Source organism: Podarcis cretensis (genome assembly GCF_951804945.1).
Source record: "Podarcis cretensis genome assembly, chromosome: 5".
NCBI classification, from domain to species: Eukaryota; Metazoa; Chordata; class Lepidosauria; order Squamata; family Lacertidae; genus Podarcis; species Podarcis cretensis.
In genome coordinates, this window is record NC_137174.1 from 25,643,164 (window position 1) to 25,715,252 (window position 72,089).

At 42.6% G+C, this 72,089-nt stretch overlaps 1 protein-coding gene across 2 annotated transcripts; it reads right to left on the bottom strand.

Moving 5' to 3' along the window:
* Nucleotides 1–598: 598 nt before the first annotated feature.
* On the bottom strand, nucleotides 599–31,642 carry LOC307215938 (uncharacterized protein). Of its 2 annotated transcripts, XM_079975782.1 has the most exons (4): nucleotides 31,122–31,642; nucleotides 30,191–30,245; nucleotides 2,132–2,210; nucleotides 599–1,228 (listed from the first exon to the last, which is right to left on the bottom strand). In XM_079975782.1, the coding sequence occupies exons 1-4, from the start codon at nucleotides 31,247–31,249 to the stop codon at nucleotides 1,161–1,163; spliced, it is 330 nt and encodes a 109-aa protein (XP_079831908.1). In that variant the 5' UTR covers nucleotides 31,250–31,642; the 3' UTR covers nucleotides 599–1,160. The 2 variants fall into 2 exon arrangements, 1 of the variants encoding a protein (XP_079831908.1); XR_013838746.1 differs by lacking the exons at nucleotides 599–1,228; nucleotides 2,132–2,210; nucleotides 31,122–31,642 and adding an exon at nucleotides 26,705–27,596 and having other exon boundaries at nucleotides 30,191–30,278.
* Between the last annotated feature and the right edge of the window lie 40,447 nt (nucleotides 31,643–72,089).

The window sequence follows — 72,089 nt, forward strand, 5'->3', positions numbered from 1 at the left end:
TACAAATCTGAAGGGTGAATCCAGGCAGCCAATATTTCTAATTATCCAGTGAGCAGCTATTATTCATGTTGCCAAGCCAGAAGCCAACAACTCACAGCCTCAATTGTCTCTCGCTTAATATATTTCATTCAGGATATATACCAAATTTGACTTCTCCCAAAGTTGTACTGATAAGAAATAAGCACTCCCTTCTCTAATGGCATGGGGTAACCATAGCAACATGCAGTAAAAAAAAACAAGCAGCTCCATGAGCAGGCTATCTGGGAACTCAAGAACTGAAAGATAAATAATAATAAGGTTCAAACAATCTGCACCCCACAGAAGGAGAAAAAAAATAGAATGATGACAGGATGATTATTATTAATCATTACCGTAGCACATGAAATTTCAGAGCTGCTTTGCAGAAAGTAAAAGCTAACAAGCTGATGCCCAGTTGGCTCACAGTTTAGAAAATATATAATACAAAGGAACTCCCATTGAATTTGTATTCATCATTGTGCCTTTCTACATCATTGTTCTCCCTAGATTCAGGGTCTTTTACAAGCTTAAGTGCGAGCGAAAGGCAGAATCAAACATACATTTATTTTATTCAGACAGAAAGATGAGGACAGATTTATTGTGTTCCCTCGTAGTAGGAGCTGGATGCTAATTTTGCTTTCATACACCATAATTATAAGAAGTTGGAGATCGAATAATTTCCTACAGCTCTTTGGGACAAACGAGATGATAAACAGATGCAGGACTGCGGGACTTCATAAATCTTGTTCTCAAAAGTTGCAGGCTCAGATTCCTGCCTTGCACTTTGCATGTTTTGTGGCAGGTGGGTAGCTACAGATTTGCATAAACCCATCAAAGCCGCACCACAGATACACCTGTCTGCTACTCTACAACGCAGTGTAGTGCTGCCATCATGTCGGAGCTTTCACACAGAGAACAAATCATGGCTCATTGATAGAGTCGTGCTGATTAAAGGGTAAGCACTACTAGGCACAAAATTTGTTCACCACTATAAAAATCACACTCACAAATGCGCGCACACACACACACTTACTTGCTGAGTCAAACATATAACTTCCTGTCCAGTGCAGATTCGAATGGCACTTCTACCATATACCTTTAAACCAGTTTCAATTCTATTCAGATGGCATTCTTTAAATGGATTAGGATTCCAAAACAAGACATTTGCAACAAGCCACAGTTAGACAAGGCTCTTCCTGAAAAGTTATGCCTGTAGAAGAAGAAGAAAGTGTCAATTTGATTTAAAAGTTGTAATGTTGATGCACCTAGATAGTCACCAAACAGGAACGAGCTTTGATTAAGGTAGTGTTGTGGTCAATAGCCTTCCCTAAAATAGGATTAGAGATTAGAGGGTGCTTTGGGATGCCCAAAAAGTGATGAGGTGGCAACCCTAGTATGTTTACTCCACTCTTCCTCTGAGAAAGTCAAAACAGCCAAAGATCTGAAGCACCATGAATCTAGCATTGTTAGAGTGCGTTGCTGCCAATCACCTGACCTCAGGTTGGCCACACTGCTGCTGCTGGAGGAGGCAATGTGTTGGCCAGGTTGCTATGGTGCAAACACACCAACGAGCACTATATTGGCTTCGCTGGTGCATCTGCATCTGACCTTTGTTTGTTTATATCACTGCTGCTTAACAAGATGGCGAGCAATGAGGCAGCAACAAGGTCAGTCAGTGAAAAGTGAAAAGGCTGAATGGGGGGAGGGAGATGTCTGGAATTTGTGGAGAAGGGTGAGGAGCAAGCTGTGTCCTAACATATGTGGCTTTGAGCAGACAGAAAGCAGAAAAAGTGAGGGGATGTTTTGGGCTGATGGTGACAGGCAATGCACAAGTTATGAATTGCTACATTGAGTGAAGCAGCTGGGTTCTCCATGAGGCCTCTCCTTAGTCATGCAGAGCTGTCTGCCAGTTGTAGCCAGGAGGTCATGGAGGACTGCTACCCTCCATGATCTTCAGCTGTAAATGATAAGTCCAGTTGGGACCTCTCCTGAGTTGCATGGAACTGTGAGTAATAGCTCTGCAGGGTGTAAGCCCCAATGTGAGTTTGGGAAGCTTGAAATGGGATTTGCATCATTCAGGGGGTGGGTTTCATTTTTAGCTCTCCCCACTTACCTGATTTCTGAGTCTGCTCAAGATAAATATCAAAACGTCTCAGGGTGGTGGTTCTACACAGGTTGTCACCAGATTTCACCTAAAGAAAACATCCAAAGCCAATTAGGCAAGTGCCTGAGATATTTTCAAGAGATGGCAAAACACCTTTTCTAAGGATGGCTTCAGACACACCTAAGTAGATCTCAGTCATGGCTTGTGAAGACCCAGTAGAGCATGGATCAAAGCAAGTCCAATATTGTAAAATAATGTTTCAGTCATAGTCACAATCATAGAAGAACAGAGAAATAAGTAGTAAAAACAAGATTCACGCAGCTCATCTGTGTCCATGTGTTTAAGGCATATCTTTCTGAAATGTTTTTTCTGTGTCAGGGTAGTTGTACTGAAATGGAGATAAATACATAGCAACATCCCTTCTAGACTTCAGACATTGTCACAGCAATTTGGGTTTATGACAGGTTTGAAATCACAACAAAACTTCCTGTTTTGACACTACCTGGAGAATCAAGGTTCAGTCAGAACAACTTCATTCAATGGTCATCACTGCTCAAATTAAATTAGTTCCTCCCCATTACTTTCTGTCCTGTAGGTCTAGCATCTGGAAGCCTATTCACCACAAAGGTAGGAGCGGCATAAAGAGAAGCAAAATATTAGCACAATTCTAAGATGGCGCTACTAGAAAACATACAATTTGGAATTCAGATGTGGTGATTGACTGTGGTTTAATTCATTCATTCATTCATTAAGAATTAAGACAACCTATTGGAGGATAGAGTCACCAGTGCCTATTACAGTAGCTATGATAGTTGAGTTGAATTATCCATTTAAAGATTCAGAGAGTGTACCTGTGTATCGCAGATGCTAAGGAGAAGTAAGAGGAGCAGCAGGTCATCATCTGCTCAACTTATTTGTGTAGCTAACAAAGATGGCTGGCTGTTGTTGAAAACTGAATGCTGGATATTATCTCAATTCTTAGATAGTGAAACAGCATTACCCATGCACAAGTGCCATCCAGCTTAGGGAAAACCCCAGTATTTGTAGAAGTAGAAAAAAGGGGGGGACTGTTAAAAACAGCCAAGTGAGGACAGGGTCCCTCAGCATCTATGGATTGCTGGCTGAGTACTGGAGGGGAAACAGAAGACTGAGGGGAGGGGAATGGAGCATCCTGGAAAAGGGCATGCCTAGCTAAGTGGTACCAAGAACAGGAGTGCTCCTCATTGCAATATTTTGTTGCAGGTTCCACATGTACTGCTCTACTCTTGCAGTATAAAAGGCTTTCAAAACTAGACTCCTTGGGATCCAGACAATTCAGCAAAATTGGTTGAAAACAGCTGGTTCACTTGCTGTGTTAAAGAGAACACACAGGAACATTAGCAAATCGAGATTTGTACACAACTCTTTGTATCCTCCAAGGGAGGATCTCATATCTCATACAAGCCGAGGAAGACACAGAGAGGTCTGTGCCTATTGCTAAACAGATAGATATATGTTTGCGTAGAGTGGAATTGTATAGATATAGATTCCCGAGGAAATAAAGCAATGCAAATACCTCCCGTTTCCAACTATGTTTTACTTTCCTCAATCTCTCTCTGGAGAATGTCTCTTTGTTATTAAACCTTGATTCTTTTGTACTTCATCTGGTTGGCTCCTTGTGTGTTTGTTGTCTGTAATTGTCTCCATGAAGGCTGAAGTGTCGCAAGACAGCCAACTCCCAATAGGCAGAACTGAATAAAACAGTCTTCCTCTGGAGCAAGTTATTGACACTGTGAGAGCTGTGCACACATATGCAGGTGAACAGCATTTGTGCAGCTCTCTGACTTGGGCTCTTGGCATGCTATAAGCAATAATATTTCAGAAAATTTTGCGTTGGGGCCTATAAACGTTTGTCATCCTTCCAACACGGTTTTGGATTTGTTCTAAGAAACCTAATACTGATGTCGAAGTAGGATAAACAATAAAGTACTTATATGCGATAATAAGGGGAACCTTTCGTAACAAAAGAAACCTTGTTAATTTCAGTACTTTGTGTGTCGAGGTCCCCAAGCCACCCCTCAAATAGCTCACAACTCACACATAATTTTTTGTTTAAGGTTTTTGGCATAATTTTGGCCACAACTTTATTAAAATACATATATGTGAGTGGTTGCTTAGGCATTGGTTAAGACTATCTGTCCCCCCCCCCCCCGCCTGGGGACAGAACTGACATCCAAACTCCCTCGGAAGCCAGTACGGGAAAACAATATTGGGGAGCAATGGAGCTGAGTCACAGGCCCTCAGCGCTCACCCGCATGCTTCCCGGGGCTTGCCGGCCCTAGCCCCTCTCCAGGGATTCGGACGAAATTGTGGCAAGCCCCTGGATTCCTTTAACGGAATGGCCCAGCCAATCAGCCAGATGGACAAAATTCCTACCAGGCCCAAGGTCAAGCAAACCCTCAAAACTCAGGGCGGGTGATCTGGTTCACGCAGCGAAAGAGAAAGCACCAAGCTGCGTGCCTGGAACTTAAAAGGTTCGATCCCTCCCACCAAATTGAAACAATTAAATTCACCCAGCAACACAGCCATCCAATCAAGTGCCAGGGTCATCTTAGCCACCCTTCCTGGCAACAGAGGGGTGACTCAGCAGACCCCACCGCAACACGGGGTCTCATTTTAGGGAGAGCAGGCTTTGGGAAATGAAAGGGGCCCAGAGAAATCAGCCCTTGCCAACTTCAGTATTTAATAAAATCTCATAAACTATGGGGACAAAGTGGGCAAGTATTACCATATCAGCTGTGTCTCTTTACAGGGGGAATAAAACACCCCAAAGCCTTAGAGTGTTCCTGAAGATGAGCACTGCAAGGAGCCAAACTTAATGGAATATATATGTTTCTGCAGTTTGCATTACAGGCTTTTGCATAACTGTGCTTGTAGACCACAATAGGGATTTTAAACAAGAATCATCTTAATAAAGTGGGAGCCTATCAGTTTGACTCAAGACATAACCTTTGGGAGCGGGGGAAGGAGCAAACCACAGGGATCACAGAGACAGCAAAGGAATGGAAAGCAATTCTGGCTGTGGCTGCAGCTGAATTAGTTGCATTTTAAGTGGGCTTGGCAGTTCAAGATCTGAATCCCAGCACAGTGGGAGAGGCTACAAGTTAAACCTGCAGGGTTTAAGATGCACATTTTCACCCTTTGCTTTTCTGAATAGCTGAAGCCCTCGACTAAGTAATGGAACTGACATGGTGCTGCCAACCCCCCTCTCTTTTCACCTAGAAGTGAGTGTTCCGGTTTGTGAACGTTTTTCAGAAACGGAATGTCCGATGTGGCTTCTGCGGCTTCCAATTGAGTTGAGGAAGCTCCTGCAGCCAATCGGAAGCCACGCCTTGGTTTTTGAATGGTTTGGGGAGTTGAATGGACTCCCAGAATGGATTAAGTTCGAGAACCAAGATACCACTGTATAGTGCTTATAGCACACAATTATTATATGTAGGGAAGCAGGGGAAACAAGCAAAGAAGACATCAGAGGCTACTCCTGCTGGATTGTCCCCTTTGGAAGAATTTGTATCCTTAAAACAACAACAACAATATTGCACATGATTGTAAGTCTCCTATCATTCATTCATTGATTCATTCATTCATTCATACCCTGCCCATCTGGCTGGGCTGCCACTCTGGGCAGCTTCCAGCACATACAAAAACACAATAAAACATCAAATATTAATAGTAACCATCTGATCCAATATAAAAAAATCACAGTAACTTTAAAATAAACAACATATATCAAATAAAGCAATATTCAATAATCCATTAGAATCTAATAGTAAACAGTAAAATTAAACGTCTGCAAATAATAATTAAGCAGTTTACACTTATTACGACAAAGAATTACTAATCAGTCATCAGTTAAAAATAACAGCAAATCACAATGCATAAAACACCACAGAACATACAAAACCATGTAAAAGGATCAAATTTAGAAACAAGGGCACACAACTTATAAAATTATTTGATATATATATATATCTTCCCAGCTGCTTCTGCTATTCTCAGAATCACGGTCTGGGAAAGGCTCCCAGGGCTGTAGTTGGGGGGGGGGGGCAAGGCAGGTGGAAAAGCCATTGCCTGGTGGCCAGCAGAAAGTTTCTTTCTCCTCAGTTCTTCATCTGGAGCAGTTCTCTTCTGAAAGCGCCCAGGGCTGGAGGGTGGGGCAAGGCAGCTAGAATGCAGGAAATAATCTGCACATGAAGCAGATTCTACATGAAAATTTGCAAAGCCCTAGGTTGCACATCACACATGATTTGCAGCATATGCGTGCATTTGATTTTAGTTAAAATGTTTTCATTTTCATTGACTAAAACTAAATAGCAATCAGATGGAAAGTTTTGGTGGTTGCTGGCTTGCCAGTATCCATAACCTTTGCTGCTTTTGGTGCCAGGTCACCCTGGAGTCCTCATTGTAAGCAGAAGCCCCTGGATTGATGGGATTTCTGCCTCCCAACTCATCTCTTCTCTCTCTTGCTGCCCAGCTGAAGAAAAGAGATTGGCTTTTGTGACCTCCTGCTGATGCTGTCCAGCTGAAGGAGAGGAACTGGCCATTGTACCCTTGTACTGAGTCTGCTTGCCAAAAGATGGACTCATGCATGCTCTATTATGCTGAAGCTGTCCGCCCGAAAAAAGACACTGGTCCCTGGTGTGGACCATTGTTAGGATAGAGTGGTATGCCTAGACAGGGTGTTGAACAGCTAGACCTGGGTGTCCATTTGTACACATGGCAACTACTTTAAAAATGGCGCGCTATGTGAGCAAAGGAGGAGGAGAGCTGTGTGAATGTGTTTGCAATGAGTGTCAAAAACTGCACAAAAAAGGAAGTACAGGCTTATCCACAATTCACTTGCGGACACAATACCTAGAAAGAATAGGTCTGAGTGGTTTTCTGCTTGTCTGTGCTTTCTAGGCATGGGGTCTGAGTGGTTTTCCATTTGCCCAGGAAAACTCACTCTTGAACACTGAATTGGAACAGACGTCAATACACAGAAAATCCAGTTGACATTTGCTCCAATTCATTGATAAAAAGTGGGTTTTCTCGGGGGCAAGTGGTGTGGCAAGCAGACATGTGGATGAGCTCAATATTTTAATACTCAGGAAAGCCACAAGGTAAATACATCTAGATCAGACCTATTTTTTTTAATGATTATTGTAAATTTCCATGCAAATAGACAGAGAGGTTGTACCTTGGAAGTCGAACAGAATCCATTCCGGAAGTCTGCTCGACTTCCAAAACATTTGGAAACCAAAGCTTGGCTTCTGATTGGCTGCCCCATCGGATGTTCAGGTTCCCAAATAATGTTTGCAAACTGGAACACTCACTTCTGGGTTTGCCAAAACGTTTGACTTGCAAGGTGTTCGGGATCCAAGGTACGACTGTGTTTTGTGAAAATGGCAGTGTAATTTTTCAAATTTGGACAGCTATTTAAGATCTGGGGCAATTAATCTTTTCATACTATGGTTTAAATGCACATCTTCCTTATTTAATTAATCTGCAACTCAATCACACTGAGCAAGAACAAGATAGAAAATCACATTTAAGAACACCATGTGAGCCCAGCATGCCATTTAAAGCATAACAGGGTTCCACTAAGATATTGTTAAACAAGTCATGGAAAATATGATATATTGACTTTCCTCCCTCTCATTGCTGTCCTCTAGAGAATTTTGGAGGAAGGAATATATTCATGTTGCATATTTTAACAATAATTGTGGTAATGACTAGCTCACCCATTGTGAGTGACTGAATTTTTCAGATGAGAAAGCTCAGGAATACATACACTATAATTTTTTAAAAGGCTAGGGAGCACACAGTCTTCTTGGATCATGGGTTCCAACACATGATATGTGGTTTTAATTGTTTATAATTATGAGGTTCTGGCAAAAACAGCAAGATACAGTTGTAAAAAATAATGAGGCTATGGGACATTAGCACACATCAAGTTTGTCCTGCTTTCATGCAAAATTAACTCGCAGGATTCAGTACCATAGGATTGCACCAATGGCTAAAAGCTTAGAAGTCTTTTCAAAAGAACTGGACAAATTCATGGAAGATGGATCTTACAACAGCTGTTGGCTGAAACAGCTAAAATAGCCTTCCGTGTTCACAGTGCCTTTGAAAAGAGAAGCTTGGGATAAATACAAAGGTAGTAGTCATGCTCGAAAGAGCCCTGAGAAAATTCCTCAAAACTAAGATAAATCAAAGTCCCTGTTCCTTTTTTTGTTTTTTACTGAATCTTTGTCCTACACAAAGGTGGGTTTCAAGGGAGGGGTTGTTTTTTGTTTTGAAAATTTAGGCCCTTTCAGGGGAACAAAAGCAGTACTTTGTTCTGGGGGTATGCAGTGGAGTACTGGCACCTCCCCCCCCCAAAAAAAAGTTAAACATGTGGCATTTACTGTAACAACTTCATGGTGAGTACCAGCTCCTTTCTTTTTCTTCTTCTTCTTCTTCTTCTTCTTCTTCTTCTTCTTCTTCTTCTTCTTCTTCAAAAATGCACTGGACAAAAGTCATAGGATTTTCAGGTGGTGGAGCAATATTTAAAGTTATGATGTGATGAGAGCTTTCACATCCGTTTTTAGACTTAAAAATTCCAATACTTGGATAATTATGGTAACCTGTTCCTGAGCAGTGGCATAGAAAGGGGCGTGCGGTGGGTGTGGGCCGCCCCGGGTACCATCACTGAGGGGGGTGACAAAATGGCAAAAATATGTGTTTTTAAAATAAATAAAAAAATTGGTCTCACAACACTTTTTTGTGGAAAAAATAACTCCCACACCCACCACCCACCCCTTCCTATGCCACTGGTAGCTAGGTGAGGTGGGGGGGGAGCACTGGGCGCCACACCGTGGGGCCTGCAGCTTGCCTGAGCTATGCTTCTCTCCTGAGGGGGAGGTGGCGGGCGGACTGCCTGCAAGCTCCGTGCTGCTTTTTCAAGCAGTGTGGGGCTTGTGTCTGTCCACCGCCTCAGCCGCCCTACAGCTGAGGGGGAGGTTGTGGAGAGGCTCCACACAGCGTGCCCTGCCTTGTCTCACCCCGCCCCCATGGGCGGTTCACTCCGCCTCCGGCTGCAGGACGCACACGCCACACCAGGCACCTGAGCGGCTAGCTATACCTCTGTTTCTGAGACTGACATTCTGTGATGACATTGTGTTATTCCCATTCTGGGGTGCTCCCTGCCCCCCGCCAAACTGTTGCAAACAAAGCCGGGACGGATATCTCAGCCCTGCCTTAATGAAAAACTTTTTTGATTTCCATCATAATAGCCCAAGTGCTTCTCCTTAGAAAGAACCTTGATCGCCAACATTGCTTGATGACATAGGCCTCACCCTGTATGAACGTTATGGTCTCATGAAGCCATTCCTGGTTGCATCTGAAACCCCTAAGGGATTTTATATGAGAAGGGTCCCACAAATTTAATTTGGTGATATTTTAGTGGCAGCTGTGAAAATCCAAGCTGACATATCTGTATGAGACTTCTCCATTTCTAAAGGCATTTGGCTGGCTGCTTGTTGGAAACACATTGCAGGACCGGATGAACCACTGGCCTCATCAAACAAAGCAATTTTTTTTGTCTTATTTTGAGAGCTTTTCCTCTTATAAGTGTGCGTTAGTGGGCTACTGCTAGGCTTGCAGACTGTCACAAAATTAGACTTTCCCTTTTCAGCAAGAGGGGTTGAAATGGAAGAGTGGAAGCTTACACATCAGCTCCCCAAGGAGTGCCTGTGCAGTCAATGAATTACTGACTTCTCCTTCCAGGCCTGTCATTCAGACTCCCTTTCACCATCACTAAAACTGTCTTAGGGCTACATGCTCCTTTTTTTGCATCAAAAAATATACAGAACGTCTTGTGACCCACATAAATAAATGTATTCCCAAAGGGCTTGTGCTTGCCTTATAAGCCCTGGCCTTCACTGAAGAAGACACAGAGCAACTTGTCACAAGATATAACTTGAGGAAGGATAGTGCCCAAAGGAATTAGGTTTGAGCTTGGAGTTTCCCAGAATGCAAAAGGAAAATGTCCAGGCCTGCATTCAGCGAGGGAAACCAGCACACCCATTCCGGGGTGGTCATTTTATCTCTGAGCAGGGCAGGAAAGGCAACAACCACAAGCCTATCTCATATGTATTCCATTCGCCTTTCAGGAACAGCTGAACTTTACTACTCCTAAAATTCTGTCTCTCAATTCTTCATTTTTATAAGAGTTGGACAGATTCAAGCAATGTAGTCAGCTGTCTATCTATATGGGTCAATTCTGATTTTTTTGTCCCTCTTTGAACCAGTCAAACTCTCCTTAATATATATCTTTAATTGTTATTTTGGAGCCATAATAGATTATAGAGTTGTTAATGGAAGAAGGTAGCATTTTGGGTTTGGTTTAGTTTTAGATTTTTAATCAAATGATTCTGGTTTAGTTTTATTTTTACATTGTTCTTTATAGGACTAGCTTTAACTCTTCTCAAGAGCTCAAGCTGGCTCTCTTGGGATTTTCATCCTCAAATGGTGTTGTCTGACTCTTCAGTTGCTCCCCAATTAGCAGAGAAATGAGTAATGGGAACCAAAGGGACTTAGCATAGACAGAACCAGGAGAATCTGGAGGGCATAAGAAGATGGAAGAATGAGTGAGAAAGGTTTGGGTTAAATAATAATAATAATAAAAAAGCTGGTCTGATGTACAGAGGGCAATTCTTTCATGCAGCTTCATTGACCATGAGTTGGCAGGGGAGACAGTGTTTAATCTGCTTCAGGTAGACAGTAAGTCTTCTGGCAGGCAATATCAACATGACCTCCCAATAGCTGGGTTCTTTTCTGGGAGGCAGAATTAGCAGGAGGTCAAAATGGCCAGTCTCTGTCTCTTCTCCGTACACCATATATGCCTCTCCCACTGAGTCTGGCAGCTGCAACAGCATGTGGCACAATCACTTTTCCTCTTGTTGAGGTGGGTAGTGACAGCACTGGGCTCAATAGCCACTTCACTTCTGTTCTACCACATGCTTGGTGGCTGTAAAAGGTAGCTCCACACTGGAGAAGTGATGCTGGTGTCACTCTGTGCTCTAAAGACATGAGTAGCTACATGGTCAACCAGCATGTACACCCACTAGTGTTGGGAAGTATGCCACTAGGCCCTGATTGGCTAAGCAATATCTGGCCCTGACTGGCTAAGCAATATCTAGCCTTCTGCATCCTGGCCTTTCTGTATAAAAATTCTTTCTGACTTTTGTCTGATGCCCCCTGCTTTTGATGAAGATCCTGGGTTGCAACAGCTGGTTGTGCCTAGATGCAGCTTGCTGGTACCGTGAGGTCTCTGACTCTCATGGTTAGTATTAAGGTAAGGCAATCTAAGTTTGTTAATGTCTATTCAAAGTCCCAAACGTATCCTTACACTGTTAGTTTTTCTCTTAATGGTCCTTTTGACACAAAACCCCACACATACATTGAGTAAAATAGAAACTTTGCCACCTGACCTCACCTCCACCCACCATGACTCCCCTTTTCTTCCTAATATAACCCTAATGTCTCAACAAATGAAATTGACCTATAGAAAACGTAACTTGAGAAAAGAGACATTGCACATACTTTTGTAAACCAAGAAATCTTTAATAATAAAAAAGGGATGTCCAGAAAAAGCCTGAGTTTCCCCTGCACTACTTCTATGTTTTGTATCTTTGGTGATATTTTTTGTGTGCCATTGCTTTTATGTTAATAAAGAACAACAACAACAACAAAAGGAGCACCATTATTTGGCATAAACAGGAAGTAAGTGAATGTGACATACCAGCAGAGTTTTATTATGCTTTATATTTGTTGGAAGTCATGCAGAGTGGCTGGGGCAGCCCAGTCAGATGGGCGAGGGTAGTATTATTACAGTGGTACCTCGGGTTAAGAACTTAATTTGTTCTGGAGCAAGTTATTGACACTGTGAGAGCTGTGCACACATATGCAGGTGAACAGCATTTGTGCAACTCTCTGACTTGGGCTCTTGGCATGCTATAAGCAATAATATATTTCAGTAAATTTTGCGTTGGGGCCTATAAACGTTAGTCATCCTTCCAACACGGTTTTGGATTTGTTCTAAGAAACCTAATACTGATGTCGAAGAACTTAATTTGTTCTGGAGGTCTGTTCTTAACCTGAAGCTGTTCTTAACCTGAAGCACCACTTTAGCTAATGGGCCCTCCTGCTGCCGCTGCACCGCTGCTGCATGATTTCTGTTCTCATCCTGAAGCAAAGTTCTTAACCTGAGGTAATATTTCTGGGTTAGCGGAGTCTGTAACCTGAAGTGTATGTAACCTGAAGCGTATGTAACCCGAGGTACCACTGTATTATTATTATTATTATTATTATTATTATTATTACTACTACACTCCTTTCCACACAACCCCCTTGCCAAAGAATACTGATATCCAGCATTCACAGGATGTCAGAATGACTATGTCACAAACGTTTGGATACATTTTGGCACATTGCCACGGCATTCTTGCACTTTAGCACATTAAAAGCAGGAGTAAGAAAAGAACAGAAACATTGTATAAAAAGTTATGGAGTTTCAACAAGAAGCTATGGGACATTCACCAATTGCAGCCAAAGAAATATAACTGCCCTGGAACTTTTACAGGTGCAAATGGTGTTGAATGTGCAATCATGTATAACAGCCCTGATAGCATCGTGAGCACAAATCATGAGGAATGCACAATAAATGGGCTAGCCTTTCGCTTGATGTTTCTGGAAAACCTGAAAGGCCTATTGCACAAGGACTTAATCTTGTGCTTGAGAGCTGTTGCCCAACTCAAGATAGCCCATCAAGGGAAGTGTTCCACACAGTTCTCATAACTGGGATGGTGGTCCAAAGCCTAAGCTTTTGCCATAGTCATCAATAAGTGCCAGAACTAAGACGCATATCCCCCAAAATCTGAGGGATTTGAATTGCGGTTGACATAGAGGGAGCTTATTGTGTATAGTTTACTTAATTGAAGTAAAATTGGTTTTATAGGGGTGTTTTAACTTGGAACTGTTTAAATTGTATTGTTTATGGATAAATTTTGATGTATTGCTTTTAGATATGGGCCAATGGCCGTAATAAACCAATCAATCAATTTTGCCATAGCTGAAAAACTTGTGGAAAAGCATAAGGTAATTAGGAGCTAAAACGAGAGAGATGATGATGAAGAAGAGTTTGGATTTGATATCCCGCCTTTCACTCCCTTTTTAAGGAGTCTCAAAGCAGCTAACAATCTCCTTTCCCTTCCTCCCCCACAACAAACACTCTGTGAGGTGAGTGGGGCTGAGAGACTTCAGAGAAGTGTGACTGGCCCAAGGTCACCCAGTAGCTGCATGTGGAGGAGCGGAGACGCGAACCTGGTTCCCTAGATTATGAGACTACCACTCTTAACCACTACGCCACACTGGGATAAGTTTGCATGGGACCCCTTCTTGCATTGTGTGACCAGTCAGAGAGCTGTAATAAAACCACCATTTCTCCCGAATTCCCCCACCTGCTGGTTAGATTTATTACCAAGACATCTCCCTGGCTAATCAGTCCCTCATGGTCATTGCTAAATGGATGCATTTAGTGTGCTCATAAATTTTCCCAACATGTAGTAAACTGCTGTGCACTGTATTGTTCTGGTTATTTTAAAGTTCTTTTGTATAATTATGTATTGCCTCATGTTATGTTGTTATGGATTTTTTTTTAATGAATGCAGAATAAAAAAGACAACTGGCAAAACTCAGTGGCACCTCTAGAATTTACTTTTAGCATTACTCCTTGCAGTAATATCCTTTGCATGGTAATGACCAGGACCAGATCTTCGAATAATCCATGTTTAGCCTGGCACCCTGGGGACTACCATACACAGGATATCACTGGAGGTGGGACGATATCTGAACCAAGCCTACATGTTTATACATGGAGCAGCAACAGCTATACAGTCCATGGAAACAAACTTGAAAAGTTACACTGGCCAGAGGTCAATAATATTTGAGGGAGTCTGAAGGCTGCATGTGTAGTGTGATAACTTGCAGTCTGCCACTCTTTAAGGCAATTTGAGCACCTGCTGGGATTAAATGAGATAAATGCTGACTGTATGCAGCATGGCTTTGCCAAAAAGACCTTGGGTTTGGCATCCTCTCCAGCATGTACAGTAATTGGACTCCATGAGGACATAGCATATGTTCTTTCTGAAAGGAAAGTGCTCCCGTTTAACAAGTTTTGAATTCCAAAATAAAGCATGCAGATAGTGTGGGGTCGTTCTGCCAACTTGAAGAATTGATTCAAACTTCACAATGTCTTAGTCTAATTGGAAGATATCCTGTTCAATAATACTAGCACATTTTCATACTCCTGGATTTTCAGTTTACTTCTGACTGCTTTCTACGGAACATCCCGCAGACCTGAATATTGCACCCTTCTCAGCTAAGTTAGGTTCTTTCTTAGGGCCAGTGCAAATCCTTTCAAACAAAGCAACTGAAAGTCGTCAGGTTATTGTGCAAATTCCATTCTGCACAACTGTCAAATTGGGGTGCTTCAACTAACTGCAGACTCCATGTCAACGCCATGTCTGCTGGCAGCCACAATGATTCAAAGCTATGTCAGGATGACATTTTTCACACAAATTCCCCAAACCGGGTAGGGAATAAAGAACTACAGCTGTTTTAAAAAATGGACCAAAGGGTCATAATTCAGCACAGAGTAAAGTAAATTGTGGTTTAGTTCAGAAGGATGAGAAGCTAGTGAAGTAGGCAGTGCTTGCCATGTCTCCCTATGTTGCAGATAGAATGATTGCTGCTAGGTGACACCTGAAGGATGGAAATTGTCTTTCAGCAGAACTAAGGGAATAGTTCTGCTTCATGTTCTTAGTGAGGTTGTTCATTTTATTTACTATTTTTTTTATTAGGTTACTATACCGCACATCATCACAAGATCACAGGGCAGTTCACAGGATAACTATATAATAAAATGTAAGAATGTCATCACGCTGCAGTCTGTGTGGCTACTGATTGGTGGCTATGTCACTGCAATATGACAACAGAACAGCAGGTAGATTGTCCAAGCAGGCAAGTAGCAGGCGGCCCAAGTGAGCTGCAGAGGAACAGCCAGGCCAGGCTAGGCCAGCTCCTCAGCAACTGGCCTGTTCTGCTTCTACTGCCCACCTCAAACCAATGCTTCAATTTCAGCAGCACTGGAGACTGATGAAGAGAAAAGTTGCAGCAGAGCAGGACAGTTGCTGGGGAGATGTGGTCTGGACAAGCTATAAGGATGGCAAGGTTAAAGGGAGTGTGGTGGTTGGTGGTGGGGTAGAGCTGCTGAGGTGTAAGGGGAGGCGTGGGTAGGTTGGGTAAGGTGTAAAGGGAGAGAGGAATGGGGTTGAGCCAAGGGGGACAGAGGGGACATCAAACACAACAGGAATTGGGAACGGAATATACAGAACTGGGTGCAAATTATTGTATACATAATAAGAAAGGAACTAGTTGATGGTGACATCCAGTTGAACTGGCTTGCTTCTGTCAGATATTATCTAAATGTTCTCTCTGTGGTGTGTGATATGCAGTGGCTCATTCACACATGCAAGTCACCATCTGATGCTTCAGTCATAAGGCACCGAACATGCAAGCACGAATCATTCCACAACAGATTTAGATTTTCAGACCTGAGTTGGGCAAAAATCCCCTCATAAGCGTGAATAATGGCTCCATCTTCTCCTATAAATGTGCAACTTTGGCTTTGGGATACGTTTGCCACAGGTGAGATTTCCTTGGCAGTCGTGCACAGTTAACATTTAGAGGCCAAGAAATGTACCCATTCTGGACAGCTGTCTAAATATTTCAAAGCTGGAACACGTTCAGAATGAATACCAGCAGTGACCCAGGAGGCAGTCCGCTTGCGGAATTAGTTTATAAATCAGTAGCGTGGCTATGTTAACTAGGACTGGAGACAACAGCTGAAGTCACTTCAGCGTCAGCAAACTTTTTGCAAACCCAGGGGGTTCCAGGAATCATGTTGATATGGGGATTTAATGAAGTAGGTAAACAGGCAAGCTTGTAGCCATCTAGAGTGGGGCAAAAGAATGGGGTTCAAAATATAACCATTCAGGCTTCTGCATTTGCCAAGTTAGCAGTAGGCCTCCGGCACCACTCCAGTGACATCTTAGCGACATTTTAGGGTCATTTCTGAGTTTGAAGACATGTGCTTGTGCACAATCACACACCAATCGGACACGTGTAAATTGGTTGTCGCCTGTATTGTCTCAGATTTCTTCCAGAAGACTAAAGAGGTACCGTAGCTCACTGGAAGAATACATGATTTGCACTATCACAAAATGCATCTGGATTGTTCCAAAGGATTTCAGGTAATAAGCGTGGGAATGAACTGAAACGCTGGAGAGCTGCAGCCAACACAGACATTTCTGCTCCATATTGACAAATAGTCTGATTAAATTGGGGACGGGGGACAGCACAAGAGGTGACTCCCTATGTGCATATAGGGGACTTCAATTTTATCCTGACGACAAACAAGTGAGGTAGGTTAGACCTGGTAGCAACAAGTGACCCATAGTTACCCAATTAGTTCCACATTTAAATGGTGATATTAATTGTTGTTGTTGTTTACTGCATTTATGAATTGCCCTTCCACAAAAAAGAAGTCCAGCCCAATGTATAACAAAGGATAAAAAAACCCCAATTGCATCGGTGATTAAAACAAATGCAAAACTGAAATATTCATAAAGTAACAGTCATTAAAAATACAAATCCACACACTGCTGATCAGGGCAAACATTACCATATCAGACTGAAAAAGTCCTGAGCAAACAGAAACGTCTTTAGCTGACATATAAATCCCAGCAACGAAGGAGGCAAATGCAACTCCAGGAGGAGATCATTCCAGATTGTTGTGGGGGTTTTGTGGGGGGTGGGTGGGTGTGATTTTGCTGTAAATATCAGGACTACAAAACACTGATGATTAAGCAAGGGAGGGCTGCTTTTTTGGCTTTGCGCATTTCTATTTTTCTTCACGTGATCTGTAAATGGGAATATATTTTACTACCTTGCTTTTCCTCCCAGGAGCTCACGGTTGCCTGCATTTCCCTCTCCTCCCTGCTTTTCTCAACCTTTGCAACAGCCCTTGAGATAGGCTAGGATAACTTAATATGTACAGAAGCAGCAGTGCTTGCTTACAGACTGAGGGAAGGGGTGACGATGATGCAGGGGGATCCATCCACTTATACAACAACAACAACAACAACAACAACAACAACAACAGCAACAGTTTTTTATTTATACCCTGCCCATCTGGCTGCATATCCCCAGCCACTCTGGGTGTCTCCCAACAGAATAAGAATAAGCGATAATACATCAAACATTAAAAACTTCCCTAAACAGGGCTGCCTTCAGATGTCTTCTAAAAGTCAGATAGTGTTTATTTCCTTGACATCTGATGGGAGGGCATTCCACAGGGTGGGCGCCACTACCAAGAAGGCCCTCTGCCTGCTACCCTATAGCTTAACTTCTTGCAGTGAGGGACCCATCAGAAGGCCCTCGGAGCTGAACACAAGGCTCTTCTTATGTTCTTAGTGTACTGGGCCCAGGAAATCCTGCTGGCATACCTGAAAGCTTAGAGCTTCTTCAAAGCGAATAGATATATATAGTTTTATGTGCATTTGGTTCCTATTCTTAATTTATATTAACAGGAGTAAGGAGAAAGTGAGGCTGCCACTGGCACAGACTTCATTATGAAAAGACTCTCTTATCGTAAAGTTTGGTTTTGATTTATTCTATTTCTGTGTTGCTTTTCATTCAAATGAATCCCAAAGTGGCTTACAAACAATAAATAGCAACAACATGATAGAACATAAGAGAACATCACAAATACAGCACAAATCACATACAACACATTTAAGAACATCAGCATAAGCAAAAAAATACATTACAATACAGTGTTTGAGGTTTTAGTACTTCTGTGATTGTGACAACCAGGATCAGACTTTGTATTGAAAGGGCATTTTGAAATTTTATGGACTGGGAGAAATGCTAAGTTTTGAATGTGACTGATAAGAAACAGCCTTGGGGAAATTTCATTGTTGTGTTGCTGTTGTTTTCAAAAGTATAGGCAGCCACCTGTTTCTGCATGTTCAATGTGTGCGCAACTGTGTATGCACATTTAGGAAGTTCAAAAGTGGGTGGATAAACAGGTTCCAATTTGTACATTCAGTGATTTTTTCCTAAAAATAATAATAATGTTTAGGGGTACTCTCATTTTCCTACTCAAATTGAAATAATGCCCCTCTTAGGCCCAACTTAGTTTCACAAAAGGTTTAGGGGTGTGCGTACCCCTGCATTCTGCCAGAAAAAAGCACTGTGTACATTAACCCAGGAAGTGTGGATCAGCTCAGTTCATATCAGAATTAGCAAAGGAGCAAAATGCTCAAGCATCCCTATTATCACATGATTGATTAGGTAGTGACTCTGCTGCAAATGACTCATACAGACTCATATTGCACTGTTATATCAAGCTTGATTCGTTCCAAATGAGAAGTTGCATTTTCCTATCAAGCCTGATTGGTTCCAAATAATAATCATTTGATGGCAAGATAATCACTTGATGTTGAAAGCATGACAAGTGATATATTTATGAGTACTGTAAACAGATGTCACGAAGAGTTCCATAGGCCTCTCTTTTCACAATGCATCCCACAAAGCTTCTTCCAGAACATGCTGCTGCTTGGAAGAAGAGGGAATCAACCTATCACCAGGGTGAATGTGAATAGCAGTGGGTCACATTGGCTTTAAATGAGGTACAATTTCCATCACCAAATCTGTGGTTTCTTCCTATGGTGTAATTGGAGGCTATATAGACACCCTTTGTGATGATGCTCACATTTGCCTCAGCTCCCATCTTGCATCTGCTAGAGACTTAAATGAGATGCCTTTGAAAATTCAGAGTCAGACTTAAATTGTGACAAAGTTGTCTAAGGACAAATAGGAAAGTTTCCCTGCTTTGTTCCCACAGCGGGGCAAGTGCATCTATTACATATGAAGAAACCTCTATGATGCTATAACATTGTTTGCCCCCATAAGGAAAAGCAGGCAGTGCCTCTGCTCAGGGTCCCCAGACTCTGCATTTATTCTTGAAATGACAGCACTTTTCTGGATCACTGGACTCTGCAGCTCATAGCAGGTTAGTTCTGGGCTGTTGGGTCGCCCTTCGCAGCTGCCACTGAGTGGCTTTCCTTTGACTTGCACCAACTGCTGAGCTGGTATCGCTAAAGCAGAAACCTGTTTCAAGCACAGCGGACGCAAGACAAGCTCAACAGCTGGAGGATATGTGCATAAATGGATCTTGTAAGCAGCAATGAAGTCTCCTGCCGGGTTGATTACCTAATAAGTCCTTCAGAAGGAATTCAGAAGCCACGGAGAAAATTGACTTAATATTGGAATACTCACCACCTCATCATTTGCCAATCAGCACCCTCTATTACCCAGAATTCTAAAACATTCTTACCTTATGAGCCACCTTTCATCGGCCCAAATAGCTCATTCAGCATGACTTATCGCATAACCTATTTGGGGTCAACTATTCTTCAGAGTTTAAGCTGGGTAAACATTTCTGCATGATGTACAGATTCATGAAGTATAAGGTTACTAGTCATGGTGTCTATATACTACCTCCAAAATAAAAATAAAAACCCTGCCACTGAACACCAGTTGTTGGGGAACAGCAACAAGAGAGGGCTAAGGCACCTATATTCTTCTTGTGGCTTTCCCAGAGTCATTTGGCTATCTACTGTGGGGAACAGGACGCTGGACTAGGTAGGCCAATCATTTGATCCAGCAGGGCTCTTCATATGTCTTTATGGGAGTTTTTGGCCCAATCAGGATTGCATATGTTGACATCACTTTTATTGCTGAGCCTTTCAAATGGTAGCGGATCTGAGAGGAAGGAAAAAATGGAGGGCTTAACTTAGGACATTGCTTCTTCATCTCTGAAGATCTATGGATAGGGGATCTTTTTAGAGAGGGCAAGGTAGAATTATACACAACACACACACACAAACACACCATCTATATTTGTTTGGAACACACTGTTTTACTTTTTTGTTCTCCTACAAATGCCCTTCCTTGCTTCTTTTCACAACAGCCCAGTGAAATATATTACACCAAGAGTGCCAAGGTCATTACCTTCATGGGAGAGAGTGATTTTTGTAACAAATAAATGGACAAAGGGGCAGATCCTTCCCCCACTAACCTTTCCTTGAGCCCAAGCAGGCAAATGTCCCTGATCTGCATGGCTGAAATTGCTATTTATTATGAGAAAACAACCATAAATATTGTGCATAAAATGGTACATTATTTGAAGTTTCACTTTCAGTGAATCCTGCAGCAGGCCTACAGATGTTAACGAATCTCCTCAACACTTTCCAATCTATTATCTCTTCACTATTGGAATATAACATAGTGTTCATACCTATAAGGCTGAGGTATGGAAAACCTCCACGTCGATATGTTTTTATGAACCACTTTATAAATACACTAGGGGCTGTTGCCCCTGCTTCACTCATCAACCCACCTACCTGTCATCTGCCAAACCCCACCCCCTGTCCAATCACCTTCTTCCTCTTATACCTTGCCCAATTCCCCTTCCTCCTTACTGCTCACCTCAGCTCCCTTTTTCCTCATATCCCACCAATGCTCCACTCAGTGGCCGGGGTTACCCACTCTCTCACCAGTCTTACTCACCTGCCTGCTCACTCACAAGCTTCAGCTCTCTGTCCACCTGCCTCTATAGTCAGTCTCCACCTGTCTGCTCACTCACCAGTCTCAGCTGTTCCCCTTGGCTGCCTCTTTCTTCAATTCCCTCCTCCTTGTTTGTCAGCAGCCAAGTGAACTGCAGAGTGATGACATTCTTACATTTTTATGGTTACAGGTAGATATCTATCTGTCTTGTGAGTGAATTTATTCCTAAAATGGGATCTTTGAACTTTAGGTATTCTTAAAGGTGGCCTGGCTCTGTGCTTGTGTATTTGCCATTAGGACTTTCCCATGCATATTCAGAGCAATCTGAAATTTGCCAGTTTTAAATGAGAAAATCTATTCAGTCAATAATCACAGGGGATTCCTTCTCATTGGGGGACCATTGCCAAATGGTTCTGAACCCCTCTAGTGGTTACCTAAGCAGATGTGTGAGGCCAAAGGTCCTATCATTTAATAATGCAAGAAACAGTTCCAGCTTTCCCTTTCATAACTCTGGCCATCTCCAGAAAAAACACAAGAAGCTCACAATCAGGCCTCATGATGCTTGGCTCATGTGTATTCATTAAGTGTAAATAACAAGCCAGAGCCCTGCAGATGTCAGAGAAACTATTGGACATTTACAGAGCAAAGTCCTTGGATTCCAGTAAAGTCAAGGAGAATAAGCGTGCTCTGGCAACGGCCTACAGAGGGCTGCTCTAGAGTATTACTGCACAATGCAAATTAATAGCCATGCAGTGTAATTAATATTAAATACAGATGATTCTTGAATTAATTAGTAGCACTGTGGACAAGACCAGCATCAAGAACTGGTGAGGTTGGGCATCTGCTGAAAGCCAAGGTCATATCCAGGGGTCCACTGACAGGAACCCCCTGGTTTTCCTGGGAGAGCCAGTGTGGTGTAGTGGTTAAGAGCGGTAGACTCGTAATCTGGAGAACTGGGTTCACGTCTCCGCTCCTCCACATGCAGCTGCTGGGTGACCTTGGGCTAGTCACACTTCTCTGAAGTCTCTCAGCCCCACTCACCTCACAGAGTGTTTGTTGTGGGGGAGGAAGGGAAAGGAGAATGTTAGCCGCTTTGAGACTCCTTCGGGTAGTGAGAAAGCGGGATATCAAATCCAAACTCTTTTTTCTTAGAGATGAGGACTGAATGAGAGAGTATCTTTGAATAACTATCACCCAGTTGTGAATACCCTCTTCTTGATGGAGAAAGTCATGGCAGAGTGGTGGAGGCCATTTGGGTGGGTGGTTCCCATGTTTGGCGAATTGGCAAATTGGCGAATTGGCGAATTGGCGAATTGGATATTCTGTATGGGATTGCATGCCTTCTGAAGAAGCAAGTGTGTAGCTTGGGGGCAATTTTGGTTACATCTATCAATAGAGGCCCAAGTGTTCTCTGTTCTGAGACTGTAGTCCACAAGAGGAATAGAGAACAAAGAAAAATGATTAGTCAAGTCATACTTATTATGCACATAATTCAGACACCCAGAGTTTGGGGTACATTGGCAATGAACTGGGGATTTTTTTAAAGTGCAGAAATCATGTAGACTGTCAAATTAACGTTATACAGCAATTTAAAGACATGGTTTTAAATCCTTTGAACCAGTCAAGGGTGTTTAATGGTATGGCTGTTTATAGCTTCTAAATGCTAATTTTTAAAGAACTATATAAATATCCATTTTAATATTGAGATTTTTATTTAAGCAATTTTGTGCTCATGCACAGTGATTGATTAGTATTCATTTGGAGTTCATGCAAAGATAGCTGCAGAGACTAAAAATGGAGAAAAATTGGAATAGGTCTGACAATACAGATGTGCAGATATTTCTCTGCCATGTGTAGACTGAAGGCATGAAGGGCAAGTGACGCCACAAAACTCAACACCCATGTGCCTGCTTGGAACACCCTTGACAGCTGCCAGTTCCTGAGCAAGCACACCAGAATGATCTTGAGCCAGTCCCTATCTCTCACCCTAACCTACCTCACAGAGGTGACCAAAAACTCCATCCCCTATTAGGAAGGAGAAGGTGGTTCATGCCACCTTAAGCTCGTTGGTAGAAAGGTCTTATAATTTCCTATCCCCAATGTCTTATCAATGAGCATAATGCTTTTTTTAAACCCATAGTGCAGCATAGAATGAAGTGGGAGAACAGGAGCACTCTTGGGTTTCCCATGTGGCTTTCTGCATAGCCCCCGAGTCTGAAGACTCTGTTATTATTATCCGGAGGTCCATACTTAACCTGAAACTGTTCTTAACCTGAAGCACCACTTTAGCTAATGGGGCCTCCTGCTGCCGTGCCACTGGAGCACGATTTCTGTTCTCATCCTGAAGCAAAGTTCTTAACCTGAAGCACTATTTCTGGGTTAGCGGAGTCTGTAACCTGAAGCGTATGTAACCAGAGATACCACTGTATATACAATCCATTTTAAATCCACAATATGGGATTATTAAAATCCCCTGACTTCCCTCTACTTCCCCACCCTCCGGTTCCTTTGTTATATGTAATTCATGCATGTCCATAAAAGCTTTAATCGTTTTTCTTTCCAATTCTTGTACCTTGTCTATAATATTACATTTTTATAATATTACATTTTTTAAATCCTGCTCATGTATTAACTTGTATACATTGCCTTTTTATATATGCAATAAACATTTCCCATTCCTTCTTGAACTTATTGTCTTCATGATTTCTTATTCTCCCAATTAATTTAGCCATTTCCACATATTCCATTAATTTATTTTGCAGTCTTCTTTTGTGGGGACAACTTCTTCTTTCCAAGATTGTGCTAATAGTATTTGAGTGGCTGATGTTGCATACATAAACAATGCTTTATATTTTTTTGATAGATCCACTCCTGTAATACCTAATAAGAAGGCTTCTGGCTTTTTGACAAAGGTTATTTTCTGAACATTTTTAAAAATTCATTATATATCATTTCCCAATACCTTTTAACAACTTACTTTTCCACCACATATGATAATAAGTGCCCTCTGTTTCTTTACATCTCCAACATTTGTTATCTGTTGTTTTATACATTTGACTCTACCACCATTATTATGCAATCTCAGGTGCTCAGCTATGAAGCTCAGTGGATAACCTTGATCCAACTCAGTTTCCACTAGAGCCCTGTGCTCCTTGCAGAATGACTCTGTTTTAAACCTTTCTTTCATTTCAGGATTTTGGTCTCAGTGTTTTAGCTGAATCTGAGATGACCCCCTCTGTTTCATCTTTGTGTCCCACCAGACACCCAGCTTTCCTCTTCTCTGTTACTACATTCAGACACCTGTTTGTCCTAGGACTGCACTGAATGTTTGTCTGTTTCTCTGTATTTTGCAGTGCTTTTTAAACCCATTAATTTTCTGATTATGACTTCTTGGTTTTTCTGAGTGTGATTCCAGCTAATAGAAAATGTGATTTTATCCCAATGCCATGTAGCACATCATATTTGGCTGCATGTTGACATAATGAGAGCAAACGAAGCCAAGTTAGAGTAAGGCAATGTTTTCTGAACTGGTCAGATTGGAGATCATAGCCAATCAGGGATCATGTAAGGAACAAACAATGTCAACTAAAGGCAAACAAAAATTAATTCAGGGCAAAGCATCATGGAGAGGCAAAACATTTTATCTCTGAAAAATGGCCAAAATAACCTGCAACAAATTATCTGTTTATAATGTTCATGGAAAGCCCTCTCCCCAATATCCCCCATGCTTTAGACACATCATTTCATCCTAGCTTTTGTTAACTGACCCTTCTTGTCTTCTCTCTCTCTCTCCCTCCCTCTCTCTCCTTCCTTCTCTTTGCTCCCTGATGTGTCCTAACCTTAATTACACTGTAATCCTCCAGGCTTGGCCTATCGTATTTTTTAATCAATGTACAGTACCTCACAGCTTTATAGGGGACAATAATAATTAAGTATTAATGTTATTATCATCACTGTGCAGAACTTGCAGGCCAGTCACAAATCAGCATCGCGTATCTGACATTCAGCTAACCAGCCCATTCATCACAGCACAAGCACTGCTTTAGACGGTTGTGAAGTTACCAACAAACTGCTGAATAAAATCTCGCAAGTGGGAGAAATAGTGGAAGAAAGTATTGTGTTTGCTCCCCAATTCCATATTTCATTTGGAGCAAAATTGTTAAGATGGATGCAAGCTTCTATATAGCCGACGTTGCAAAATGCGTTCTTTATGGAGTTAACCTTGATTTGTGTAGAAGACATGTGTGGTGGAGAATTAGACCTGGGAAGCTTGGTTTTTGCAGAACATCTACAGAGCAGTGTGGCGAGGAAGACTTGGAAGGGACAAGTGGCTGGAGATGGAAAGGCAGTAGTGGAGGGCAGGGAGGAGCAGAAGCACTTACCTAACCTCCCACCACCACAATCACTGTGCTTACCAGAGGGGAAGGGCAAGGCTAAGTGGAGACTTAAGTTGGCTAAAAGGGGCCCACTTAGCCAACTTAGCCCACTTAGCCCAATAAGCCAACTTAGCCAGCTTAAGTCTCCACTAAGGCTAAGCTGGCTATGTGGGGACTTAAGTCCCCATTTAGCCCACTTAAGCCCCCACTTACGGCCCCCAGGTTGAGTGTTAATTGCTCCCTTTGGGGGCAGCAGCACAGAAAGTGGGGTTTGTGGTACGAAATGCCACCAAATCAGTGCACCACTTGGGCACTGGTTTGGAGTCAATCGGACAAGGTTGGGTTTTTGGCTTTTATTTGTGACCCTGGTTTGAGTGGCAATTAGTTTGGGGGGGGTGACACAAAATGTGGGGTTTGCAGCACAAAATGGCACAAAAGTAGCACTAACCTTTGGCATCCGTTTGGGGGGTATCTGGAATTTTGGGGTCACACATTAAGTGAGTATATCACTGCACATTTGCGAGACGGTGCTTGATCAAAGATCCTTTGCTGTATTTTGCCTTCACAAAGTAAAACTGGGTTTACGATATTGTTTCAACTCTTCCCTTAGCAATAGACATTTCTCTTTCCTTTCTGTTCCTCCTTCCTGCTCAGAAGACCTGCTGCTTACAAGAGGCAGGAGCAGGGACCAATCCTTTGTCTTAATTCCCACTGGAGACATTTATAAACAAAACTAACTAGAACGGCATTAGCCAGAAACCTTGTACACGAGAGCGGAATGTGTCAGACTTCAATTGATCCCTGCTGGACTCATTTAAATCTCACTGAAGAAGATGCTTGTGTTATCTTAATCCGCTGTTTGGGGTTGATTGTACGGCATTGTCGAAGCAAGCATAGCCTTTAGGAGCACTGCTAATTACCTCCTTTGGGAAAGGATGTCCCAGTCTCAATACACATTCAAAAAATATTTGTGCTTTTCAGCATGGCACAGTCACCATGCCAAAATCTGATGTTTTGTCAATGTCAATAAGAATTTAACAGTAGACTTATATTGGAGTCAATATTGCACCCTTCGTATTTTAAATGGCCTACACTTAATGTGATGTCTCTTATCCGTAACTGCTACTCCTTGTTGTTTAATCGCTTAGTCGTGTCCGGCTCTTCATGACCCCATGGACCAGAGCACGCCAGGCACTCCTGTCTTCCACTGCCTCCCGCAGTTTGGTCAAACTCAAGTTCGTAGCTTTGAGAACACTGTCCAACCATCTCGTCCTCTGTCGTCCCCTTCTCCTTGTGCCCTCAATCTTTCCCAACATCAGGGTCTTTTCCAGGGAGTCTTCTCTTTTCGTGAGGTGGCCATAGTATTGGAGTCTCAGCTTCAGGATCTGTCCTTCCAGTGAGCACTCAGGGCTGATTTCCTTCAGAATGGATAGGTTTGATCGTCTTGCAGTCCACGGGACTCTCAAGAGTCTCCTCCACCACCATAATTCAAAAGCATCAATTCTTTGGAGATCAGCCTTCTTATGGTCCAGCTCTCACTTCCATACATCACTACTGGGAAAATGTTAGAACAGGCTAAAACGATACCTTTCATCAACCAAGTTCCCAATTACAAGCTATGTCTCAACACCAAAACCAGAAGGTGCCAAGGCTGTGGAGGAAGAGGTTGCTGAATTGAATGCCATATTGGAGATGTGATATGTAAATAATCCTTCAATGATGCAAATGAGTATTGGTGGTGTGCAGGCAGTGGTCTGAGCACAGCTGCATCTTATTTATACAGGCGAGGGGTTTGAAGGCTCCTGGTGCCTTATACCACTTGGCAACTTCAGAATCTGCCATTTGAAGCACCCCCTACTAGCCAGCTGCTTTGGGGGCACTAAGTGAGTGGATAGCTGGCAAGTCGGTTCCTCTTTTCCTCAATCTGCTATGGTGGTTTCAGAGAACTGGACACTTTGTGCTGGCTGCCAAATCTCCTAGCTCTTGTGTTTATACATGCTGATGTCTTCGCAAGTGCTTCATTGTCACCAAACTGTGAGTGACAACATGTTCTGTTGAGAAACTCACGGAACCAGGTGTTCAAATAATCTTACAATCATAGACCACAGTGCAGCATGGACGTTCTCTGTGCATTTCCCTATGTGGTCTGGAAGAGAAACTGGCACGTCCTTTGTAGATAGGAGGGATACCACAAAGCATGCCGTTGTCGCTCAGATCTTCCATTTCCTTTTGCGCCTGTGCTGCTTCCTTGAAAGCAAATGTCATCTGCTCAGCAGGTAAATCAGAGTGCAAGAGTTTCGCCCTCTGGCCCCAGCTGAGTCACTCAGAGTGCTTACCTAAATCTAGAAAGCAAAGGTCACTGCACTTACTTTATCAAAGATGCACAGAGCTTTCCAATGAAGTATCACCACAGCCGCTTTCACCTTGTCACCTTATTGGTCAACGTACACACAATACTGATCAGAGTTATGGAGATAGCACCCATGGAAAACTGCAGCATTTTTGCATTCAGAAGGCTGCAAATGAATGCATTCAAAAAGATAAATTTGATGCATACCATCCAACATTTCTCCGATGAAAACAGATGTCCTTGTCAGTTTGCATTTCTTAGTGCAGAAAGTATTGATCTGATGTGTAGAGATCTTTCTTATTCTAATTAATTCAAGAGGGTTCTGGAAGCTTCTCTGTGTGAAAGAAACAAGCAGAAAGTTCCTGATGTTTGGGTTATTCCTTTAGAGAAGATGAGTACAGCTGGCTTAAACTGGTTCTCTTATCTCTTCTGTCCAGGTCATGCGGACAATAAAAATAGGACAGAAGGACCCTGGGTTTCACTTTCACTTTCTATCTCTTTTCCTACCGGTGTGGTTTTCTGTATATAGTACAGTGGTACCTCGGGTTACATACACTTCAGGTTACATACACTTCAGGTTACAGACTCTGCTAACCCAGAAATAGTGCTTCAGGTTAAGAACTTTGCTTCAGGATGAGAACAGAAATTGTGCTCCAGCAGCGCAGCGGCAGCGGGAGGCCCCATTAGCTAAAGTGGTGCTTCAGGTTAAGAACAGTTTCAGGTTAAGTACAGACCTCCGGAACGAATTAAATACTTAACACGAGGTACCACTGTATTAAGGTTTAGTCTTACTATAAGTTACAGTAAGTTTAAGTTAAGTTTGCTGCAACTGGATTTCTTATGGACAGTGCCAATCCTGAATGTATTGGATTTGTAACCACTATTCTCATTTGCCTTCCATAGCAGTAAAGCTCTGCTGGATGAAATATTACGGTAATTGCCTCTGATCTATTTTTGGGAATCTTGCAATGTGTTTAAGTTTCTACTCTGCTAACTATACATTGGAATCTGCTCTGGATCAATATTGTGTAGAATTTCAATGACAGTCCTATAAGTTCATATTGGAGTATACTTAAGTAGGCCACTCTACATATGCAAAATCTATCCACCCCCCTTTCTCTCTTGCCCCTGGCTACCCATTTACGCTGGAGGTCAATTACAGTGGCTGCTTAATCAGAATGCCCTAGAATCATGTTGCCCAAAGAGCATTCCCTCCCTCCGTTCTTCTCAGCAGCCATGGTAGTTGAGTGGAGTGGTGTGGCAGCTGCTGCGGGCTCAAGGCCTTCTAAATATCAGAACCCTTGTCTGCGGTAGTCCGCTCCTCTGGTGATTTTTATCAGCGCCGGAGTTTCAGAGTGCTTCAGGCCATAGCGCAGAATGAATTTGTTCCAGCAGGAATTGAAATAAATCTTTTAATAAAGGCTTTAAGGAAAGCTTTTTGGAGATAGTGGGGCATGTGAGTATGCTGCTCTCCCATTGGGATTTGGTCATCACTTACAAAGAGCTGAGTTAAATGAGCACAGGCTGGGTATAGGTGTTAATGTTTCAGAGACCTAAAGCAGTATGATAGCAATCCTAATCCTGACTACAGGCTAGTGATGTCTTTCCTTGGCTTGATTCAAAATCGGACTCAGCAAAACCTGCTACTTATTTTTTTTTAAGGGGGTGGCTTGTTCCCTCTCCCCCGAGTTCAGTTGCAAATTTCGACTCATAGAATCATAGAATTGTAGAGTTTGAATGATGTCACAGAAAGTACAGTAGAGTCTGAATGCAGAGGGGACACCAAAACAGGGGAAATACAGTCGTACCTTGGAAGTTGAATGGAATCCATTCTGGAAGTCCGTTTGACTTGCAAAACGTTCGTAAACCAAATTGCAGCTTCTGATTGGCTGCAGGAAGCTCCTGCAGCCAATCAGAAGCCGCGGAAGCCCCATCAGACGTTTGGGTTCCAAAAGAACGTTCGCAAATCAGAACAATTACTTCTGGGTTTACGGCGTTCGGGAGACAAAATGTCTGAGTTCCTGGGCGTTCAGGATCTAAGGTACGACTGTACATCATTTTACAAAAGAGGATTTGCATAACATTTGCATAAGCTAATATGTATAGAATTTGAAATAATTGCTAAGACTGAAATAGAAATACAATGCATCTCATCATAGTGGGGAAGGCTGTGGCAACATTTGGACAGCAGCCTGAGCAGACATGCAGGTTACCTGTATGCCCAACAGTTGACAGGCAACTTCAAGGCTGCTATTCTCCATTCTTGTGGTTTTTTATCTTTAACAGGTCTTAGATAGGGCAGCTCTTCAAACAGAGGATGCCTTCAAAGAGAGGACAGTAAAGTAGGACACATGGCCACTCTGAACCAGCCTCTGTGATTCTCCCAACACTGAGATACCTTGTGCACTGCCTCATTTTCTTCCCAAAGTGTACTTATTGGTGGTGGCTGGGGGGGGGGGGCAACACTGGGGAAGGCGATGTCCTGCTAGAGGCCTCTGGGTGAAGTTGCAGCACACATGCACAAATTAAGCTTCACACTCTAAGTAGGCATGCCTTACTCATCCATTTCATACCCATTTCACATACCTGATTTAGATGGCCTGGATGTAGATCTTGCGATCTGCACAAGTTTCTCTCTCCCCTGCATATTTAAGGAACTAAGGTTAAATGACCTGATGAAGGGACGAAAAAAGAGGAATGAAACTCGGTCTCTCTCAGAGAGAGGCTGATAAAGTCAAAGGGTCACTCACACAGAAGTTGCAAGGAAATGAGTTATTGCTGCAAAATTTAAGTGCCAGGGTTGTTTCCCGCTGTGTTGGGAGATTGACAGGTCTCTATTTGGCCTGGGATTCCTTACATTTGTAGGTCCTCGGGGCCATTTTGGAGTGAATTTATCTCACCTCCACCAAGGCAGACATGGAAAGAGAGGGATAGAATTCATACACAAATCTATGCCGAGTGAATTATGATGTGGAAATGATCCAGCCATTTCATGCCCTTATAAGTCTGTATCTGCTATGTCTTATTACTAGAATGCATCAAAATAAAGCTGCTGGGGACTAATGCCCACATATGAATACAAAAAAGTTTTGAATAAGCCCATCTTTGTTTACATAAGTTGCGCTGCTGGCAGCATCTCCCCTAATACGCATAAGTTTATTTCAAGCATTGATTTTCTTTATTGCCAGATGAAACTGCTTCAATATTGCATTCAGATAGGGAGGGTGGATACAAAATGTCTCTAGAGCTGCTCTGAATAGCTGCCCGTTTTGATAATGGGGGTCAAACAGGGAATATTTATGCCAAACGTTTAGATCAGGAGTGGAGAACCATTTTCCAGACAAAGGGTTGGATTCCCTTCTGTGGGGCACATGCCAGTGGGGCCAATGGTGAATGTGAGCAGAGAAATGAATGCAAATGTTATCTTTATACAGTAGACTAGTTCCTACATAGACTAGAACACTTTCTCTATCCTCTTTTCAAGCAAGCAAGGCACATGGTCAGAATTCAAGGATACATTCCAGCCAGGCTAAAGCACTCAAGGAGAACACAACTTGGGTCAGTAAGGGGCCTGGCTTGAGGAAAGGGGGTATGGATGAGGAGGTGCAGCCTGGCAAAAGTCATAAGGGCTATACAGAGAGTCATGGAGCACTACATCTGTTAAGGATAATGGTTTAATTTCCTGAAATGGGAATGTTGCTTATACTGTATTAAATTGCTGTGTTTTTATAGCATGGGGTTTTTCCTTTGGCAGTAGCTAAGTCATGTGATTGGCTGGCTGTGAGTCACATGAGAAGGGCATTCCATTCTGTTGTGACTGTTATTCAAGTAACTGTCATTTTTAACTGTTTTCCTGTTCTCTCTGTGTATGCGAGGTAGAATGGCTGCTGAGAGAGGTTTCTCTGGATGCTGCTGAGGACAGTGTCTGTCAGTGTGGTCTGCCTGGGGTGAAGCAGACAGAGGAAGATCCCTAAATGTTAATAGGAAGAAACTTGTGCTCTCTATAAGTGAGTAAGCATGAGATTGTAGGTATGTTCTTCTCAGTTCTTTTGAATATAAAGAGTCTGGACATTTCATATCATCAATATATTGGGATCATTTCACCCCTTTGGGGGAATGTCCTCCTGCCCCCAAAGGATGATCCCACCCAACCAGAGATAACATGGTGAATGGAATGAGATCACAGTACTACATAACCAATCAGCTTTGACCATTGCTGAGGTGGAAGTCGGCAGCTGAGAGCAAGGTCAATCCAAATGAATGGACGAATATTTTAATGAGGAACATTCCCCACCAATCACCCTGTCAAAACAGGGGGAAACTGTCAAAATCATTTGCAAAAAAAAAAAAGCAAAAAAGCTGGGGTGTAGTTTTAACTCAGCCCCAGTTTTAACTAAAGAATTTTGCTGGCCGCTATCTTTTCTAAACTGAATCCCAAAGCATTGGTTCAAAGCGCTTATCTAACAGTTTCTTTTTTGTATAGTGGAAACTTTAATTATCTTCAGCTTAACTGTCTATTCATGAGAAAATACTTTCCCCCCCTCGCATAACTGAACCCTCCCTGACCTTTTTATCACATGCCCTGCACATTTCCCATTAGAAACACTTTCTGTGTTCATTGATGATGATAGGGGAGGAAGGAGAAGTGTTTCCCAGGTGTATATTAAGGCAAGCGTTGCTAAAAGCTGCACTGAGGGGATAGATGAGTATCAGGTGGAGGATTACAACACTTGAAAATACTGATTATGCCACTCTTTGTAAGATATGTGTTAAATCTCCTAGCTTTGCAGAGATTAGCAGGCTTCTTTCTACTCAGACCACAATCCTGGTTCCTGATTTGGTTGAAAACTTGGTGTACAACGGTTGCAAGTGCATTGCTTGAATGAGACATAGATCCTGCACTGGGATAATCACTGAGAATAACATAGGAAGCCATTGTTTTGAGAGAGGTTAATTATTATTTTTTTATTTATACCCCATCCATCTGGCTGGGTTCCCCCAGCCACTCTTGGTGGCTTAGCACATGAAATATTGTAAACTTTAGAAATTAAAAATTTCCTGATACAGGGTTGCCTTCAGATGTCTTCTAAAAGTCAGATAGTTCTTTATTTCCTTGACATCTGATGGGAGAGAGTTCCACAGGTACTAGACCCTCTCCTTCTAATTTGTCCTTTTCTCCACACCCCTAAAGCAGGAATGGGGTACCCCTGCCCTGTGGGCCCCTGAGGCCATTTCTCTCAAGCTACACCCCACCTGTCCATCAGTTGGCATCACTTTGTCAGCTGACTGGGTGATGTGTGCTGACAGGCAAGAGGGTGGGGTTCAACCCAACATGTTCTCTGTTGGGAATGAACTGGCAAAGCAGAACCACACAGGCAGCAGGCACAAAGCCTCTACTCATCAGCTAGTGAGCAGAGGGTTCAATCCTGACTGGGTGCTGCCAATTCCTGTAGCCAGAAGGATTGCACTGGAGGTTCAAAGAGGAGCACAGGTGGTTCCAAAGGCCTTTTGCAAACAGGCCCACAATGCTCTTTAAACCTCTAAACCCTGATCCCGTCCACCTACCAAATACGGCCCTCCAGGGGTGAGGAGATAAGGGTCTGGCCCCCTTGCCAGAAAAGATTCTGTGCCCCTGTGCTAAGAGGGATGACTTCTTAGAGGGAGAAAACCTACACAACAAGGGTCGTATTATAGAGAGTGACTCCAAAATGTGTTCCCACTAAAGATTATTCTCCATTCTGTCCTTCTCTCGCACTGCATTGTTATCCCTTCTGGTGATAATACTATTTTCCTTCCTCATTTTTTTTTAAAGATTCCTATAACCTTATTATAAGTCTTGAGGGAAATTTTGCTTTTGAAAGCAAAATTCCCATTCTGGTGGGGGAAAATTTGATGAAGAAAGCCTGCCGACTCTAAGCTTAGAGATATATAAATAAATAAACAGAACAATAGAGAACCAAAGTTAACTACAAAAGGAGATAGAGTTTCCAGCGAAACAAATTTCTCAGAGGATTTTGCCTTTCCCCGGTTGTGATGTCTTGCTAAAGCAAATATCAGCTAAAGATGGCAGTATATGAGCTAATAGTACGAGTGCTTGAGCATCACCCTCAGTCTAAGAACAGTCCTTAAAATTAATTAAAAGTTCTGATCTCCCACATCCAGCTCTTTCTCATCTCAGACGTTCTGTGTGTCTGTGTTCATGCGCACACAGACATCCCACAGCCAGACCTGTGAGAGCTAGCAAAAGATGCACGGTGGCAGCGCAACAGAGATACACACTTTACATCACAACAGGAGAGGATGTGTGGGAGAGTAGACTCCAGTTATCGCCATTAATGTTTCATGAAAACTACTCACATCTTCCCTACAACTGACAAGATAAAAAAGATATAGGCATTAAAATTCAGATAACAGACTACTGCCTCGGCAGTCGTTGCATTAGAATTCAGAGCGAAAACTATTGCTTTGCAAGGAATACAAGGCCTGCTACATTTTCTTCCAGCAGTGTTCCCAGGAAAAAGAAGAACACTTTTTTAAAACCATACATTCTGCAGGATGCAAAACTGACTTTGCAACACTCATTGTGCTACTTGTTACCATTGGCTGCTAATGTGTGAGGTGTGTGTGTTTTGCCACAGGGCCTATGTTTTCTGCAAAAAAATAATCTTTGGAGGAGAAGTAGTGGTTATTCATTTAGAATCTGTCCATTTCTTTCTTTTCCTCTTTTTGCTTCTTACACTTTACACAAAAATTCATTAGAGACTTACTTTAATGGGACAAAAAAAAAAAAAAAGATACTCAGGAATGCCTTCTCAGAAACAACCATGCAGGCCTTTGTATTGGGAGAGGTTTTGTATATTTTATTTGTATTCCATCCTTTCTTCTGAGAACTGAGAGAGAGAGATTTTTGCCTCACGACTTGCCTGTGAGTTAAGTCGGCCAGACTTGTCCAAAGTTGGCCAATGTGCTTTTGTGGCTGAAAAGTGTTTTGAATGCTGACTGTTTTTGGCAGCCTGTCCTTATCGCAGAGTGCCTCATTTCAGTTACAGCAAGTTTCCAGCTGTGTAGCTCCTGCTTCTATATATGCATAAGCAGTGCTCATACAAATTTCCCTCTCATGCATCAGGGAGAGCATAGTTATGCATTCGGCACACACTGGAAAGAACCTTTGCACGTGTCCATAGAGTTCCTCCTGATGTAGAAGGATCGTTGGCCCATTGGGATCTCTGGTAGCATGCTTTGGTGACCATGGAGGGGTGAGCCTTTTATAATAATAATTATAATAAATTTGTTATTTCTACCTTGCCCATCTGGCTGGGTTTCCCCAGCCACTCTGAGCAGCTTACAGATTATCTAAAAACATAATAAAAACATAAAGCATTAGAAACCTCCTGATACAGGGCTGCTTTCAGATGTCTTCTAAAAGTTGTGTGATTCTTTATCTCCTCAACATCTGAAGGGAGGGTGTTCCACAGGGAGGGCGCCACTACCAAGAAAGCCCTCTGCCTGGTTCTTCTTCATGAGGAGAACATATATTTGAGGTTGTTGTTGTTGGCATCTGTTTTCCTTGGGAAACAATGCACTTTTGAAGTGAAGTCAAACCATTGGAGAGTTAGAGCACCTGCAGGCCAAAGTGCCAAGTTGTGCCCAACAAGGGGAGGGGGCATCACACATGTGCAACATCACACACGCCATGGAGTCACGTGACTGTCACAGACCTCCCAAGTGTCTTGTGGTGTCTCACAACGTTGCATGGTCTGGAGCAACCTCCAGCGAGGCCAGGCCAAGCTGTGCAGCATCTATTGACACTGCACAGCTGAGTCAACTGCCAGCCAGGCCACACCAAGCTACATGGCATCTCCCAAGGCAGTGGAAGACAGCGGACAAAGGGAGGAGAGAGGGGGAAGGGATGGGTGGGCGGGGAAAGGCTTGGCCTCCTCCATCCTCTCAAGATTGTGGGGACTCAACCAGCAGCCATGGGGGGAGGGGCTGAAGATGCCTCAACCCTATAGAATTGGTGCCTAGGATTGCAGGTGGAGCAGGTGAAGGCATCTGGTTTTGCTGCTATGGGAGCACCATGGCATTTCTTCTCTCTGCGCTCCTCCCAGTGGTTATTTTTCCTTCTCTGGTCACTGCTGTGGATACATGACCTGACTGCCTGTCTCCTGTCACTGCGATCACCTGCAAATAATTTTTAGGTATGTTGACATAATTTCTAAGGACACTTTTGGTTACTAATTTGGTTGATCATTCACAGAAGTTCATCCTCTCCATGTCCCTTTTAATTTGACCTTGCCCTCGTGTTCATCTGACAATCTTCTGCTAATAAACCACATTTCCCTCAAGCATATCAACTGCCCAGGTGCACTGTAATGAGCCTTGGACATTAAAAGGCAATCGGTTTGGTGGGAAAGGCATTGAAATCCTGCATGTTTCATTTCCATTTAGTCCAGCAAGTGTTTCCTATAGCTCTTGATGGCATTCTGGCAGGCCTGGAGCAGTGAGCAACAAGTTTTAGTAGTCTCTCTCTGTTTGTTTGTTTGTTTGTGTGTGTGTGTGTGTGTGTGTGTGTGTGTAATATGCTTCTGATGCTCCTCTTCAAGACATGGCAAAGAAGATAAGCTCATAAGCTGAGAGTGCCTTGAATACTATGCCAATATTCCAAAATTGAAAGAAATTGTGCATAAATTCATATTTCATGGACTATTTTCCTTCAGAAAATAAGATGCCATGGGCTGGAAGGAGCTTAGTCCCATGGCTCAAATCTGAAACCTGCTTTCAATACCAAAGACATGTGAAGTGTGATATTAATGCATTAGCACTGGTATCTCTGACTAAGGAAAGATGTTTTCTCATTCCCTCTTGCTATTGCTCCCAGACACTGATACTCCTATTTTACAGAGAGATGCTGAATTATAGAATAGTCTCTCTCTCTCTCTCTCTCTCTCTCTCTCTCTCTCTCTCTCTCATAAAGGTCACTCCTCACCAAGGGAGCATACTATACCCTACAGCTATGAAGTTGCACACCAGAATCAGTTTCAGAATTCCTTGTTTGGGACCCTCAGAACCTGAGGGACAATTCACAATTTACTATTCTTGTGTATATGCAGGGTGACCCACATACACACACAAGCAAACACATTTCCATGATATGTGCATGTACATTTATTGAATAGAGAAGCCGAGCTGTTAGAAACCTAGAAAGCTGCCTAAACTGAGTCAAATCACTGTTCCATCTCGTTCCGTACACAGGCTCTCCGCTGTTTCAGACAAGATACATTTCTAGCTCTGCCTGCAGTTGCTGGGCATTGTAAAACATCTGCATGCAACACAGATGTTCTGTCACTTGAGCTATGGTCCAACCCTCCATTAATGGTGGCAAGTAAATCTTGCCATATTGGTGGTGGTGGCAAATGTTAGCAATACCGTAGACACAGTGCTTCACCTTCCATCAGGAGGAGATCGCTGAAATGTCGGGGGAAATCGGAGCTCAACAACTTTTGTTTCTGGATTTGCACTTTTTGAAATACAGCAGCCCTAGCTTCCATAATAACAAAGCTAACAGAAACCTAGCCTTTTCAGACATCTGGTTGAGGAGGGAAATTTGGCGTCCCCTGCTGCCATCTGGCATCTCAGAATGTCAGGGCTCTGGGATAACCCTGAGAACTTATTTATTTACATTTTTATTGAGATTATTTTAGTAAAGTAAATAAGGAAGAAGGAAAACAGAAAAGAAAGGGATGGAAGAAAATACATATTTCAAAAACAAACAACAAAAGCAGAGGAAAACAGCAATGACAAAATAGCCCTGAGAACTTGTCTGACCCTACAAGCTTTACATGAGCCAAGGCCAGCTCAAGACATTTTGGCACCTGAGGGAAAGCACAAAATGGTGCCCGCCTGCCTGCCCTGCCAGGGAAAAATGGGTTGAGTGAAAATGTACATCAGGGACAAGGGGGGAATAAAGATCGGCAGCCCCTGTGGATCCTACTGCCTGAGGTGGTCACCTCATCTTGCTGCATGGGGGGCTGACCACCAACAACCAATTTGTGCCCTCTGTCTAGGACCTCTGCAAAAAAACAACAGAGAGGCTGTCACTCTCCCCCGTTCAGCTGGGTATACCACATGTTCTGCAGGCCTAAATTGTGAGGGGAAACTGCAGTATTGTCTCCAATTTTCCAAGTCTCTGGAATACCCATTCAGTAATGCAGCACTCCTCAAACCTGATGTTTTGGGCTACAACTCCTGTTAGCATGGCAAATGGTCAGTAGTGGATGTGGAGCCCTGGAAGTTCTTAATATACTCTGCCTCCAAACTTTTTTTGCAAGCAGTTTGGTGCATATTTATAACATGAAGCAGAGCTGTCGAAACTGTAGAAGATGCAACCCGACTTCATGTTTTATGTATGTGCATTTGTGTGTATGTGTGTGTGTCTATATCTGCAAAAATGGGTCTTCACCGGGTAGTTTGTGGGACTGATGAGAATAAATGGCAACCTCTTGCTGTGTTAGCCTTAGCGGAGAGTGATTGGATAAATATCTCTCTTCCAGCTATTTATCACTGTTGGCAAACATTATAGAGCCATCCTTACGGACCTTTTCTGTGACCCAGCACTCATTAAACTGAATGGGGAGCTCAGCTGCCTAGCCAAAGCCTGACTGTTGTGAATTTATTTCCCTCTGTTATGAATTGTGCAATCTAGCGTTAGGGCAGTGCTAACAGAACTGGAATTATAAATAGGACCTCAGCTTCATGAAGACTAGTATATTGCTGTCCAAACCTTTTATGTGTGATTTAAGGTTCCCTGAGGACTAGCTTGCTCTCTGCTCCCCCCCCCCTTTAAATATTTAGCATGATTTTCCAGAAGCAGGGTGAGGTTGAAGGTTGCTAAATTTTGTCTACCTGCATCACGGTATCTTTGCAACTACTTTCTGCTCAGATACAGTAGGCCTGGAACTTATTCAGGGGTGGCACATATCCTCTAACATTCCTCAGATGAAAATAGGGGTGCTGGCCTGGGCTTTGAGGCTTAGCTTCTTCTCCTGTTGCAGATGGCTCTGGCAATCACCCAGCTCTGCCTACAGCACAGGCACTTGCTCCCACAGGATCACAACCTTGGCACCTGGTGGTCCCAGGGCTTCAGCCACTATTCAGCTTCAACCACACACACACACACCCCTCCGACGTCAGACTAAGGACACTGAGTCAGCAGGTAAATGAAGCAAGCCTGAACCAAGCAACCACACTGTCCTCTTGAACAGGCCCCACCCCCTTCAGTCTCCCACCCACCACTTTATTTATGGGAAACTGACCAAATGAGGAGCGGAGAAATGCTGAAGGACTTTCTCAGGGGCATTCAAGTGACCCAGATCTTGCTTTCATAAAAACAGGAAGTAACGCCATATTGAGCGGGGAGAGGGGAAGAAGCAGGAATTATATGAACAATTGCATGGAGTTGTTCTGATACAAATGTAGAGGGGTAACTTGCTATTGCCACCTCATCATCTTTTCACCTTGTATGTACCACTCCATGCTTCTCGGGGCATCCTCCCACTTTCTTATTTCTTATTACTTTTTTACACTGTGCCTGTGGGTTAAGGGGGGATTGACATTAGGAGGGAAGGATGTGTTGGCTGTTGTCTTGTCTTTATTTTATCTCCAGTGAGCTGTTGAAGTTGCTTTATATGTTTTAGGTGGTGTAGTGGTTAAGAGCGGTAGTCTTGTAATCTGGTGAACCAGGTTCACTTCCCCTCTCCTCCACATGCAGCTGCTGGGTGACCTTGGGCTAGTCACACTTCTCTGAAGTCTCTCAGCCTCACTCACCTCACAGAGTGTTTGTTGTGCAGGAGGAAGGGAAAGGAGAATGTTAGAAGAAGAAGAAGATTTTGGATTTGATATCCAGCCTTTCACTCCTTTTAAGGAGTCTCAAAGCGGCTAACATTCTCCTTTCCCTTCCTCCTGCACAACAAACACTCTGTGAGGTGAGTGGGGCTGAGAGACTTCAGAGAAGTGTGACTGGCCCAAGGTCACCCAGCAGCTGCATGTGGAGGAGCAGAGACGCGAACCCGGTTCCCCAGATTACGAGACTACCGCTCTTAACCACTACACCACACTGGCTCTTAGCCACTTTGAGACTCCTTAGGGTAGTGATAAAGTAGGATATCAAATCCAAACTCTTCTTTTACTTGACTTCTGCATAGTAGGCACTTGTGGCTGGCAATTCCTGAAGTAACACAATCGAGTGGGGGTTGGAGCCCATAAAGGAACTAGTGGAGGAATTAAGGGCAGAATCTGGATGGAACCACAGAGCCCACTCCTGACACTTGTACCACTGCATCTTATCTGGACGGGTTGGGGCAGGATGGGGCTGAGTGGATGGGTCTTGCTGGTGTGTCTGGGAAGCCCTGACCTCACCACCATCCTGCTCTGCCCCAGCCCAGTCTAGATAAGCTGCAACAACACTGGTCTCTGGATAGAGCTCTGCGCCACCACATCTGTCTTGATTACTACGTAGTTGATGAAAGTTTGAACCGTGTCCATTGAACAGAAGACTATGTAGGTGCAGCATAGGATCTGTGGTGGCCTTTCAGATTTGGCAACTCAGCACTTGATTCTATATTCACTTCAGAAGCAATAGTGGAGTATGCTGCCTTCTCTTTTGTGATCATCTATAGCAGCTCACAGTGGAACATTAGCAGGATGTTGTTGGAGAAAATTGAGCTGCCCTTGATCTTTATGACTGCTCTCTGTGAAGAGAAGAGAAGAATTTATACCTCTAGGGCCATTAATCTGGCACCATTCTCTGGCATTGAATTTCATGTTAAGGAAAGAAGGGAACTAAGAAATCAGACCCAACATTTAAGCATAGAAACTGCCTGGAAAGATCCCGTATCTTCACCATGTGTACAGAAGGTCATGCTGAGATTTAGATATCCACACTCTGTGTTGGTGAATAATGTTATTAACACCCTCTCCAGTGTTCTCACTTATATATGGTGTATGTATTCCTCTCTACAAAGTGCAGTTTTCTCTCCTTTAGGATGAGCTAAGCTGCCTCTCGTATCCCATCCCTCTGCCCCCAACTGTTCCCAACATACAAAGTGTGCCCAGAAAACGTTCAGACCACTCCATGTAATGCTCAATTTAGCTAATAGCTCCATTTGATTTCTGGCTGTCCCGGGGATGTGTAACAATTTGCATTAGCTCCAGAGCTCTCCTAATCAACTGTCACCAGTGGCCCAGCAGCCAGCAAATGATTATCTCCTTTCCCCCCTTAAGCTCCCCATCTGCCAGTTCAGTACTATTTTAGCAATGTGATACTAACTCTTATTTTTAACCCCATATAGAATTTGGTCTGATCTGCATGTCCAGCCAATGTGGCTGGCAAAGTCCTTCTCACATTATTGCAGCAGCTAGATCTGCTTTTCAGTGACCCAGTTATATGGTGTTCTAGTGTGATGCTGGCTTTGCCATATTAAGCCAACTCTTTTCTATATGCCCTGCTGCAATCTCCAGGGTCAGTCAAAGAAAAAACTCTTGAATATACAGGTCCGTGTCCCATTAGTATACAGTATTAGCTTTGTGCAAGAAGTTAGGGCCAAGTTTAACTCACCAGGAAAAATCCTTAATTCAAATCCTTTCAACTGGTTTATGAATGCACCCTAACCAGGGTATGAGAGATTTCACATAAACCCGACCCATACAGGTTGTAATCATGATACTTTTTTATTTTAAAAAATCGTTTTTATTCCACCTCTCACATTGAGTTTCAAGATGGTATACAACCAATTCTAAACTATAAACATCAAATATTAAAATACCAATAAAATGCATTTGATAACCCAGAGCAGGGTAAAATTGCAACCAACCCTACTGGAATCAAGCCTGGAAGGATAAATACATTTTGAATAAGCAGTACAACACAACTAATGTTGACGCTTGCCTAAGCTGAAAGGGGAGATTCCATAAAAAGGTTGGCATCACAAGAAGGGCCCTGCCTCTGGTTGCCGCCATGCCTGTATCATCACATATTATGTGAATCATCCCTCTGTTTATTAACCAGGCATGCACAGGATTGGCCAGCGAAAGTGCCATCATACATTCTCTAACACAACATGTTCCTCTTGGTATCATTAAAAGGCCCAGTATAAGTGTTCTACCCAACTTTTTGATGAGAGCCTTTCAGAACTGTATCTTCTTGCATATAGCACCAGTAGGGTGAGAGGCATTTGGCTGGGTCAAGAGTTTCCAACCATCAACCCCCACTGCGATCTCTTCCACCAGCATGCGCATGGGACTGTGATCCCTCATCTAATCCAGCACCATGAATCTTTTGTGCAATATAGACTTTATAAATACTGCAATTCACAAATGTTGCCTGGAAGAAACTACCACAGAACCCTTTTCTCCCCTGGAGGTGGGTAGGGAAAGCTTTTCATACATTGTCTCAGTGGTGTTTTCCTCACAAGTCCAGAGAGAGAAAAATGGAACAAGGCAGTTCACTGACAGTCTGCTACCCAGGGGCCAGTAAAAACGTGAAGCTAATGAATTCCTCCAAAAAACTTTCCTCCTACATATTCCAGTCATCTAACTCTTTATATTCTTATTCCTGAGAACTTCCCGTTACATGAATAAGTTTTCTTCAAAAGTCTTCTTGCAGTAGTATACCTTAATGCAAATAGAAAAGTCTTATAATCTCTTGAAGAATAGGAGGGAATGCAAAAAATGGGGAGGGGTAAGGAAGTGATTGCATTGGAAAGTTGGCTTCATCATTGCCAGAAATATGTAGGGCATGAAATATGCAGAATCTCTGTAACAGACAAGACCTTGTAGACAGTGTGACACTTCAAAGATATCTTCTGCACCAAGATTTTAATTTACCTCATGGCAAATCAGACCTCATCTGGAAATTCCCATAAAGATTTGATTATGGAAATGAAACACATTATTCTTAGAATCCTTAATGAGGACATCTAGTAGAACCCCAGTACTAATTTGAATTTGAACTCATTTGCCCCTGCTCTTCAATGCAGAGCTTTCACATACAGGTTTATGAGCTCTGCGCAAGGAAATGACATTAATTTTATGTAAGGACCATTTAATCAACAATGTCTCTTCACAATGTAGATTCCCCCCTTCCTATTACCATTTATTAGTTAACGATCCTGGCATTTTAATTACACCCTGTGACTTCATTGAATCATTATTGCAATCTTATCTATGTCTACTCAGAAACCTCACTGATTATCCGATTGCAACTTTAGGTTATGGGAAGCTCATATCTATAAAAGGGATATTTATCCCCCTTCAAGTATCTTCCTCATTGGCAGAGTTTTCTAAGATCAGACGTTGATAATTTTAAAGAACCATCACTTTCTCCATGTTTCTTAAGTGAACTATGAAGAATATCAACAATTATGCATCTATTATATTCCAGAGAAAACTTGGGTCAAGTATAAATCAAAACACATGATCCGCAACAAACATGATCCGGAATTACTTTTCATAAACTTGTTTTGCCAAAAGCACCTTCCCTTTTCAGCACACTTCATAAAAATATGTGCTATGAAACAAAACTTTCTCTCAGTTGCCCTCTCTTCCTCTGAGTGATGTCATCGTGCAGATAAATTTAATTCATTATGTCAACTGATGAGATTTTATTTGCTGATGTCTGCACATTAGACATGGCCTCCTGGGATCTTTCTGTTCATGATGTGAACCCTGTGTGGTTGGGTTCCCCGATTTGACTCAATTCAGGAGGCAGGAAAGCATCAACTAGGGGAACTGTACTGATGAAAAAGTGATTAGTCACACACAACTGGAATGTTTTCTAGAATGTTTGCTAGAAATAGCAAAATAGCTCTTTCTGGCAAATATCCAGCATAGCCCCACATTTCTCTTTGCACAATAGTTGACATCCGTTATCTAGTGCCATCTCTGGGGCAAGTATTGACTCCAAAGGTCAATAATATGTATGGAAAACACTGCAATATCTTCCCCTTAGCTCCTTGCTTCTCTTTTATTTGTTTGTGGAAGACAAATTGACTTTGCAGAGACACTGACTCATGGCGGCACTGCATAAATGGAAGTGCTCCCATGCCAACAAGGCAACAAAACATGCTTGTTTACTTATAGAAGAGCCATTTCATAAAAATTCTCTAACAATGTACTTCTGCCTCTGTTCCGGTACCTTAATAATTAGTAATTAGGATATTTACCATAGTAACGTGTAGCAGATCAGTGGACTTTTTAATATACCCAGTAAATTCACTGTTCTGAGAAATGCTTTCACCCAGAAAAGGTAAACACTTATGGATATTATATTGAGGACAAAAACAAAAATGATTCCTTGTACAAATGCACCTCTTTATTTGAAGTTCATGTTTTCTTCTTAAAGAAAACATAATTTAGTTGTATTCCCCCCCCCCCAAAAAAAAAGCAGTGAAACACATTGAGTGAGAATGTAAAGCCTTAGGAGCACTGGCTCTTTTTAGTATAACAATGCCTTTAAACTGAAAGTGGCATGGGGACAAATAGAAGAAGATGCCTTCATCCCAGTATGGTTCCCCTTTATCACATACACGGCCCCACAAGACCACAACAAGAATCCACCGACAGCATACGAATCAATATGGCTAACCTGATCCGAACACACACACACCACTCTCACACAAAAACAAATCTCACTACAGCCAATCAAAGACAACCAACCACCCCCTAGGCCACTCCAACCTCTCTCACCACCAAGGAAATACAACAAGTAAGAGAATCCACACAAGTGACACTGACACAAAACCCCACACATACACTAAGCAGAAGAACAGAAGCATTGACACCCCACCCCACTCACTATTCCCTCTCCCCTGCTTTCCCCCTCTTTTCTTTCTAACCTAACAATGTATGCAATACTAACGTCTCACAACAAATGAAACTGATCTGCAGAAAACACAACTTGAAAAAAAGAGACAATGCAAATATTTCCGTAAACTGAGAAATATTTAATAAAAATATATTTTAAGAAAATGATGCCTTTCTCCCCTCTGCCCATTCATAATCTCTATTGCAAGGGTGGGGTCCCTTTGGCCATGCAGATGTTGCGGGACACCCGCCATCTCTGACTGTTGGCCATGCCAGTTGGGACTGATGAGAGCCGGAGCCCCAAAATAAAAAAATAAAATCTGAAGGCCATGTGAGCCTCACCCCTGCTCTACCATAAACTGAGCTTGACCTCATCATCATTTAACTCTGTGCATCAAATGCAACCGCTGAACTGACAAAGAAAGAATGGTGCCAGTGCTTGCTTCTCAACCTTGAAGCATCCTTACTATAAAACATTTCATTTCACCCACCCTAAAGGCACTACCAGTTGGTTGCTTCCTGTGGAACTAATGAGGAAGTAATGAAGGCTAACTAATTCAGCTCTCCAGTGGTTCCACTTTTATTTTTAGTGTGGGTTGCTCCATGATTTGAACGCAGCAACCAAAATACATTATCAGCTGTGCGCCTCTTGCAATGCAGCGCTATTTATTTGGCTTTTCTCAGGGGTGCCATCTAGTCCCATTGCCACCACCAAGTTTCAGACCACTCATAGGTATTCCTGAAGAGCACATTGTCTCTGGTCATTGTAAAATTTAAAAAGTATCAGTAACCATAGCAAATGCTATATACATATACACTGTTTTTGGCTATGTCATCAATAGACCACAAAGATAGACCATCAATAGACCATCAATAGACCTTTGGATCTCCTACTGATGTTGATTCCCTGTAACCAAAGCCTGAAGTGGTGCCTACAGTGGTTCTGGCACTTAGGGCTACAGTGTTGCTACCTGTCTTCCGTGAATCATCTCCATCTGAATCTCAACCGCTCCCTTTGATTATGATCATATATCAACAGGATTTGATACATTTTTTTTAAAAAAAAACTATATATATATTTGGCATCCTCAGCTGAAGCCAGATGGAGGAGGGAGCAATCTCCATCTCCTTTCTGATTCACTTGAGAATTCAGAATCTTGTCACAACGCATGAAAGACTTCCCTGGAACAAGTGCATTTAACTGTCTCATGCTGTCTTGCTCAGTTGAGTAAAAATGTACCCTAGGTGAGGCCACAGATGGGAGTTTTGAAGGGCACAATCAGTCAGTCCACCATCAAGGGATGACAACTTTATGTGCTGCCATGCTTTGCAAAACACATGGAGATCTTATGTTACATTCTGTAGGTGTAAGTTAGTACATGCGGAATTCAATCTTTTTAAGAGGTTGTTTGTAGTGAACTCTGTAATAAATCAAGGGTACCTGGATAACAGATTCAGGAAATATTGCTTGGTTGGACTACTTACATATCTGTCTTGTCCGAAGGGCCATTCCACACAACGTCAGAATCGGGCCTTTCATGTTGTGGCACCTATCCTTTGGAATTCCCTATCCTTGAATGTTACATGCCATTCCTGTTGTCTTTTTGGCAACCACTGAAGACCACCTCTTTCAGCAAACCTTTTAAGTAGATATCTTTCCCAGTCTGCACCTGTACTGAAATTGTTTTAAGATGGTTTTTAGGTGCTTTATCACTTGTTGTTCACCATCCTGGGCTCCTTTGTGTCTTCAACTAGCTTCTTAATACTTTGGGGTAACAGACTCATACACTAATCTAACTAGAATGAATAGTCTTGCTTCCATATATTTGATATAGCGATTTCCTTCTGTTTCACCCTTATCACACACACATCATGGAATGTTTTGGGGAGCAAGTAGAAAGATTATGTTGGTCCGCTAAAATTCTCTTCAATGTCACTTTTTCTAGCTGGAACTCTAGTGCAAGAATTCAAAATTATACTATATTAGCATTTTACACTTCCATCTTGAGAGCAAAGAACACGACCTCTTGGAAGCAGAGCACAAAATGCATCTTTTCCATGCTTTCAGAAGTTATAAGCTGAAATGCTGGATGAGAAGCATTCTGTTATATATATATATTTTTTTCTTAAAGGATAACCTTTGCTTTTGAATATAGCAAAATTCACGACCCTCTTCTTTGAGATATATGGAAATTGAAACAATTTGGGAGAGGGGAGGGAGGACTGCTTGAGAAATTTGATCTTTGTAAATTTAAATATGAACGGACCTGATCTGTAGCTCCCTCCCAGATTAATGTGCAGATCAGAGCATAGCTATCCATTGTATTTCACCCCTTTCCAGCATTGTGATATAGATGTGTGTGTTTTTTAAAGTATCAGAACACATTTCACAATGAGTATTTTGTGAGATAATGGAGGTGTTTTTGATGAGAGGAAATGTTTTCAAAATTTTGCATTTAATTGTGAATTTTTTTCCCTATGTATGTGTTCTTTAAAAAAGCAGCAAGAACAAAAATAAAAGACACTGCTTAGTGCAAAAAGAGAATGGAACGGATGTAGGAGCAAACATAAGTGACACAGACTGGAAACAGAATGATCCATCTGTCCCTAAAGGAAGGAGTACAGATTTTTATACCCCCCCCCCCAATAAATAGATTGCTGGAAGATATACTGGGCTCAGAAAAGCTTTCTCTGAGGAAGTCTTCCACTTCTGCTTCTGTTCCTTGCATTCTTCATTACTAGGAACATCTGCATGAAAAGGAACTGTTTGTTTTTAATAACTCATCTGTTCTCATTCTTTCCCTTCACTGGAGGCATAAATGCAGCTGTCAGATAATGTATTAGGCAAATTGAATCTCTTTCTCTGTTCTCGACTTGTTCATTTGCAGCTCACAAGTTTGCCTTGTGTTGGTGATTCAGAGTTATCCCCCAAACAATTTCTGCCACTAATTAACCCTCTCCGCATATTCAGTTGTGCAGTTTCAATGCCAAAATATTCAGCTGCATTTGGGGCTGAGGGAGTTAGTATTGGAAGCATAATGATGATAATGATGGATCCTGGATCCTGGGAACTTGGATCCTGGGAGGATTAACTCATAAGGTTCTGTATATGTCAATGGATCTACATGAGTAATCACCACAATCCATCTCTAGGTGTACTTTACTTTGTGTGTCTTTTGGTCTTACCAATCACCAAGCAAACCTATTTTGCATTGCAGGTCATGTTGGGGTTGTGTTCCTGACAATGGCTATTTATCTGAGGAAAGGGAATGAGTACTGAGCTAAGTAAGTGTAATTTCAGGGAGAAACAGAATAAAGCAATATACTTTCTAAGTTCTTCTCCACCATGTTCTGTTTTGTTTACGCTTTCAAGCAATGCAAGAAAAAAAAGCTATGTTCATATTAATCGAGAGAATGATGTCAATACAAATCAAGTCATTCTACAACTTTGTCACAACATGTTTTTAGTCACCTTTTCTCCCCCTTACTCTTTTCATCTGGGTGGTATTTTTCCTCTATCAGATTTATAAGAAAAGTCTTGAAAAGTTTGTGTGTATATATAACTTCTGTTAAAGCCAAGTATCCGTAAGTTGGGGGGGGGGGTTAGCTTTAAGGCAACTGAAACCAGAGACTACAACATTCCTTCTTTGTAAGGAAATGTTGAATGGTAAACACACCTCTGAGTTCTGAATCCCTGCAATAAGAATATGGAAGGCCAAAGGGGTGATATATGAATGACTCACTGTTCAATGGGACTGATGAGAATACAGAAAGCTGCCTTATAGCAAGTCAGATCATTGGCCCATTTAGCTCAGTATTGTCAACTGTAAGTAGCAAGCCTATTTGGAAATCTTGGAGGCTGATAACTGTGCTGCAGCCCTTCCCAATCTCTGTATTCAGAAACAGCCAGTTATTCTGCCTGTATTGCGAAAAAACCACAAAATGTAGTTAGGGGAGGGCATGTTTGAAATCTCCAGCCACATTATAACCCCAACCCATCCACCCCCCAAAAAAACTTCCTGAATGTAGAAAGCTCAATATGGCTAGTCTGAAAATTATCTCCTTGGTATGCCGACTTCCTACCGGGCTTGTTTTTGACTTCGTGATGTGGTCCCAAATGTGCATCCTAAAATGCTGCGGTGCCAGGATGGCTGTACCTTATGAACATGTTAGATCCCAAGGAGAATAATTTAGCAACACCATTGATAGGTTGCATCTTTTAAATTATTTCTTGCTCCTGACGGGAGCAAGTTTGACATTTATGGAGAGTGACATCCTGTATTAAATTTGCATGTAGGACAGGTAATACAAGCTTGCTTACCCTTGAGGAATAACCCTACAGAACCAAGCAGGGTAGCTTAGCCTTGGTATGCACAGAAAGCAATATAACAGATTTCACCTTCAGGAGTGGGGCACCCACATGGATTTTGGAAGGCAGGGGCATTCACTGTACTCTTGTAGCATAGCCAGTACCTGCAAGTTTCATACACTCTACGGGCAGGTGATTTCCCACCTGTCTGTGTGGCAGGCAACCACAGTGGGGGTGACATAGGCTGTATTGTCCATAGAGCCTAAGACACAACACATGGGAGCTCTCTCCCACATTCCCAAGGCTCTCAAGCAACTTACCTTGGGTCAGGAGGAAGACAGAAAGGCAGACAGAAACCCAAGATTTACCCACGCTGGAAGAATGGCAGATGCAACTGATAGACTATATGGAACTGGCTGAGATGACCGGCAGAATCCGAGACCTGGGAGAGGAGAGGGTTGAAGAAGACTGGAAGAAATTTAGGATTTATTTACAAAAACACTGTAATTTGGTTGAATGTTAAGAAGGATGCCAGATCATAAAGAATTGAGCACCACTAAACTAGATGTAATCTGGATGATAAATGAGATTGAGGAAAATATAAATTTTTGGGAGAATTATTAGACTAAATTAAATGAATGAGACTTAAGAATGTAAACAAGTTGATAAATTGCTGGAAAAAGTTTTATAATGATGCAAGTGGGAGCGAGAGACGTGAGGGAGTCCAAAGAAGTTTTGAAAAGATGTTATGATACATGTTATATTGTTTATTATTTTTGCATTTTTGTATTTAAAAAAATCTCAATATATATTTATAAAAAAAGAAAGAAAAAGAAAAGAAAGGCAGAGTTACAACACAATTCCCATCAGTGTGATTTCCATGGGAATTGCCTTCCAACATCATCTTTCTGTTTTGAGATCCTAGGAGTTGGAGTCCCAGTTGCATCCCCTCTAGAGAGTTTCTGCAGCTAGTGTCTTCTCTGCTTCTTCCTTCACCTCCCCAGAGGTAAGTCTCTTTGCCTTCAGACTGGAAAAGGTGGTGATAGCTGCAGGCCCTTTTTCAAGCACCTGCTTGGAATTTACATGGAATATCTGCTTGGAAGGTGTAGGAATCCCTCAAGGCATTGCAGGTGATGATGGCTTGGGAGTGTTCATGTGCCCCACCTGTCATCTAACTGTGTTGGGAAATATTGGTGCCTGAGTCTTTGAAGAACTCATATTGGGTGGATCAATGGTTGACCTCAGTAAAATACAGTTTCATATGCATGTGTGTCTTGGTGCATGCATTTAGCTAGGGGACCACTAAATAAGATTAGTATAATAGCAGCATAATCTCTCTCTCTCTCTCTCTCTCTCTCTCTCTCACACACACACACACACACACACACACACAACACACCACCTAAATTAACATCTAGACAAACAACAAAAAGCTCAACCAAATACATCATTACTTTAATTTGGCCTCTCAAAAAAACCTGTGACTTGAAAAACCGCAGTTGTTATTCCACTACAAAAACAACTAATGACAGTCAATATGTGAAAATATGTCTCTACTTCGTATTCTACACACTAGCAAGTTTTATACCCCTTTTAATTACACCAGCACAAACCCCTGCCAAGGTTTGTTGGTCAAAACTGCACATTTCACTGACAATCGAAAGATCCTAAGCTGGAAACAAGGAAATTTCACCAAAATGGAATATATCAAGGAATTCAGTTTACCCACGAAAGAGCTGAATTGGAGTCAAGAGGCTTTAATGGCAGTTTATCAAGCTGGATTGAACAGGGAGCTGCTGGACGAACTGGCTAGGAATAATATTAATAATAATTTATTATTTATACCCCGCCCATCTGGCTGGACTTCCTCAGCCACTCTGGGCAGCTTCCAACAAAATATTAAAATACAATAATGCATCAAACATTAAAAGCCCCCCCCCCTTCTTCCTTGGAGGATCTTATGCGTTCAACCAATGAGTGATTGAGCGCAGGGAGGGGGAGTAGTCTCAGCAGACAGGCGGCAAGGCCAGTAGGCATTCCCTACATACAGCTAAAGACCCAGGCAGCTCAGTACATTGACTGAACACTCTTGCAAGGCCTCTGAGGAAAAAGAGCAATAGAGGAGAGACTGATCTCATTTTTTCACCTACCATGAAACCTGGTGCTTACACCACCCAACCTTGCAGGGGGCATTTTGCAGGTGCTTGCCACCACTTTTGTTTGAATCAGAAAATGTCAGATGTTTGGCGAAAACCGTGACAGGGTGCCGAGGGCTCATTTTTGGGCCTAGCAAGAAGAGCGGCGTTTGCACTGCCAAATGCTGCAGGTGGCAATTTGCAGGTGTTTTGTGCCATTTTTGAATGAATTGAATGACATTGGAATACTGACAAACACCAGGACTGGTCAGGGCGCCGAGGGCTCATTTTTGGGCCTACCTGGATACGCGGTGTTTCCACTGCCAAACTCTGCAGGGGGAAAATTTGCAGGTGTTTTGCACCATTCCTTCTGGACTATTTTATTTGACTTGTTCCTTAAGGCTTCAGTCAACTTAGCGAGTTCCAAGTACTCGCTCAGCTTTTGTAGCCATTCTTCTCTAGTTGGTATATGGTCATCCTTCCAGTACTTGGTTATTAATATCCTAGCCACCGTCTCTGCATAGAAAAAATAGTTTAAATCTTTCTTTTGGGGTATTGTCAGTTAGAATCCCCAGAAGGAATGTTTCTGGTTTTCTGTGAAATGTAATTTTTAATCATTTTTTCATTTCCTCGTAGATCGTGTCTCAGAATTTTTTTATTTCTGTGCACGACCACCACATATGAAAGAAGGTTCCCACTTGTTGTTTACATTTCCAACATTAATTATTATGAGCCCAAACCCATTATAGATCTATTGCATTGTGGCCCTGAAAAGTGCTTATTGAGAACTTTGCTTCATTCTGGGGAGAAACGCTGTTTGCAAATTAATGCTGCATTGTTTCAATTTGAAAACAATTGAAAACAGACGTAGGCAGTCTTGGTAATGGTGTGTGTGTGTGTCTATATCTGCCCAATGACATTGTGGGTAGGAATACTGTAATGTAAAGGTAAAGGACCCCTGGATGGTTAAGTCCAATCAAAGACGACTATGGGGCTGCGGCGCTCATCTTGCTTTCAGGCTGAGGGCCAGCGTTTGTCCATAGCCAGTTTTCTGGGTCATGTGGCCAGCATGACTAAACCGCTACTGGCGCACAGAGGACTGGGACAAATGCCAGAGCACCTGGAAATGCCATTTACTTCCCACCGCAGTGGTACCTATTTATCTACTTGCACTGGTGTGCTTTCGAACTGCTAGGTTGGCAGGAGCTGGGACAGAGCAACAGGAGCTCACCCCCTCACAGGGCTTCAAACCGCCAACCTTCCTATCAGCAAGCCCAAGAGGCTCAGTGGTTTAGACCACAGCACCACCCGCGTCCCTTGGGAATACTGTATATAAAGATGACAAGCACCACTTCCTCCTTTACCCACCTGCAACGTTTAGAAGGGTGAGTGGAAATGGCATGGATTACGTAATCAAGGGGAAGGTTCTCAAACATGTATCAGTTACTGATATCTACCCTTGTGGACAACAGAATCTAGAATCACATCTAGAATGAAAGCAGCATGTTAAGGATGAACATGAACTATTGTGGATTGAGGAAAACTACATTGTTTGTCCTAAGCATGGCTTAGCACAAAGCAGCCCAGATCTGACTGACAACATAGCATCATGGTATTCTGTTTGCTGTGTGATTCCTGTTTCAAGGGGATAGCTCACATGACTAACGCAGGGCCAGAGGAGGAGGAAGCAGCAGTCAGGAAAAACAGTGCCCCTGAAGGTGAAATTTTCAGAATGTGGGAGGACTACATAGCAGCCATGTTTTCCGCTTTCTGCAAAACCTAAATCACCCACCTGCCATCCTTTCACTTCCAAGTGAATGAAAGTGTTTGCAAAAGGTGGCAGTCTGAGAATTTTCGAAGCGGAGTGTTGTGTTTTCTCCAGCACATTTGCGGGGAAATGTATGGAACGGATGCCAAAAACAGTCACAGAAAGCAAACCTTAGCTTCTCCTTCTGTTTCCCACCCCTAGCTCCAATAAATGAAATGCTAAAAAGGCCTTTTCTCTCCCCCCCCCCTGCCTCAAAAGCACGCCCCTGGAAATAACGTCTAAGATATTCTTAGGAAAGTGTGCGAATCAGCAGATTGGTAATGGGGTGTGGAACATAGCTCAGCACAGACTGAATGCAGAATAATTGCAATGAGAAAGCTTTCTTGCAGGCTATGCTCTGTGTAACAATTGTCTTCCCATTTCCATGCAGTTGTCATTTGGATTGAAATTTCTTCTTATAACTACTGAGTTGACTATTCAGTTTGCTATAGATAACTATTTCCCTCCCTTAAATGAGCAGTGAGGTAGCAAAAATGATGGTGGAGCTGGTTTTGTAAATAAAAATGAGAAATGGGGGTGGGGATCACCAGTGGCAGCAGTAAAAGTCTTTCCAGACTAGGATCAGTTTAGCCACTATTACAAAAAACACTGTATCATCACCTGTAGTAAACTGCATTCAGGTTTATGGCTCACTAGTTGTAAGAGCCCATTTTAGGAAATGGTAGGGTTTGTTTTCATTGCTATCCTTGACTGCAGCTAGTGATGAGGGACAAATTTGATGGTTGCTCAATGTCTACTCTGCTAGTGGGGCAGGTGAGCCTCACTCCTAGCATAAGACAGCAGCCGAATTCAATGGGTAAATTGCACTTCTGAAAGGCGAAGCCCAACAGTTGCTATCAATATTATACTAGGTGACAATTAAGCTTGTGTACTACCAGTGCTGGATTTACATATAAGCTAAACAAGCTATAACTTAGGGCCCCATTCTCTTGGGGGGCCCAAATTTTTTTTTAAGGAAAACAACAACTGGATGTACATTTCCAAAATATAAGATAATAAAATAAAATAAAATAAAACCTACATGCAGCAACAGTGTTTCGTGTTGTGTAGGCTCATATGATGTAAGTAATGGGCCCCACCTGCTAGCCTGCTCCCTAAAATATCACTGGTTTGCTCATTTCTATATATTGGGTGCCTACATTCTGCTATTTATAATTATTAGTAGTTTGCATCGTATATTTACACCTATTATTATTTCATGTTATAGCAAGTTTCTAGAGACTAGATTATGAGTCTTTGTAAATTGTGTTTCTAAAGGAACTTTTGTTGTTGCCAAATGCCAATGTGTTTGCATTATTAAGTCTGTTATAAATCAAAAATCATTTTAAGTTAGAGCTTAATAACTATTTCACAATTAATATACTTCTTCTTAATTGTATTTCACTATCAATATACTTCTTCTTAATTGTATTTCAGTTCAACAATTACTTTGATAAAACACATATTTTGTTATGTACAAATGGCTTTAGATACCTATTAGTTCCATAAATTACCATATAGCATATATTCAGCACAAAAAACAGTGACCATTTGTTGTTGACAAAGGGCAGCTGGTCATATAAAGGGCCCCATTAACTTCAGTAGCTTAGGGCCTCATCAAACCTAAATCTGGCCCTGTGTACCTATGAAACCATGTCAACTTCTGAGCTTCTTGTGCTGATAATAGAATCACAGGATTGTAGAGTTGGAAGACCCCTGAGGATCATCTAGTTTAACCCCCTGCAATGGAGGGATCTGCAGCTATCCCATATGGGGATTGAACCTGCAACCTTGGCGCTATCAGCACCATGCTCTAGGGCTATCCTGTTTAGCTGAAGCTCACCCAGGGTGGTTCTAAGCACAGGGGGGAAATGCTATAAATAAGTCAGAAATTAGATCGTTTTAACAATAGGAATGGTCTGAAGCTCAACATAAAAAAACGAAGATCATGGCCACTGGTCCCATCACCCCCTGGCAAATAGAAGGGGAAGAAATGGAGGCAGTGAGAGATTTTACTTTCTTGGGCTCCATGATCACTGCAGATGGTGACAGCAGCCACAAAATTAAAAGACGCCTGCTTCTTGGGAGAAAAGCAATGACAAACCTAGACAGCATCATAAAAAGCAGAGACATCACCTTGCCAACATAGGTCCATATAGTTAAAGCTATGGTTTTCCCAGTAGTGATGTATGGAAGTGAGTGCTGGACCATAAAGAAGGCTGATCACCAAAGAATTGATGCTTTTGAATTATGGTATTGAAGAAGACTCTTGAGAGTCCCATGGACTGCAAGAAGATCAAACCTATCCATTCTGAAGGAGCCCTGAGTGCTCACTGGAAGGACAGATCCTGAAGCTGAGGCTCCAATACTTTGGCCACCTCATGAGAAAAGAAGACTCCCTGGAAAAGAGCCTGATGCTGGGAAAGATTGAGGGCACAAGGAGAAGGGGATGACAGAGGACGAGATGGTTGGACAGTGTTCTCGAAGCTACCAACATGAGTTTGACCAAACTGCGGGAGGCAGTGGAAGACAGGAGTGCCTGGCATGCTCTGGTCCATGGGGTCATGAAGAGTCGGACATGACTAAACGACAAAACAACAACAACAACAGGAAAAAAAATATCTGTGGAAAATTGTGTTTTAAAATTGCCTGCCCTCTGGCACTATTTGGCATGTTTATAGAGCATTCAGATTGCTGTTTCTTTACTAAATATAGCTGAGTCCCCACTGTGTTTGGTATTTTAAGAAGATTCTGGCAGCGCAGCATATGAGAATTTGAGTCTTGCCATTTTTGTTGCTTTTGAAAAGAGTTGTGTTTATTATGATGGTAAGATTCAATATTTATCCCGTTTTGAGTTCTTTGGGCCTTCCCCCTTTCCATCATAATAACAGGTATTTCTCTAATAGACAGCATCTCCTAAGGATGGGGGAGGAATTCTATTCAGTTTGCATTTAAAGGTGAGCCTATCTAATTGACACTTTCTGAAACGACATGCAAGGAGAAAAACAGCCGCCCTTCAAAATTTTCACATCTATGAATTTTGCAATGCCAAGTACTGTGTATAAAAATATACACATGTTCGCAAAGCAATTTCCCCTGATATAGTGCTTATTTGTGAATGGAGGACAAAACTAATAGACTATGCAGAACTGGATAAATTAACTGGGAAAATCAGATTCCAAAAGGATCACAGGTTCTTTGAGGACTGGGGGAAATTTACGGAGTATTTGAAAACTGTTTGTGAGGACTGTACAACGCTAGTGTGCTTTAAAGAAGCTTTGTGAAAATACAAGGAATATTGTTAGTAAGCAAATAAGGTCAGAAATATAGTGTTTAATGGCAATATTAAAATTAAGGAATGTGAAGATAGGATTTGAATTACGAATGATTGTCAGAGAAGTTGAGGGAGGTCCAATAAGCTAAAATATGTGATGTGTAATTTGATATGACTGGAGTTTTTCATGAAAAATTTTTATGATATAGTGCTTATTTGTAAGTTATTTTCCCCAATATATGCTTTAGTGAACATAACATACAAAAATGCAGTATGTTGGGGGGGGGGGAATTGCTTTGCAAAACATGTATGTATTGAGCGAAATTGCATGCAAAAAATGGATGTATTCAGATAAATTTGCACTGATGGGTTTTAATGTTGTAACCTGCCTTGGGACCTTAGGGTGAAGGGCAGGTAATAATTAATGATGATCATAATGTGCTGATTAATGCTCATGAGGGGTTTAGAAAAGTCAAAACTGATGTGGAAATGAGGAGAACTGAACTTAAGCTTGGAAAAATCAGAAACCAGGGGAAACAAAACTTGCAGATTCACCCATCCCTAATATCACTCAAAATCATGGGGCTGGAGGACAGAAAATCCATTGCAGTGATGTTTCCATATCAAGGATAAAGTTCTAGCTTCTGTCACTCAGTCCTCTTTTGTTGCTCTTTGGTTAGTGAGAGAAATCCAGCCTCTGGTGCTGTCAGAGCAAAGAATCTTTCATAAGGCACTAAATTCACTAGTGGAAAGAGGGGTTGAGGACAATAAAAAATCAATCCATTCCATAAATGAAAAAGGCAAATAAAACATTTCAGGGAGACACTGAACACTGAGTGCCTGACGACTGCCCTTTTCTTAAGAAGTATGTGTGGTGTACAGAGAATTTCCATTTGATATCTTGACCTGCTGTGAGGGAAAGGTCACATCCACAATAAATAAGGCTCATTTCATGGAAAACATATCATGGAAGCCCCTGTGCAAAAGAAAAGTATATTATGCACAACCCCAAAACCATCCAGCAAAAGTAAGAATTTCAGGTAACATCAAGAAGGAGAGCAACAGAATGTGCCAGGGCTGGTCACGTAGGCAATAAACTTGAGAACATCAAAACTGAAATATAATCAAAAGCTGTCAGACTAACACTAGCATTCAGAAAGTGCCAGTTGTCTGAAAACCAAAGAGATTTCAGTGGATAGCTACAAAAGTCAGCAACATCTTCCATGCTGTGAGGACTGGCGGCATTAACCTTAGATCCACTGGAAGCATTTTTGTATCTGAGAAAAAGTGCAAGGACTCAAATGTGAAAGTTGACAAGATACCTAGGTTGTGAAGTACTAACCAATCAGACCGATAGGAGCCCATAGATCAAAGAGAGGGAAACTGTGATGTTGTGCGACTCCACCTCCCATTAGTCCCAAGCAGCATAGCCAGTGAATATGGATGATGGGAGCTATCTAAAAAGCCACAGGTCTCCACCCCTGCAGTAGAGGATAACAACAATTAAAATAAAAAATCATAGAGTCAGGAAGGCTACCCAGACCAATTCCTATCAAGAGCGGATTCCTTATATTTACAGCATCTCCAACAAAAGGATGCCTAGCTTTTTCTTGAAGACACTCAAGTAATTGGTTTTCTACACTTTCCAGGCAACCTTTCTTCCAGTGGTAAAGTGATGGGTGAACCTGAGTGAAGACTGCAATCCTCAGGTCCACTCCCCTGGCCCCACACCCCAGGGCACCATGGATTGGCTGAATTGGAGGGCCTGGCAGTGGCCCACAATACTTTGTGGCGGCCGGGGGGGAGCGGTAATGGCTACAAGAACATGGCATAGCTCTGTGAGCATACGGAGGTGCCATGGTGGGCCGCAACAGCCGCTCAGCCCAGAATTGGGTACTCGGTTATTACTGTATTGTCTTGGAGAACTGGCAGCTGAGTTGCATGCATGAAAGGGTTAACCTGAGTCCTGAGATCAAGTTGCCTGTAGGTATAGCTTAGCAGGCTCCCTTCAGCTTAGAAAATGTTGCATGTGACTGAAGAGACTGTCTAAAAGGACTGCATCTTTGCTAACACAAAGACAACAAGATTCTTTTGTAAGGAAGCCAACTTATTCTCTTTAATTGGAAGCTTCTTCATCTTCTTTATTTTACTGCTAACAGATGGAGATTTGTTTGCTGAAACTTCTAAAATTCTGTGAGTAAAATCTTCACTTATTTGCACAGCTAATTACCTGTGATTTAATCTAACCTATGTATTTTCATGAGGAATGTTTGTTTACAGGTGAGTGGGGGCAGATGCAAACCTAACAAAGTTTTAATGTACTTGGTAGTAATCCCCATTGTGCTTAGCTTTGCTACTGGAGAGTAGGAATCTCTCTTCCAAACCTCTCTCTCCCCAACAAGCTCATTGATGAGGATTAGGCAAGCATTAAAACATCAGTTAGTCTAAACCAATGGTGAGTTAAATCAGCCATTCAGAAGTGAACCTTGGGGATGTATAAGATCTGTGAACCGCCTGAGACCTGTGGGTATAGGGCTGTGTGTGTAATGTTTTCCAGGATCAACCAGCAATTCTATTTCAGAGAAGGGATTCTCCCAACAGTTTTGCTTCAGATGGTATCTGGAGAGGTTGTCACCATCCTGTAGATCACTGGTGAGAAGTCTCAGGCTGTCCAACTCTCCCTCTCAAGCCCTTGGGACTCTGTGCAGATCACACACATAAATCCAGCTCGGTACCCTCCCCAAGTATATTTGCCAGGCTGGAATATTCCCTTGAATTCTGATAACGTTTCTTACTTGCCTGGACGGAGGATGCAGAGAGAGGGTGAGGGTGTAGAAATGGCTGGAATACAGCCTCGGTAAAAGAGTAACAATCACAAGCCCAATCCATGTTTGCATCTCTCCCTGTCCATCGCTGGCATGCGGCACACCCCTCCAAACATTGCACATGAGGAAGTGTGGTCCTGGGCCGAAAAGACGTGCTAGTTAATGGAGCCTGCTGCTTATCTCTGTAGTACTCTGCACTGAGACTCCCATCACCTGTCCAAATGAAATGTAGTAGTTGTCTACTTTACTGGCCATGGCCTGAGAGCCTCAGACTCATTGCAGAGGGTAATGTACATTATGCGGGCTAAAAGTCTAAGAGCTCTAATAATAGAATTTACTGTGGCATACAGTATCATTCTGCAACTGATCTCCTCTCATATCACTGAGCTCTCTTTACAGGTAATTTGAAGGAAGTGGATAATGACTCAGACTCCATTGCAATATTGACACCTTTGTGAAAGTGCAGGGCTCCCTGCTGCTTATGTATGCCCCAGCTACAGATCGCAACAGATGTATGAAGCACAGTTAGCAGAGACCTCTGATGGTCTATGCAACAATATTTTCTCTCCTCTAAGCCCCGTAGAAGCAAGCCCTGGTTTCCTTTGCTGTGTTGGCAATCTGATCCTGTAGTTTTGACGAGCAAAGTGAGGAAGGTGGGACCGTCTTAGCTCCCCACCCCATCAATATTTATCCGTTTCCAAGAGAGAGAAAGAAAAAACAACAACAGATTTTTTGCCCTGGCATCAGAAAGGGCTGGTTTGTACATGCCTGCACATAACCTGATGTCTCGTCACTTGATTATTTATTATTTTTCTAAGTATAGACTTAGTTGTTTCCCCACTTTTATGTTTTGACAAACTAATACATGATAACTTCCACCTAAAATGTGTAAAATGTTGAAAAAGCATTCTGTGTCAGCCGACATGTGGAATGAGCACTCTGGACTCAGCAACATTAGCCAAAAAAACAGTGTTTTGAATGCATTATAAACATGCAAAACCAGATGGCTCTGGAGAGCAAAAAAATATCTCAGCGATTTTCCATAGCGGATTTTTTTTTTTTTGTTATAATGATTTAATTTCTGACTTATTTATAGCATATTTTCCCCCTCTGTGTGTAGACCCACCCTCTGTGGCCTATGGTAGATCCTGGTGCATTCACACATGCAAGTGATGGGCTTTAGTATTAGTGCTTAGTAGCATTATTTAGATCAAGGATAGGGAACCTGTGGCCCTCCGTATGTTGTTGGACCCAAACTCGCATCACCCCACCCCTGCTGTAAGTAAAAGAACAACTTCCTGAAAACCTAGTGAAAGCTGAAAATTCAACAGATGGATATTCCCGAGCGTGTGGCAAACCCCCTGTGGCCATGGCCTCGAATAAAGGCACACCATGAATTGCTTCCTAGCACTGGTTTGATCAATATTTTGCCTGAGTGATCATTATAGGCTTTCCAGTGGAATCATTGATCGTATCGCTCCACGGATGTGTACAGAGAGAACTGCGTAGCTGAGATTGTACAGAGGACATTGACTAGGCTTCCCCAAAGCAGCTTTATTTCTGCCCAGAGCGAACCACCCCGCAGTGGAACAAAATATACAGAGCTTTGCCTGTTACCTTGTTCATTCTACATCTTTGCAGGCTGAGGAGAAAAGATTGAGATAGTGCTGCGTATTCTGAAAAGCCATACAGCATCTTTTTGTGTTTATGTCTAGAATAGCCTTCCTCTGTTCACATAGGAAAACACCTTTGCTTAAAATCGAAATTGGCAGTTAAGATGGAAGGTGTTAGTAACCAAGAAATGGCATGCAGGTATGGCTGATGTATACCTGGAAGTGATAGGATGAGAGCATAAAACCCGTCTACCATGTGGGTGCCTCTGAAAAGAATACCCATTTTTGTTTCGGACATAATTGTTCTCTCCTGTCAGCTGGAAAATAAATGTCAGATTTAAACCAACTTGAAGAGGTACAGGCAATCCTCTACTGAATCAACCCTGAGTCATGTTTTTCTTCGCTTCCCATTGATGATGCTTCAACATGTTTTACTCAGCAGTTTTCTGCCCTGTCCCATAATTACTGAAATATGTGGGAATCAGGAAGTGGAATAAAACAGAGTTTTATACTTTTGCAAAATGAAAAGGTAAAGCAAAGGGCTCATTCACACTTCTTCTTGCCCTGCTTCTTCCCCCTGGGGAAGACTACTCTTTAGTGCTCAGCCGGAACAAATTGCAATTTGGGTTCTCTCCCGACTGATGTTTACTCCAATTTAGTACAAGGGAAACTGTGGCTTTTACACAATTGTAGGAATGTGCTTGAATAGTCATGGCTGTCAGTGACCAAAGCAGACAAGTGTTCCATGGATTTCCAGACAGTGATTGGATAAATAAGTGAACAAGTCTTTATCAGACTGAGGTGATTTGTTCTGGGTTGGTCAGCTTCACATGGGACATGTCCTCCCACCCCCTAGCCTTGTAGATCTGAGAAACCTATTCACCCACCAAATTATGCCTTGACAGACATCAACACACCTGATTTCCTATTCCCACCTTAATTTCCAGCAGTTGTGTGAGCTGAGACCTATATAAATGCTTAAGCCCAGTGGTTCCCAAAGTTTTTCAGACCATTACCCTCTTGGTTCTGTCGACATGCAGAGGGCTGGGAGGCCAGCTGGCAAGCCCCAGCTGGGCTGTTTCCTTCCAGCTGTCCCGCTGTGAGGAACATCAGCCTCTGCTCCGACGTAAATCAGAGACCCGGGCTTCAAAGCCAGGGCACACTATCAGCAGAGCAAATTGCACACACAGAATAGGCGTGAGGCTTGTGGAAGCATACTATAACTACGGATTTATTAATCATAAATCAGGACAAAGAACATGCCATCTCTCTCTCTTGTCTTCTCAGAGAGAACAGGGAAAGCAAAAGCTATACACAACGGAAGTTCCCGGCAAGCTGTGCTGGAATGTAAACAGACATGTGACACACAACAGTTCCACATGTCTGCTCCGTAAGGTGGAATGGAAATCTCGACAGGTTCCATAATTCATCCCCAATGCCCCTACTCTATAAAAAGTATTATTTGGAATAGTGCTTTGCGTGACACAATAAGGAAAAGGAAAAGACAATACAGTGGTACCTCAGGTTAAGTACTTAATTCGCTCCAGAGGTCCGTAGTTAACCTGAAACTGTTCTTAACCTGAAGCACCACTTTAGCTAATGGGGCCTCCTGCTGCTGCCATGCCGCTGGATCACGATTTCTGTTCTCATCCTGAAGCAAAGTTCTTAACCTGAAGCACTATTTCTGGGTTAGTGGAGTCTGTGACCTGAAGCATATGTAACCCGAGGTACCACTGCACAATTCAAAACAGTAACAATTAATGGCAGCGTAGCAGCCCATTCCTAGGGGCCAAGGTCCCTTCATCCCCCCAATGAAATATTTGAGGAGGCCGCCCCCCCCCCAGGTTGATAGACATAACGATTCAAATGGTGTGTGTGCACCTCATCTTGTGATAGATTATGTGGAGCAGGGCCCTCCCAATACTTTATTTCATCTTTAAATTGGCATCCTTGAATGACACATTTATTCAAAATCCAATTAAAACCATTTAGTTTAATTAATTCAACAAAATAGGTGAACTTGAACCAGTGATAGCAGCTTTTCAAAGTCTGGTGGTCATTTACACTTCTGATGCTCTCCTGCTGCCTCCCAGGGGTCAGTTTTGCCCACTTTGGAAACCGTTGCTATTCAAATCAAATCCACCCAACTTTGGCTCAGCCCTAGCTCCCTTTTTTTCATGTTTTCATTTTGTCTGCTAGCGAGAAGGCAAAGCAGACCCCTCGGAACCTCCGGAGGAATGTCTGGATCACATTGACTCCATGAGTTTCCATTGAAAATATGGGCGAATGTGTTCCATTGCACGCAAAAATGAGAGCTTGCTGCAGAGCAAGTGCTCATATCCCAATTCCTGTACCGCGACACATCTTGTGTTCTCTTGAGTTGGGGACATGGCAGATACAAAAGGAGTTACGCAAGAGAAACAGGCTCGCCTTTCCAGTGGCAATTCCCTAATGGAAAACCTCTCCCTGTCTCGGCCTATCAAATATTTAAAAGCACCTGACCCTCTTAATTTGCATCTGACTTTGAAGTATTATGAATCATTCCCAAGTAGTTGTCAGCATGGCTTTACAAGCTGCTCTTACACAGGCCATTCTTTTCTAGTGAGGTGTTGCACTTGTTTATTTCTTTAACTAACAAGATACATAAGAGAGAAAGAGGGAGCCCTACTGTCAGCCGAATTCTCTCTTCAATATGCATGCCACACTAACTTCAGTCTGAATGCTTAATAGTGTTTTTTCTCTCTTTCCCCCTTCAAAAGTGTTGAGAACATGCCTAAGAATACAGCTGATCAAACATGGAATATAACATAGTTCTTTGGGTGCTTTTTCTTACAGTCTTTGAAGCGTGAAGTTGAAAGACTCCTTAAACTTTCTGGAGATCTGCAGAGAAGGAGAATTTCTCTCTGCCATTGTTTCCCACAGACTGCAAAAAACGGTTAATTCTTCAACAGAAAAGGAGCTGTTTTGTGCTATTTTCTTTTTCTCCCCTGTTCAGAAGACGAAGGCTGTAAAAATAAATGAAGATTGATTTAGGGTCCCAGTTCTCTAGGCAGAGCTATTTTGGCAGGGGGGCCAAAACGACCATCCACTGTTACACACTTCCACATCCCTAGTTAAGGCACCAAAAGAGCCCAGCTGAATCAAAGCCAAGGCCCATCTAGTCCAGTCCCCTGCTCTCACAGTAGTTGATCAGATGTCTGCAAGAAGCTTGCAAGTAGGAGCTAAGTGCAACAGTGCACTCACCCCCTGTGCTCCAAAGGGGCTCAAGCACATTATCCTTTCAACAGCAAAACTTCCATATCATCTCATGACTGCCTTCTGAAAGTCCCCTCCATTTCAAATGCAGTGTGTGAGGCTGACGTGAAGGAACATAAGCCCAAAGCCCCTTTGGTCGTGCTTGCAGGACAAGTTCTGTGGCGATTTGGCTCCTGGCTTAATGATTTGCTGCCGATTTTTCCAAATAGAGATTGGAAGCAAATCCATCGGGAAGTTCTCCTGACGTCCTGGGCAAGGCTGAAAGCAGACTAGCCTGAAAGCTGTTACATAATTTCACAGGGCCAGTTGGGGAGCTGTTTCTTTTGCACCTTTCACGAGCTTAGAACAAAGTTTGAGAAATCTCTTAAGAGGTGGGGGGGGGGTCAATGCTGCTTACCTTATTTTCCCATAAAGGGAGGCTGCAGAGGGCTTTATTTTATTTTATGATTCTGTAAGGAACAGTCTTGTACTTTGCCACTCGGTAGCACTTCTTGGAACTCTTGCTGCTGTGAATACACGCAAGGCTTTCCATAAATGTTAAGAGGGAATTTGCTACTTATAAAGGCTAGCATGGGTGATGCCGTGTAATCACAAAGGAGTTCCAGGAAGCGCTGCTGGATTGAACTCTGGGCTACTACTCCCACCATTGAAAAAAAGAACACTTTCTCTGAACTTTGCACCCACCCCTGCCTCTCCAAAGGCATCTTTGGTTTGCCCACATCATCTCTTGAATGGTTGGGGGGCATTTGAAAGTGCAGCCTAGCACTAGTTGAATTCAAAGCTGCTCTGGGCACAGTTGGGTTTACAACTAAGGAACTACATGCCCAATAAAATTTTGATCTCCATCACTGTCCACTAGGTTAGAGGTAGGCACTTGTGTCTCTTCAGGTGTTGCTGGACTCCAGTTCCTATTATCTCCAGCCACCATAGACAATGGGCAGAGAAGATGGGAGTTGTAGTCCAACAACTTCTGAAAGAATGCAGGTTCCACATTCTTGCAACAACTTGTGCTAATGTTGTTGTTGTTTAATCATTTAGTCGTGTCCGACTCTTCATGACCCCATGGACCAGAGCACGCCAAGCACTTCTGTCTTCCACTGCCTCCCGCAGTTTGGTCAAACTCATGCTGGTAGCTTCGAGAACACTGTCCAACCATCTCGTCCTCTGTCGTCCCCTTCTCCTTGTGCCCTCCATCTTTCCCAACATCAGGGTCTTTTCCAGGGAGTCTTCTCTTCTCATGAGGTGGCCAAAGTATTGGAGCCTCAGCTTCACGATCTGTCCTTCCAGTGAGCACTTGTGCTAATAGCTTAGACTAAACTAGAAAAGACGTATGTCCCAAATTTTCATCAGATAAATGCTGGAGGATATGGAATGGGCTGTTCCAATTTTCATCAGAGAAATGTTGGAGGGTGTGAGAGGAAGGCTGTGAAGCACCATTGCTTGTGCTGCTGGTGGTAGTTGAGCTGTAGTTTGACCATATGGGTTTTAATGCAGCGGTAGCCAATGTGGCACCTTCCAGGGCTTGTTGGGAGCCAGCTCACATCAGCCCCAGTCAGCGTGGCTAATGGCAAGGAGTGATGGGAGCTGCAGCCCAACAAGGGAGACAGGTTTCCCACTCCTGCAGTAGCTTAATACTGAAAAGATAAATGGTCAATAGTTATCTGATACACTTACTGTGGGAAGGAAGCTATATGTCAAATAGTGGAGAACTAGAAAAAACCCATCTAATAAATAATGGGTAAATGAGTAGTTTGAATTTACCTGCTATTTCCAAACTGTCTAACTTTAATAGAGTCAAAGAAAGCAATCTGAATAACAAAGTCTCCATCACAACCCTAAACTCTGATCTACTTTTATGAATTGTTGACAAAATGAGACTAGATGTGCTTCTGATATTCTTCATGTTTACAGACTACGTTCCAAAATTATTATATCCTCCTTGTGTGCATTTGAATACCAATGAAAAGTTGTAGCTAGGAAATCTTCTAGAACATTCTGTCTTTTCTAAATCTCTGTTTAAACGTTTGTTCGAAATGAGAAGATAACAAAAGGTAAGAAATATTGCTTGCAAAGCTCACGCTTGGTGTGTAGTTTGAAGTCTCTTAAATTTGAGTTATGAAAGTGGAAGGATTGAATGGTTCAGAATGCATGTGCCAATCCATCTGCCACCTTCTGTTTGAATACATGCAAGTGAATGTATCTTTTAGCAGAAAGTGGAGGTGAAACTCGCTGAAAACAAACATAGCATAAATCTGGCAAGATAAAATTTTGACGTCAGCAGCGGAGATGAATGGAAGCAAGGCGGCTGAACCAAACATCCAACACCTTTTGAAAGTGCCCCACCATTTAGCCAGAGGCTGATCTATGTGGCTAAATCTCTGCCAATTCAGCCAAAATTTTTATGAGCATTTCCTAGCAGGATCTTACATGATTGAGTTACATTGGCCACAAACTGTTAAGGTTCTTCTGCTCCAACATCTTTGAACATTCTAGACTAGGTGTGAGGAACCTTTGGACCTCTGGTTCTTGCTGAACTACAACTCCCATCATCCCTGGTTGTTGGCCATGCTTGCTGGAGCTTACAGTGTTTGTAGTTCAGCAACACCTGGAAGGCCAAAGTTTCCCCATGCCTGTTCTAAACAGCTACTTTTAGTTTGTTATGCACCATATTGGCCCAATGATGGATGCCACTGCAAAGGTTTAACACAGAAACTCAATCTTAGGACCTTTACTCATAGAAACAGGCAGGGGTGCTATATAGAAAGGGAAATGGCACTGTAGGATTGAACCAGGAGCCCTGAGATTCAGGCACTGTTTCTCTGCTTTCTGTGCCACCAGGGGCTACTGGTTGCAATTTCATCTGAAGCATATTTAAGCCTCACTATGAGTCATGCTCCACTGCCAATGAATGAAAGAATATATATATTCATTCTCCCTCCACTCAAATCTGAAATGGCGCATACAAAAACACTGACAGCACAATCCGGTGCATACTTATCCAAAAGCAAACCTCACTGAGTTCAGTGTGCACAGAATTACGGTCTAAAATGCAAACAGTGTGGTCATATATGTGTTTGTTCAGGTCCTAACTAAACATGACCGTCATTACAATATTGCAATTAACATGCTTCCTTTTTTTTTTTTTTTTTTTTGGACAGTGCATCCCTGGGGATATGAGAGTGGCATTAAGAACATGAGTAAGAGAAGTTTAACTCTTTCTCTCTCCCTGCCGCTGTCCCAGAAAAATCACCTCCTCAGAGCTGCTGTTTACATTTGAAGAGAATCTTCCCTTCCACCCTTTGGGGAGGAAATGTTATATTGGAAGGGTGGATCCTGGCTATGTCCCAGCTCAGCTGGAGATCTGCTACATCCTTAGCTACTCATCACAGTGGATCTTGCCTTCAGATTGCCCACCCAGGCTTCCATGGAATCTAGTCCTACTTTAATGTGCATAGGATTGCAATTTAAAATGTCCTCTGCTGAGTGATAACTAGGAGAGAAATATTCTGAGCAAACCTTATTCAACTGCAGTTCATTCGTAAGGCCAAAGTATTAATGCAGATGTGCACACACGCCAATCAAATTACCAAAAAAATAAAAATTTTAAAAAATGGGGGCTTTTTCTAAACCAGTTATCCCCATGTTCTCAGCTAATATGCTTCCTTGCCTGTTTGCTTATGGATTTTCTCCACATCTTTTATTTATTTTTGCTTCCTTCTGGTTGAAAAGAAACAGTGTATTAAGCAGCTAACAGGAAATCTTGATCTCAGAAGTGTTTTTACTGTTAAATGGTTCTAGTCTCACTGGCCGGATCATTTTGCAAATGCAAATTAAGAGGTGGCTTCCTGAGCAGCATTTTAATTTATCTGGACTACTCCACTTAGTAATTCAGGAAGCATCACATGCTAATGTGAGGCTGATTTTGAAGAGGAGCCTATTTTCTTTTGTGGGAAGGGAGGAGAGTTTTTGAGAATAACAAAGTTGCCTTCTTTGTTGTCCTAACACACTGGTGTGGTATCCTGGGACAGAATAGATGAAACACAATGCTACAGAATCCAGCAAAATTGTTTGGGAGTTACCGATATTTACACAAATCACACAACAATGGAAACTGGAATCACCATAGGCAACTTTGGTTAGTAAACAGATAACCCACAAGGACCTGGTTTGCATGCAGTACTAAGGCAAATGATGGCTTAGTGCAGATAAGCAAATGTGTGGGTTCCTGGATCATAGTTGCTGTGTTTCTTCCCCCTCAGTCTTGCTCCTGCTGTGCTACCTGGAGCTAACCCATAGTTTGGCTTAGCATTATATTCGAACCCATCTGCAAAAGAGCAGCAGGCATGGGACCACCCATAGTTAAACAGCCTTGCAAGATGATATTAGAAGTGCCAATGATTTTTATTGATTTGTTTTGGTTATTTCAAAAGTTCACTTGCAGACTTACGCTTCTTTGAGAAATTCCTTAAAGCCAATTAAGTGTGTTATGTTGCTGTTTACATTTTCTCCATGGCAGCATTTTAATCGTGAGTGAAATAAGTAAGAAGAAGCTAGTTCAGGCTCACTAATGAGTAAACGTCTGGCTACACAGAAAATTGTTCTAATTACAGCTGGAAGGCCTGCAGTATTCTACAGCTATTAGACAGTGCTATTGTGAGTAAAATGCTCCGTAGACATATTGTTGCAATCGCAACATAAAGACTAAAGGAGAGAAAGGTGTTCCAGAAAAGTTTCTTGGACCCCTTTGCCTCACCTTTTCTCACCAGAAGGTACAGAGGAGTTGAAAAATGTATTCATATGCTCTCATATGAATTGTAAAAAAAAGACAAACAAATGAAATATGGGCAAAGATCCCTCAAGAAACTAATTTTGCTTGCATCAACATTATCTTTTTAAATAGCATACTAAGATAAATTATATGCAGGAAAGTTGAAAGTTGGTTTCCAAAAATGTGTATAGTTGTCATGGACTGGTTGGACACAGAGGAAGAACCAGCTGGGGAACCACCAAGGGAAGAAGGCTCAGAGTCCATGGAGTGGTGGTGGGACAACGATCAGTGGTCACAGGAAGAAGAGGGAGAGGATTGGGAAAAGAAGTTGATGGATGCTGAAGGGGTAACAGGGCTCAGTGAGCTGGAGAGCCTGTAGCACAGAAAAGTCAAGAACCAGAGGCAGAAGATGAAGCAGGTGAGTGGGAGGAGGGAGGACAAGAGGTTAAGATTGTGGGAATGTTTAGGGATGCGGGGGAGGATATATTGTCTAAGATATCCTATCCCAACTTGTCTTTACAAGTTCAACAAAATCAGCAGTTAACATTACCCTTTTTTTAAACACACACACAGCAGATAGCTTGCTCAGAGTTGTTAGAGTCTCTGTAAATATTTCCTGGTATTTTCCCTGTTTAATCCCTCCTAAAATAAGACGCTACGCAGTCTTCTGTAAAGTATAAAACATTTACTCACAAGTAATCATCTCTTAGGACGCAGGTGGCGCTGTGGGTAAAAGCCTCAGTGCCTAGGGCTTGCCGATCGAAAGGTCGGCAGTTCGAATCCCTGCGGCGGGGTACGCTCCCGTCGTTCGGTCCCAGCGCCTGCCAACCTAGCAGTTCGAAAGCACCCCCGGGTGCAAGTAGATAAATAGGGACCGCTTACTAGCGGGAAGGTAAACGGCGTTTCCGTGTGCGGCTCTGGCTCTGGCTCTGGCCAGAGCAGCGATGTCACGCTGGCCACGTGACCCGGAAGTGTCTCCGGACAGCGCTGGCCCCCGGCCTCTTGAGTGAGATGGGCGCACAACCCCAGAGTCTGGCAAGACTGGCCCGTACGGGCAGGGGTACCTTTACCTTTACCTTTAATCATCTCTTCACACAAAGGTTCCCAGAAGGCAAACTTAAAAGGTTATAACATAGTTTAAATGTGGTGACTATCTCCTTATGAGAGAAAGCCCCCCTTTTCTTCTCTTGGCCTGGAGCCAAGGGTGCATTTTAGTATTGCTCTTGTTAAGATGGCATCAATAGAGAAAAGAGAGACAAGATGGTTGCCAGCTTGTGGTTCTGGTTCTTTCTACATCAGGAGAGGCCACGCCCATCTAAAGTTACACATAGGAAGTTTTATCTCAGTCCTGGAAAGCAGGAAGTTACAGCTGGAGGACTGAGATAACCTTCATGCCTACTCTAGCAATGTTGTGTTTGACTGCACCTGATTCTTACATCCCACAAAAATGAGTCAGACTCGTGAAGAGTCACTGGTATCTCCCATGCCCCTACTGTGATAAGTTCCCCTCCCTGCTGATTCCCAGAACCAGGAAAGGTATGAAACGGGTGGAGCAAAGTCAGACTGTATGCAGGCACAGTCTCTGATTGTTTGGGGAGAGGAATGAACTTTGACAGCTATGAGGAGGCAGGGACTTCTAGTCTTGGCAACTGATTTCATGGAGTCCAGGGGAGGAGCTGCTGTGCACATTAGGTCCGAAACTCAGCCAAGTTTGGGAAGGTGTTGTTTCACTAATCAGGAGTTAACTCCAGCTTCACACTGCATGATTTACTAACTGGCTTGCTCTGTGCAGTAGTAGGCTAAATTGCACATAAAATGTGTTCAGTAAGAGAAACTCTCACAAATATGCTGACAAATTTTCATCATGCAGAAGTGTGGAGAACTGATTGCAACAACGAGATACGGAGAGAAACTGAAATCATTAGATTCACCCACCTCTACTACTAATAATATGGGAGGCACCATGCGCAACACATAACTTAATACTTTCATACAATGCATAGCTTCACAAAACCACAACATCTTCCTATCTGCTTTCACTCATCTGCCCTACTTTCATTCTTCCATCTCTGTTTTCTTTTTGGATAGTCTCGCCACTCTGCTATTAAAGAGGAGTTTCCCTTTAGAATCTGAAGAGCTTGTTCTGCTGAGCGCTGATGCCACAAAGCTCTTCATGCCTGTAAAAACAATTCATGTTGTTCTCATTTCAAGCCAGGGATGCGCACAACAATTAATCTGGCAAATTTACCCATCCTCCGCTTTCAAGGAAGGCTGATTCTGTTTGCATCGGAAGAAAACCTGCCTCTTTGCTCCAACACAGCTGTTGCCAGTTAACCAGATGTGACTTGAGAAATGCCCCCCACCCCCAAAACACATTCTTGTTTAATTGGAGAATGTATCTGTTTGCAGACATGAAAGGTGTGACTGATAAACATATTCGAGGAAGCTGTGCTGTGCATGTTTAAAAATGCAAGTGGCTTTCCACGACTAAGGAGATTTGGAATCTCCCCAGAGCCGGTCAGCACCATCACAGAATGTTTAGAGTCATTGTTGCCTATTTCCTCCCTCTCCTAATCCACCATATCAATGAGATGTGGAAATGATGTCCCTTGCTCTGATGACTTACCTGCTGACACCTGAAGCCATATTCTAGCTGTGACATCCATTTCACTGTTGTAGAAATGCTACTGGGTTTTTTATGGCTTCTTGCCATGAGCGCCAGGTGCAGATATTCCTGTTTTTCCTTCTCTCCCTAGACAACAAAAGTGATAACTAGAATGTCTGATGACAACACTCATCAGGGTTGCACAAATGCTTCCACTTCATTCTCAATATGCATCTGGCTGGCTTCTGTTGGAAGGTGGGCCATGCGCATCATTTGCCAGGGGCTTTTCTCAAGATACCCTTCACCCACACACACTTAAAGAAACCAGAAAATATCTGCCACATGCTCCCCCCAAAACTCACTCTGATGCAGTGCCAGCTCCACTGTTAGTCAAAGTGAGGCAGTCACTTCAGGTGGTCATTGCTGGGAGCGTGAGGAGCATCAGTCAAGTACTGAAGGACAAGTTGTGTGTTCTATTTTAGAAAGGTAAAGATGTTAGAATTCCTGCTCCATGATTGCAGTCATGGGATTTTTGTCTTTCACATGACGGTATATGTTTTGAATTCACAGAGTGCGAAGTGACGGAGACAGGGTGTTTGTGTTACTGTGTTCCGTGAAGTGGGACTATTGTCCTTTGTTCTTTCTCTCTTTGCTGTCTGATGCTAGAGAGAGAGGAAGCCATGTTGCAGTGCTCCATGTGTGTTTATGTGTAAATAAAATAGATTAGCCCAATGCTGTTGCTGAGTCTGCCACACAAGTTGCGCAAACTCTGTGGATCCCTAAGTGTGTCAGTGTCGGTTGGCATCGGTTGCTGTGATGTTCGGGCTGAAGAAAGCTTATGAAGCTCCCGAACGATCGACCAGGAGGGAGGGAACATTTCAGTCGGGCATGTGTCTCTGCCAGAGTCCTACTCGAGTGTAGGCTGAACTCCTGACAAAGTATCCATCACTATTTCTTCAAAATGGCCAGGGCATGTATAGGTTTGTCACTGAGGAGGGTACTTTATTTGTTGTGCTGGATGCCATGGTCCTCAGAGG

Excerpts from the sequence above, each read along its gene's own strand:
- LOC307215938 (XM_079975782.1), bottom strand. The coding sequence starts at position 31,249 with ATGACTCTCTGTATAGCCCTTATGACTTTTGCCAGGCTGCACCTCCTC. Across the intron at positions 30,246-31,121 it reads TGCTTTAGCCTGGCTGGAAT|GGGAGAGAGAAACTTGTGCA; the intron begins GTATCCTTGAAT and ends TTAAATATGCAG. Across the intron at positions 2,211-30,190 it reads ATCCAGGCCATCTAAATCAG|GTGAAATCTGGTGACAACCT; the intron begins GTATGTGAAATG and ends TGTTTTCTTTAG.